We start from the raw sequence: 72,089 nt of genomic DNA, 5'->3' as shown, positions 1-72,089 counted from the left end.
CATTTTGGTTATACACTGGGCCTGTCAGTGTGTTAGCCTTTTGTTCCTCGACAGGGGCGGAGCCAGGATTTTAGTATGGGGGGGGGGGGGGGGGGGCAAGTCAAGTTCCTAAACTTTTTCTAGACCAAAAAATAACAATCATCATTCTGTAATTTATGCTATGCGCTACATAACATTGATGCAGTTGTATGAGTTCAAATTTACCTTTACAATGGCCAATAAGATGACAAATAATAATAATTTCACCAAAAGAGAACTTACCTGTTGTAAAAAAAAATCAACGTTTATGATCATGCACAAGCCAAGTAAGTCTCCAGTTTCACAATGTCCGGAATATCCTGATCATGAGTGTCAATTGGACCAGATTTGTCACTTGCACATCAGCCTCATTAACAATTTCAGTAGAGAACTTGAAGCAACCGGCTTAAAAAATGAATTAATGTTAATAGTGTTTGACAACGCTTTTCTCTTCATAGCTACTTTGCAGTATCACAATTAGCTATATTGGATAAATTTGACATGGGGAAAATTTGCATCACAAATAATTACTTATACAAGATAATTTGCATCACGATCACACTAATTTTTAGGACATGTACATGATAGTAATTCTTCATAGAATCGTAGCATTACAAATCAGACAACCAAAACATGTAAACTAGTAAAATCTGATGTATATGTTCAACAATGACAAGATGAGAATTGAGATTAGTAGATGCCTGCAAAAAAAAGATGCATGGTCTGATGTGCCGATGTGCTAAACCTTGGGTCCTTGGCTAGTTTCCATTGGTTGGAAATCAATCCCGCGTTCGCGCCATCAGTTGTGCCATATGAATAGAATTGGGAGTAGTAGGGCAGGGAAAAGAAGCGGCCGGGTGCGCGAGGGCACGGAACGGCGGCGACTAAGCCATGTAAAGGTTTTTTTATAAGCCTAATCCACGTACAAGCTAGCCACGCGAGAACGCAGAGCCTAGACCATGGGACTAGAGCAAAACCTGGCCGCTAGTGTGGGCTTCACATGGCCTTTTCTCTTTTTCATAAATTAACGCTGCGACATGGGGGGGGGGGGGGTGGGGGGGGGGCAGAAACGTATACATAGCACCGTTCGATCATTAGGGGGGGGGGGGGGGGCATGCCCCTGCTCGCCCCCCCTTGGCTCAGCCACTGTTCCTGGAATATGTGACTGGGAATGTAGGCCTTAGTCTGGCCTTTTGGGGCATATGGAGGCGTGGCTTTAAGGAGTTGTACCTCAAGCGAGTAGAGAAGTGAATAGTGAGATGATGAACTCCTCTGTATCCCCAACTGCTACCTCTGTTCTCCCTTCCGATCTAATAATATAGATCGATTCTAGATCAACTGGTGTTTGGTGTCCTGCCATCATCATAAGATCGTACCAGTTACTCGAGCAATTCTTTTGAGGTTCTCCAACTATTTTACTGGAAATGGCGTTTTCCATCTCAAAACACATTCCTTCACTGTATTTAAGTTTTTCCACATTTGCAGCAAGGGAACCTAAGAAGTATATGTATTCCCTATAAATGGTGGATAAACTTATACACCAACATGCTACAACATACCATTGTGTCAACTTCACAAAAGAATTGTTTGTTCCTTGAACCTATAAATGGACAGCCTAGGGATAATCTATATTTCTTTTGATAAAACCATATGCAAGGAAACTGAACTTCTATGCAAAAACCAATGAAAAAAATAGCGCGCTACAGAAAATAGCGTGGCCCCTGAAAATATGCTATTAGCGTGCTATAGCACGCTATAGCGTGCTATTAGCGAGGCATTGCACATTGATTTATTTAGCGAGACAATTTTCTATATGCTATAGCGTGCTATTAGCGGCGTTATAGCGCGCTATTTTTTCAGTGGCAAAAACTGAATAAAAGAATGATAGATAGTCTATACTAATTTATAATACCCCCAGAATCAAAAACATGTATAATATACTAATATCTTGTATAGACAAAACACTGCCATTAGTTCCATACTTCTAGTGCGTGTTGTAGACATAGAGAAGACAGTCGTTTACATTGCGGTATTTTAATGGCTGCTAAAAGAACAAACACCTTAAACTACAGAGGGCATAGACAGCAATGAACAACTAGTCACAGAGGCAACACTCACCAGCAAGCAAGCAGGGCACGCCCAACGCAACCTGTCTTAACCCCTTCACTCACTTCTTCACCGTGTAGTTGAACTGCTTCCACCCCAGGCATCGTCCCTGAGGTGCTCAAAGCTCAGCTAGAAGAACATATTCTTTGAGGTCGCACCGGATGCACCAGAACACCGGATACAGTAGGCATAGGCTAGCCCGCAGGCGTGCCCTACATGCACCATCCGATCATGAGGTTATCAGGCTGTTAGATCAAAAAGTATTAGTTTGTAAGAGATACACTAATTGATATAAGCTCAATATTCATCGATCTGAGTCTCCAACAAGTATGAAAAAGTAACTCTGAATTGCTAAAAAATAAGAACGAAACTCTTAATTGCTTGAGACAAACTGAAAAGGGTAAACTTGTGACTGTTTGCCAATAAAGTTTCCATCTCCTGTGAATAGATGGAGGGAGGTAGCAAAGATCATAACTTAGTAGAAGTGGTGGAGAGAGAGGGCCGGATCCAGCAGCAAGGTGGGGGAGACCAGATTTGCAGAGAGGCAAGGAGGGGGAGAGATCGACGCACCTAAGGCTGCGGCGGTTTCCACGTGTATCCTTGTCCCCGGCGGCAGCGGCGGCTCCCATGTACTTGGTAGGGACGCTGGTGGAGACCATGGGGTGGCGGCACAGAGGAGGCAGCAACGCGTGGAGAGGAAGCTCGATGAGCCTACGGCCAGACCATGGGGTGGCGGCACAGATGGGCGCCTTATCACTTGGTATGTCATTGATGGCCCCTCACGAACTTCCTTCTCGGTTATTGGGGATTCGAACTCCTACAAATCATTAGCCACCAAGTTGAGCTCCTCCCAATTGAAATCTTTTGTGCTCATGCACCCATTTTTCATGACGTCGAAGAAGTGGGTGTGTATTATACTCTCTTTTGCTTCATGCTCGGTGAGCTAGCCTTGGTCATGCTTGATCCCGTGAATCTGATTTTTTCTTCTTCTAGCATTGATCCGTTGATGGAAGGATTTCGTGTTGGCATCTCCTTCCATGAGTTTTGAAATTCTCGCACATTGCTTCTTGCGAGCTCGCTCCAACACGGCCAAACTTATGACCCTTATCTTGATGCGAGCCCGGAGATCATCCTCTTCGGGGAAGAGTTGTCGCTCCTCTTGCACGATGTCGAGGCATAGGATCACCATGAGTGCGGCATGAAGATGAATTTTTGCCTTAGATAAGAGGCCCCTACTCCATTCTGTGAGACGTATTGTCGTATTTTTAAGCTTATGGAACAAGATATGGTATGGCTCGGTGTGCTCAACATGCTCCGTCCATGCTCTGTTAACCAAGTCACTGAAACCGGGCATTGATACCCTAAAGTTCTTGACTTTGAAGCTCCTAGGCCTCCTAGGACCCTTGTCTTCGGCAAGCAATAATGGACAATGGCGGGAGGGAGAGAATGAAAGGTCATGAAGCATGTAGTTGTCGAAGATGATGTCCCACTCACCACTAAAGAACAAGCTGAGCATACACAAAGTTGTGTTTTCCCCCTCGTTGCTCCAAGTGTACAAGGGATTTTGAAGATGCATCTCTTTTAGCTCACAAGCATGCAGTGTTGCACGAAACCTGTTGATTCTACTTCAGTTAACATTTCTCATGTTTTTATCTCCGGCGCATTAGATTTGGTTAAAGTTCCAGGAGGCAAGCCAAGCCGCTCCGGGTGACGGTTTTTGACCGGTGAGCTCGTCAAGGAATGCGTCTTTGCGGGAGGCATCAGTTGGATAACAGACAGAGGTGATCTTGATTTCCACACTGGAATCACGGATGCGTACCATGGCGGAGAGTCACAACGAGGTGGTGGTGATGTTAAACAAGTCTATACTATGCAAGGAAACTGAACTTCTATGCAAAAACCAATGAAAAAAATAGCGCGCTACAGAAAATAGCGTGGCCCCTGAAAATATGCTATTAGCGTGCTATAGCACGCTATAGCGTGCTATTAGCGAGGCATTGCACATTGATTTATTTAGCGAGACAATTTTCTATATGCTATAGCGTGCTATTAGCGGCGTTATAGCGCGCTATTTTTTCAGTGGCAAAAACTGAATAAAAGAATGATAGATAGTCTATACTAATTTATAATACCCCCAGAATCAAAAACATGTATAATATACTAATATCTTGTATAGACAAAACACTGCCATTAGTTCCATACTTCTAGTGCGTGTTGTAGACATAGAGAAGACAGTCGTTTACATTGCGGTATTTTAATGGCTGCTAAAAGAACAAACACCTTAAACTACAGAGGGCATAGACAGCAATGAACAACTAGTCACAGAGGCAACACTCACCAGCAAGCAAGCAGGGCACGCCCAACGCAACCTGTCTTAACCCCTTCACTCACTTCTTCACCGTGTAGTTGAACTGCTTCCACCCCAGGCATCGTCCCTGAGGTGCTCAAAGCTCAGCTAGAAGAACATATTCTTTGAGGTCGCACCGGATGCACCAGAACACCGGATACAGTAGGCATAGGCTAGCCCGCAGGCGTGCCCTACATGCACCATCCGATCATGAGGTTATCAGGCTGTTAGATCAAAAAGTATTAGTTTGTAAGAGATACACTAATTGATATAAGCTCAATATTCATCGATCTGAGTCTCCAACAAGTATGAAAAAGTAACTCTGAATTGCTAAAAAATAAGAACGAAACTCTTAATTGCTTGAGACAAACTGAAAAGGGTAAACTTGTGACTGTTTGCCAATAAAGTTTCCATCTCCTGTGAATAGATGGAGGGAGGTAGCAAAGATCATAACTTAGTAGAAGTGGTGGAGAGAGAGGGCCGGATCCAGCAGCAAGGTGGGGGAGACCAGATTTGCAGAGAGGCAAGGAGGGGGAGAGATCGACGCACCTAAGGCTGCGGCGGTTTCCACGTGTATCCTTGTCCCCGGCGGCAGCGGCGGCTCCCATGTACTTGGTAGGGACGCTGGTGGAGACCATGGGGTGGCGGCACAGAGGAGGCAGCAACGCGTGGAGAGGAAGCTCGATGAGCCTACGGCCAGACCATGGGGTGGCGGCACAGATGGGCGCCTTATCACTTGGTATGTCATTGATGGCCCCTCACGAACTTCCTTCTCGGTTATTGGGGATTCGAACTCCTACAAATCATTAGCCACCAAGTTGAGCTCCTCCCAATTGAAATCTTTTGTGCTCATGCACCCATTTTTCATGACGTCGAAGAAGTGGGTGTGTATTATACTCTCTTTTGCTTCATGCTCGGTGAGCTAGCCTTGGTCATGCTTGATCCTGTGAATCTGATTTTTTCTTCTTCTAGCATTGATCCGTTGATGGAAGGATTTCGTGTTGGCATCTCCTCCCATGAGTTTTAAAATTCTCGCACATTGCTTCTTGCGAGCTCGCTCCAACACGGCCAAACTTATGACCCTTATCTTGATGCGAGCCCGGAGATCATCCTCTTCGGGGAAGAGTTGTCGCTCCTCTTGCACGATGTCGAGGCATAGGATCACCATGAGTGCGGCATGAAGATGAATTTTTGCCTTAGATAAGAGGCCCCTACTCCATTCTGTGAGACGTATTGTCGTATTTTTAAGCTTATGGAACAAGATATGGTATGGCTCGGTGTGCTCAACATGCTCCGTCCATGCTCTGTTAACCAAGTCACTGAAACCGGGCATTGATACCCTAAAGTTCTTGACTTTGAAGCTCCTAGGCCTCCTAGGACCCTTGTCTTCGGCAAGCAATAATGGACAATGGCGGGAGGGAGAGAATGAAAGGTCATGAAGCATGTAGTTGTCGAAGATGATGTCCCACTCACCACTAAAGAACAAGCTGAGCATACACAAAGTTGTGTTTCCCCCCTCGTTGCTCCAAGTGTACAAGGGATTTTGAAGATGCATCTCTTTTAGCTCACAAGCATGCAGTGTTGCACGAAACCTGTTGATTCTACTTCAGTTAACATTTCTCATGTTTTTATCTCCAGCGCATTAGATTTGGTTAAAGTTCCAGGAGGCAAGCCAAGCCGCTCCGGGTGACGGTTTTTGACCGGTGAGCTCGTCAAGGAATGCGTCTTTGCGGGAGGCATCAGTTGGATAACAGACAGAGGTGATCTTGATTTCCACACTGGAATCACGGATGCGTACCATGGCGGAGAGTCACAACGAGGTGGTGGTGATGTTAAACAAGTCCAACATGCTATCATCCCACAACAATAGGATTTCCCCTCGGTTCCATCCACCTGTCTTTGAGCAAAATTGCACAGCCAATTACCCCCAAAGAAGGCAGCATTGAACTGGTCGACATTGTCGAGCTTTGTCTCTTGGAGACACACGAAATGGCACGAAGAGGTAGCGATGTTAGCGTTGACCGTCGTGCGACGGTCTGGCAATTGAGGCTCCGAACATTCCAACTCAATACATTGTTAGTGCCGGTATTAAAACTGACGGATCTCAGGCAGGGGGTCCCGAGCTGTGGCTCTAGGAGCAATGGTAACAAGAGACAAGGGAGACGATGTTTACCCACGTTCGGACCCTCTCGAAGAGGTAAAACCTACGTCCTGCTTTGATTATATTGATGTGATGGAGTGCAGAATACATGATGATCTACCTCGAGATCATATGATTGAGTTCTAAACCCTAATTCTTGTGATTGCCCCCCTACGGACTAAACCCCTCGGCTTATATACATACCGGGGTAACTAGGTTACACGTAAGGTCGGTTGCCAACTAAGAAAAACCATGCTGAATATTGAGCTCTCCTTGAAGTACACACCAAGTCTTCCGAAGTTTCCGTCCTTCTTACGCCGAGGGCCACAACGTTGGCAATCCTTCCTCCAGTGGTCGGTGGATCATCGTCCCGGCCCATGGACGACAGGCCGTACAAGTTGATACCCCTTAGTACAGGACACCCTCAGATAGGTTGTTCTAACATAATGAAAACATGGCTCACCCTGATACATGGCACTCTGCCAAAGACAACAACTAACGAGACATGGTTCACCCTGATACATGGCACTTTGCCTAAGACAACAGCTAACACAGCGCTTGCAACCAGACCAAGCTTGAAACACACCATCAAGCAAATACACAGAATCAAACTACGATTCCAGCATAGCAACCCGAGCTGCAAACACCCCCTGGTACAAAATGTTGTACTAACATGGGACCCTTGGTAACCCCAGCAACACCACATCTGGTGGCCGCCGGGTGTGATGCAGCAGCACCTCCAGCAGCCGTATCCAGGTCCAGCGGTGCAGCTCCCCAGAGCAATTAGAGCCTCCTCGACCTCAGTCGCCTTTCCGTCATCAAGCTTGAAAAAATATTGCATGGCTACGATCACCTCCAGTGGAAGCTTCTCCTTGAACCGCCACGTGAAGACGTCGAGGCTTGCCTTCGTGACATCTTCTCCATCCTTGACAATTCCAAAAACTGCGGCAGACAACCACCTCTGCTGCCCTTTCCACCGGCGTGGCCTTTGCACACCCAGCACAGCACTAATTCTGGCGCTTGTTCTCTACAGCGCGAGGTAGGAGCACAATATTCGACCAGATCATTAGATGGGAGCCACGCCAAAACTTGCCCGTCGAGAGACTATTCATGTGCCCTAACCTCCAGGAATCGACGACACCTCCGGCACATCAGAGGAGGAACACGTACGCGCGTTACAAACGTGCCATCTGATGACGACTCTGGTTAAGATTCCGGGCTAGGTAGCTAAGCTAGGCCGCAAAATGAGACCACTGGTCAGTTTCGCTACGACTGAAATAGCTTGGGACGCTCGCTCCAGGTCCCAGCTGTCTCCACTGCCCAGGATGGATGGATGGTTGGCCAGGAACGAAGGCAATATAAGCCGCAGCATGCTCACCACTGACACTTGGCGCCAAATTATGTCGGTAGCAATGACGTACGTGGTCAAGCTAAACCACGCATATTCTTCACACATATCCTACGTGTTTATGTACATACTACATCGTACGTACCTGCTAAGTAGATACACGGGTGCATGCATGCCTTGCTAGCTAGCCGCACTAGTAGATGTTGATCAGAACCCTAGATTTATTTCGCTAGCTCGCAACTTTATTTTGATGACATATGTATGTGCCATATAGTTCTTTCCTAGATATAAAATATCATTTCGATCACCCAGGGTCGCACCCAGCTAGCGAAACATCGTGATCTTCCGCTCTGAACGGCTCCTGCCGAATGACATGGCTCAAAACATCGCCGTGGACTTGCTCCTATGGCGTTGGCGCTGCAACTCCTCCATCTACAAGTCTATCCTCAAAGCACGGGTGACCACTGAATCTGATTGCTGTGATGAAGTGATCCATACGTACAATAACTAATGGATACGGCTGTGAACGCAGACATTTGAAATGCCAGATTTGAGGACATGACTGTAGATGGTCTAGTATGGTAGCCCAACTTTAGCTCAAGTGGGAATGAGATCGAGTTCGTCAGCAGAGTGGATTCTTCATGGCCCTATAAAACTACTCACCAGGATAGTAACTCTATTTTTACTGTTTAATGATATCCTCTCGTTACCCTAGAAACATTCTTGTATAAATCTTTCAAGCCTACTCAAATTAAGTTCACTGTCTCAAATATTTATGCTCTGGTAAGTGTGGGAAGACTTGTGTCCTAACTCCTAAGGGCATCTCCAAGGCAGCTCTCAGACCTCCTGTATATGTCCGGATCGCAATATTCGGATCAGTTTTGCCATCCTATCAAGTCTTTAAAATCTCTGTGTATCAGTCTGGATGCCTGAAATCTGGTGTAGTGGAAGCAAATTTGTGGCTGGTTCAGGGGGGTTGGGACATTCCCAACGAAAAGTCCCCACATGGTCCTCCTCTCTTGTCTCTCTTCTCTCTCCCTTCTCAAGCGCACACCACACACACACATGTCCAACCAAAAGCAACCACATGCATGTCTCTGTTTTTTCTCTCTCTTCTCCTAACCAAACAAATGAGGTTTATTAGTGAATAAGTGTTGGATGGCTCCCTCTCGCATCCCTGACCACGACTGGTTCTATACGATGTCCGATTTGAAGGTCAGTGTTAGAGATGTTCATGTCCTAATCCTTTGTCCATAGCTATGTGCGCAAGTCACGGAGTATACATGTGGTGGAATTATTAGCAGCTGGCAGCTGACGTCATACACCACGTTCCCGCCCCGTCGTCACTTGACGCAAGTGCACGGCCAACGGGAGCCTGGTGCCCCCGGCCATAGAGAGCTTCCCGTGTGAGCTGGGCCAGGGAAAGAGGATATCAAGCAACCAATAGTAAGAGAAGCTCCTTATCTTCAATCCGTATATTCCTTTCCAATCTGGAATCCCCCGTTTCTACAAGATGGAGAGATATCCGAGAATGAAAATGGCATATATGCGCAAGGACCAGAAAATGCCAGGTGCATTCGGGTTTGTGGTTCAATGTTTTTTTTTTCGTGGTGTAAGGGTTCACTACAGCAAGCTCAAAAATCAACAGAAAGTGTGTCTCTCTCCATATCAAATATTTTTCACCGGCTTCTGGTACATCGATCCGGTACACGAAAGATCGAAGGCAACTTCTAGTATATATAATAAATTCTGAAAAACAAAATCCTGCACGACATGTACCCACCGTGTCATAAAGTCCAGGCTTCTCCTTCCCAACGGAGTTGTTGGAAGCGGGTCGGCCAGTCGATCGGGTGTATTCACCCTTTTGCCGGGCCTTACCGGAGCTGTGCACCTTCCTATGTTTCGGTCTGCAAGGGCAGAGGCGATGGTGGCACTGCACGGCCACTGCCATGCGATAGCATCGTAGAAGGAAGGCCCCATGTCAGTTTCTCGAATGCAGATTGAAACATACTCCCTCTGTTTTAAAATAGATGACTCAACTTTATACTAATTTTAATACAAAGTTAGTATAAAGTTGGGTCATCTATTTTAGAACGGAGGGAGTAGGAAGGAGCTGTGCATCATAGAAGGAAGGCCCCATGTCAGTTTCTCGCCTAGGCCTGGGACGGGATGCTCATGGCCCAGTCGAGAGCAAAGGTCTTGTTCTAATAGAAATAGTTGTTGAGTTGCTTCTAGTCTGTGCAGTTTGTCCTAACAAACCGAAATTCATCTTCTACTTGCGAGCACAAATGAGCTTGCGATGAACAGTAAACTCCAAGAAAATAGAAAAAAATGGAAAAAAATCAGAACTTTTTTTTGTGGTGAACTTTGATAGATGTTTACAGTCTAATAGAAATAGACATCTATGAATTCATTTCCATAATGAAATTTTATGGCCACTCAAAATATTTGTCAATATTTTCCAAAAAATAATAGTTTAATTTTTGCGTTCTTTCAGATTTTACTAGTCACCTGAGTTCATTTGAACTCGAGCTCAGAAACACCGCACCCTTAACAAAACTCTATGAGAATCAGACGGATTCCTTGGTGACGTCGACGGCAAGGAACTTGTTGCAAGGTGTGCTTGTTCTTTATTCATTGTACATTCGTATGCCTACCAGCTTTGTACTTTGTACTTGTACGCTTTTGTCGACTATCTGAGTAAGCGTATCCTTTCTGAGGACAGGTCCTCCCCTCGGTGGCGCTGCAATCGGCTCAGATATGGCTCCCACCGCAGGCAGTCTCAGGGATGGTTGGCCACTGAACGAACTGCACCGTGAACCACATGCTGTCCAGAGTCCAGACAGGAATATATCTGAGGCAGTGACTCTAGCTAGTTGTGGCCAAACTATGCTTTAGTCGCCTAGTCGGATGCTTCATGCATAACGACCATACATATATATATCACCATGCTTTTCACGCACTGTCGTCATGTCTGTGACGACGGCCATCGCATGACATGTTAAACGTTCAAGATCCACAAGTGCCCAGCTAGCTAGCCACTAGGTAGAAAGTAGAGACATCATTGGATGCCATGGAGTACGACATTTGTAGATTCTCGGAAATATCACTTGGGGACCAGCTAGCTAGCGACCCCCGAGATATAGGTGGTGTTTGGTTCTCTAGTCCTAAGACTTTTTCTAGTCCCAACTAAAAAGTCCCTAGTCCCTAAAAAGTCCCTCCTGTTTGTTTCCAGAGACTAAAAAGTCCCCAGTCCCTTCCTAGAGGTTATTAAATGACCATGTTGCCCCTAGTATATAGAAAAATAAAAATCAAACAACACCATGGGGTGGCGGGCCAATGGGTGCATGGAGGGGCATTGTTGGAAAAGTCCCAAAAGTCCCAAAAAGACTCTCCTTGAGAGTCTTCTTCATTTAGTCTCAAATGCCTAGTTTAGTCCGTAAAAAGTCCCTCCCGTTTGGTAAAAAAGTCTCTAAGAGGGACTTTTTCTAGTCCCTACACAAAAAAGTCCCTGGAAACAAACACCCCCATACTCCATCAGTAAAGAAATTTAAGAGCGATTGCTACAACAAGTTTTGCCCGGTTCCGGCGAGAAAGAGGCGATGATGGCGACACGCCTTCAGCTCGCTTCAGTGCTTGTAATCGTCAGTAGGTGGTCTATGGATCTGAATGTAATTTTATTTTTATTTTTTGCGTTCGTTGTACTGTCATGATTGAAGATGAATAGATTGAAAATTTTCTCGAAAAAAAAGCCTAGTGGAAGGACATACTCCCTCCATTTTTATATACAAGGCCACAAACTCATATTACATGTATCAAGGTAAAATTTAATGCATATTTTGCAAGTCAATTTTTCTTTTCGTTTACTGTGATCATTAATACGCAACATGCATGCAAGAAAACTGAGTGAATGGAGTAACTAGTGTCATTATGATGACATGCATGTAAGTATTAAACGCGTTGCTAGTACGAGAAAATATCATTAATTCTTTCCTCGATTATTGTTGGTGGCCTTATATAGATGCAAAATGTATATTCCATAGTGGGCTTGTATAAGTAAATGGAGGGAGTAATTATCTTGTAAGCCGTTTCTTGGGGCCAAGATCTGTCTGACCTTTGATCTGGAAACGTCGACATAGTAGCAAAACCGGTATAGAGAGAGAACTTTTGTCCTGCCATCGGTTAAATCATTTTGCATAAGCGACTGAAGATACTTTTTAACATCCTGGAGCCAATGCCCAAAATTAAGGGGCATGCTACGAAGAGGAGTAATAGTAACTGCAAAATAAACAATACGCCAAGCAACTCACACCACAGGACAATGTGGAAATAGATGATGAATAGTTCTTGTTCAAAACCAAATGAATACTCATATACCCAACCCAGTTACATTTAGATGAATTTCTTTAGTGTGGATAACCTCCAGAGAGAGAGAGAAAACATAGGAATACTTAAAAAGATAATTAAAGCCTCAGATGTCCGCCATACACTTGAGCATCAGACATAGCTTTGTTCATATCTCTATCTATATCTATATATACATACTACTTAAAAATAATGTAAGATCCCATGTTTTACTTTTCTTTTCACCACCTCTTCATCCATCCTTCCCTGTATGATAATCAATCACCTTAATTACTTAACTTCTGAATCAATTCCACTTTAATTTGCTTACCAAACTTCTCATCAAAATATAAGGAAAATCACGCATAGGATTTCATAAACATTTATTTAAGCAGTCGCATTGCTATGGACATTTAAAGCACAAGCTAACACACTAAAATGTTTATTTATATCTCGTTGCAATGCAGGGGCGTTATCCGAGTAATGTATGGAAAAGGCTTCTAAAGCACGAAGGTCCCATGAAAAGATATCACACTCGGGAGAGAGCATGGTATCCATGACCCTAAGCACAATTTGGCGCCATTTAGTTAATTTTTGCCACATTAGTGTTTGACAGGACTATATACGTAGAAGGCGGTCTGTTTACAAAACTTGATGACCCGTATATCTCCCCCAATAGAATATGATGGAATATAATATGGCGTAACCGCCTTAAACATAATAAGTACATGTTATTGTTTCCATATATACTTTGTGATGTGAATGTTGCCTTTTTTCATTTCATGGGGGTTGTTCATAACAGCCCGAAATACAACAAGCTAATTGGAAGGTGAAGATCACAATCTCCTTGATTTTATGGTACGATGAAATTCTTCACACAATTTTTATTAATTACCATCAATGATATATACAAAACTTGTTTAGAGTTGGCATTATTGCATTACATGCCAAAAGAAATATATTAAATTTTGCAATAGCCCCCAATTTCTAGGTATAACGTCGAGGTGTGGTGGCCACCCATCGCAAAATTGCTCAGATCAGATCCAAGTAGCATCCAAAAGAAGATGCCATTGTCGGTCCAATGGACTTGCATCTATCATTTTCTACTTCCTAGTCATAGACCGCTCTCCTCTACATGTTTATATCCTCATATATGGAACCTCTCCCTCATACGAGATTCTTTTTCTTCTGGTAGAATGGTCCTGAGACAAGAGTGGCATTACCAAGGACCAATACCTTAACGTAGTTGTGTGGTGTAACTTAAGGCTACATTAGTACCATTTTAGAAGCACCTATTGATAAGTAAATAGGCAGTCTTTCAATTAAATTAATCCATGAATAAATCATGAGCATGACATGGACAGCATTGATGACACACTGATACGATCTAACAGAGCAAGTACTACGCACATAGTAGAAACATCGACGCATATCGCTAGTACTGCTACAACAGAAAGAAACACGAGAGGGATAAGCGATGTATACCCTCCAATCGGCCACGCGGCGGCGGTGGCGGTGATAGCAGCCGCGGCATCCTCGGCGGCCTTCTTGTCGGCCTCGGCCTTCTCAGCGGCGGCACGGTCGGCGTCGGTCGACATGGTGATGACAAAGGTGGTGCGGACGTAGATGAACAGAAGCGAGCAGTCGCGTAATCGCTACCCAAAAACCTAATCCCCCCTCTGCCGTACAGGATCCGGAGAGGCGGCGTTTCGGAGGCCTGCTCTTCCGTCAACCGTGTACGCGGTGAACGGGATGGAGTCGCCGGCGGCAGCAGCAGTAGAGGAACGACGTGGGCGTGGAGGCGGAGATGGAGATGCGTTATGTTTTCGCGGCGGCTAGGGTTGGCAGCGCCCCACATATATATGTGCGGCCGCGCGTGGAGAGACGTGGGCTGAATGTTGGAGAACGTAGTAATTTCAAAAATTATCCTACGCACACGCAAGATCATGGTGATGCATAACAACGAGAGGGGAGAGTGTTGTCCACGTACCCTCGTAGACCGGAAGCGGAAGCGTTAGCACAACGCGGTTGATGTAGTCGTACGTCTTCACGATCCGACCGATCAAGTACCGAACGCACGACACCTCCGAGTTCAGCACACGTTCAGCCCGATGACGTCCCTCGAACTCCGATCCAGCCGAGTGTTGAGGGAGAGTTTCGTCAGCACGACGGCGTGGTGACGATGATGATGTTCTACTGACGCAGGGCTTCGCCTAAGCACCGCTACAGTATTATTGAGGTGGACTATGGTGGAGGGGGGCACCGCACACGGCTAAAAGATCAAACGATCAATTGTTGTGTCCTTGGGGTGCCCCTTGCCCCCGTATATAAAGGAGCAAGGGGGGGGGGGGGGGGAGGTGCGGCCGGCCAGGGAGGAGGCGCGCCAGGAGGAGTCCTACTCCCACCGGGAGTAGGACTCCCTCCCTTCCTTGTTGGAATAGGAGAAGGGGGAAAGAGGTGGAGGAGAGGAAGGAAGGGGGGGGGGCGCCCCCCTCTCCTTGTCCTATTCGGACTAAGGGCGAGGGGCGCGCGGCCCTTGCCCTGGCCGCCTCTCCTCATCTCCACTAAGGCCCACTATGGCCCATTAACCCCCGGGGGGTTCCGGTAACCCCTCCGGTACTCCGGTAAAATCCCGATTTCACCCGGAACACTTCCGATATCCAAATATAGGCTTCCAATATATCAATCTTCATGTCTCGACCATTTCGAGACTCCTCGTCATGTCCGTGATCACATCCGGGACTCCGAACAACCTTCGGTACATCAAAACATATAAACTCATAATATAACTGTCATCGAAACGTTAAGCGTGCGGACCCTACGGGTTCGAGAACTATGTAGACATGACCGAGACACATCTCCGGTCAATAACCAATAGCGGAACCTGGATGCTAATATTGGCTCCCACATATTCTACGAAGATCTTTATCGGTCAGACCGCATAACAACATACGTTGTTCCCTTTGTCATCGGTATGTTACTTGCCCGAGATTCGATCGTCGGTATCTCAATACCTGGTTCAATCTCGTTACCGGCAAGTCTCTTTACTCGTTCCGTAATACATCATCCCACAACTAATTCATTAGTTGCAATGCTTGCAAGGCTTTAAGTGATGTTCATTACCGAGTGGGCCCAGAGATACCTCTCCGACAATCGGAGTGACAAATCCTAATCTCGAAATACGCCAACCCAACAAGTACCTTCGGAGACACCTGTAGAGCACCTTTATAATCACCCAATTACGTTGTGACGTTTGGTAGCACACAAAGTGTTCCTCCGGTAAAAGGGAGTTGCATAATCTCATAGTCATAGGAACATGTATAAGTCATGAAGAAAGCAATAGCAACATACTAAACGATCGAGTGCTAAGCTAACGGAATGGCTCAAGTCAATCACATCATTCTCCTAATGATGTGACTCCGTTAATCAAATGACAACCCATGTCAATGGCTAGGAAACATAACCATCTTTGATTAACGAGCTAGTCAAGTAGAGGCATACTAGTGACACTCTGTTTGTCTATGTATTCACACAAGTATTACGTTTTCGGTTAATACAATTCTAGCATGAATAATAAACATTTATCATGATATAAGAAAATAAATAATAACTTTATTATTGCCTCTAGGGCATATTTCCTTCAGTCTCCCACTTGCACAAGAGTCAATAATCTAGATTACACAGTAATGATTCTAACACCCATGGAGCCTTGGTGGTGATCATGTTTTGCTCAACATTCAGATCCGTATGTATCTTGCAAATTTCTATGTCTCCCACCTGGACTAAATCCCGGATGGAATTGAAGCGTCTCTTGATGTGCTTGGTTCTCTTGTGAAATCTGGATTCCTTCGCCAAGGCAATTGCACCAGTATTGTCACAAAAGATTTTCATTGGACCCGATGCACTAGGTATGACACCTAGGTCGGATATGAACTCCTTCATCCAGAATCCTTCATTTGCTGCTTCTGAAGCAGCTATGTATTCCGCTTCACACGTAGATCCTGCCACGACGCTTTGTTTAGAACTGCACCAACTGACAGCTCCACCGTTCAATGTAAACACGTATCCGGTTTGCGATTTAGAATCGTCCGGATCAGTGTCAAAGCTTGCATCAACGTAATCATTTACGATGAGCTCTTTCGCACCTCCATAAACGAGAAACATATCCTTAGTCCTTTTCAGGTATTTCAGGATGTTCTTGACCGCTGTCCAGTGATCCACTCCTGGATTACTTTGGTACCTCCCTGCTAGACTTATAGGAAGGCACACATCAGGTCTAGTACACAGCATTGCATACATGATAGAGCCTATGGCTGAAGCATAGGGAACATCTTTCATTTTCTCTCTATCTTCTGCAGTGGTCGGGCATTGAGTCTTACTCAACTTCACACCTTGTAACACAGGCAAGAACCCTTTCTTTGCTTGATCCATTTTGAACTTCTTCAAAACTTTGTCAAGGTATGTGCTTTGTGAAAGTTCAATTAAGCGTCTTGATCTATCTCTATAGATCTTGATGCCCAATATATACGCAGCTTCACCGAGGTCTTTCATTGAAAAACTCTTATTCAAGTATCCCTTTATGCTATTCAGAAATTCTATATCATTTCCAATCAGCAATATGTCATCCACATATAATATTAGAAATGCTACAGAGCTCCCACTCACTTTCTTGTAAATACAGGCTTCTCCAAAAGTCTGTACAAAATCAAATGCTTTGATCACACTATCAAAGCGTTTATTCCAACTCCGAGATGCTTGCACCAGTCCATAAATGGATCGCTGGAGCTTGCACACTTTGTTAGCTCCCTTTGGATCTACAAAACCTTCCGGTTGCATCATATACAACTCTTCTTCCAGAAATCCATTCAGGAATGCTGTTTTGACATCCATTTGCCAAATTTCATAATCATAAAATGCGGCAATTGCTAACATGATTCCGACAGACTTAAGCATCGCTACGGGTGAGAAGGTCTCATCATAGTCAATCCCTTGAACTTGTCGAAAATCTTTTGCAACAAGTCGAGCTTTATAGACAGTAACATTACCGTCAGCGTCAGTCTTCTTCTTGAAGATCCATTTATTCTCAATTGCTTGCCGATCATCGAGCAAGTCAACCAAAGTCCACACTTTGTTCTCATACATGGATCCCATCTCAGATTTCATGGCCTCAAGCCATTTTCGCGGAATCTGGGCTCACCATCGCTTCTTCATAGTTCGTAGGTTCGTCATGGTCTAGTAACATAACCTCCAGAACAGGATTACCGTACCACTCTGGTACAGATCTTACTCTGGTTGACCTACGAGGTTCAGTAACAACTTGATCTGAAGTTCCATGATCATCATCATTAACTTCCTCACTAATTGGTATAGGCATCGCAGAAACCGGTTTCTGCGATGAACTACTTTCCAATAAGGGAGCAGGTACAGTTACCTCATCAAGTTCTACTTTCCTCCCACTCACTTCTTTCGAGAGAAACTCCTTCTCCAGAAAGATTCTGAATTTAGCAACAAAAGTCTTGCCTTCGGATCTGTGATAGAAGGTGTACCCAACAGTCTCCTTTGGGTATCCTATGAAGACACATTTCTCTGATTTGGGTTCGAGCTTATCAGGTTGAAGCTTTTTCACATAAGCATCGCAGCCCCAAACGTTAAGAAACGACAACTTTGGTTTCTTGCCAAACCACGGTTCATAAGGTGTCGTCTCAATGGATTTTGATGGTGCCCTATTTAACGTGAATGCGGCCGTCTCTAAAGCATAACCCCAAAACGATAGCGGTAAATTAGTAAGAGACATCATAGATCGCACCATATCTAGTAGAGTACGATTACGACGTTCGGACACACCATTACGCTGTGGTGTTCCCGGTGGCGTGAGTTGCGAAACTATTCCGCATTGTTTCAAATGAAGACGAAACTCATAACTCAAATATTCTCCTCCACGATCAGATCGTAGAAACTTTATTTTCTTGTTATGATGATTTTCAACTTCACTCTGAAATTCTTTGAACTTTTCAAATGTTTCAGACTTAAGTTTCATTAAGTAGATATACCCATATCTGCTTAAATCATCTGTGAAGGTGAGAAAATAACGATATCCGCCACGAGCCTCAACATTCATCGGACCACATACATCTGTATGTATGATTTCCAACAAATCTGTTGCTCTCTCCATAGTTCCGGAGAACGGCGTTTTAGTCATCTTGCCCATGAGGCACGGTTCGCAAGTACCAAGTGATTCATAATCAAGTGGTTCCAAAAGTCCTTCAGTATGGAGTTTCTTCATGCGCTTTACACCGATATGACCTAAACGGTAGTGCCACAAATAAGTTACACTATCATTATCAACTCTGCATCTTTTGGCTTCAATATTATGAATATGTGTATCACTACTATCGAGATTCAACAAAAATAGACCACTCTTCAAGGGTGCATGACCATAAAAGATATTACTCATATAAATAGAACAATCATTATTCTCCGATTTAAATGAATAACCGTCTCGCATCAAACAAGATCCAGATATAATGTTCATGCTTAACGCTGGCACCAAATAACAATTATTTAGGTCTATAACTAATCCTGAAGGTAGATGTAGAGGTAGCGTGCCGACCGTGATCACATCGACTTTGGAACCATTTCCCACGCGCATCGTCACCTCGTCCTTAGCCAATCTTCGCTTAATCCGTAGCCCCTGTTTCGAGTTGCAAATATTAGCAATAGAACCAGTATCAAATACCCAGGTGCTACTGCGAGCATTAGTAAGGTACACATCAATAACATGTATATCACATATACCTTTGTTCACCTTGCCATCCTTCTTATCCGCCAAATACTTGGGGCGGTTCCGCTTCAAGTGACCAGTCTCCTTGCAGTTGAAGCACTCAGTCTCAGGCTTAGGTCCAGACTTGGGTTTCTTCTCCTGAACAGCAACTTGCTTGCTTTTCTTCTTGAAGTTCCCCTTCTTCTTCCCTTTGCCATTTTTCTTGAAACTGGTGGTCTTATTGACCATCAACACTTGATGCTCCCTTTTGATTTCTACCTCCGCAGCCTTTAGCATTGCGAAGAGCTCGGGAATCGTCTTATCCATCCCTTGCATGTTATAGTTCATCACGAAGCTCTTGTAGCTTGGTGGCAGTGATTGGAGAATTCTGTCAATGACGCTATCATCCGGAAGATTAACTCCCAGTTGAATTAAGTGATTGCAGTACCCAGACATCTTGAGTATATGCTCACTGACAGAACTATTCTCCTCCATCTTGCAGCTGTAGAACTTATTGGAGACTTCATATCTCTCAATCCGGGCATTTGCTTGAAATATTAACTTCAACTCCTGGAACATCTCATATGCTCCATGACGTTCAAAATGTCGTTGAAGTCCCGGTTCTAAGCCGTAAAGCATGGCACACTGAACTATCGAGTAGTCATCAACACGTGACTGCCAGGCATTCACAATGTCTGCAGTTGCTGGCGCAGGTGGTACACCTAGCGGTGCTTCCAGGACGTAATTCTTCTGTGCAGCAATGAGGATAATCCTCAAGTTACGGACCCAGTCCGTGTAATTGCTACCATCATATTTCAACTTTGCTTTCTCAAGGAACACATTAAAATTCAACGGAACAACAGCACGAGCCATCTATCTACAATCAACATAGACAAGCAAGATACTATCAGGTACTAAGTTCATGATAAATTTAAGTTCAATCAATCATATTACTTAAGAACTCCCACTTAGATAGACATCCCTCTAATCCTCTAAGTGATCACGTGATCCATATCAACTAAACCATGTCCGATCATCACGTGAGATGGAGTAGTTTCAACGGTGAACATCACTATGTTGATCATATCTACTATATGATTCGCGCTCGACCTTTCGGTCTCCGTGTTCCGAGGCCATATCTGTTATATGCTAGGCTCGTCAAGCTTAACCTGAGTATTCCGCGTGTGCAAATGTTTTGCACCCGTTGTATTTGAACGTAGAGCCTATCACACCCGATCATCACGTGGTGTCTCAGCACGAAGAACTTTCGCAACGGTGCATACTCAGGGAGAACACTTATACTTTGATAATTTAGTGAGGGATAGTCTTATAGTTCTACCGTCAATCAAAGAAAGATAAGATGCATAAAAGATAAACATCACATGCAATCAATATAAGTGATATGATATGGCCATCATCATCTTGTGCTCGTGATCTTCCACCTCCGAAGCACCGTCATGATCACCATCGTCACCGGCGCGACACCTTGATCTTTATCGTAGCATCGTTGTCGTCTCGCCAATCTTATGCTTCTACGACTATCGCTACCGCTTAGTGATAAAGTAAAGCATTACAGGGCGATTGCATTGCATACACTAAAGCGACAACCATATGGCTCCTGCTAGTTGCCGATAACTCGGTTACAAAACATGATCATCTCATACAATAGAATTTAGCATCATGTCTTGACCATATCACATCACAACATGCCCTGCAAAAACAAGTTAGACGTCCTCTACTTTGTTGTTGCAAATTTTACGTGGCTGCTACGGGCTTAGCAAGAACCGTTCTTACCTACGCATCAAAACCACAACGATAGTTTGTCAAGTTGGTGCTGTTTTAACCTTCGCAAGGACCGGGCGTAACCACACTCGGTTCAACTAAAGTTGGAGAAACTAACACCCGCCAGCCACCTGTGTGCAAAGCATGTCGGTAGAACCAGTCTCGCGTAAGCGTACGCGTAATGTCGGTCCGGGCCGCTTCATCCAACAATACCGCCGAACCAAAGTATGAAATGCTGGTAAGCAGTATGACTTATATCGCCCACAATTCACTTGTGTTCTACTCGTGCATATAACATCAACGCATAAAACCAGGCTCGGATGCCACTGTTGGAGAACGTAGTAATTTCAAAAATTATCCTACGCACACGCAAGATCATGGTGATGCATAGCAACGAGAGGGGAGAGTGTTGTCCACGTACCCTCGTAGACCGAAAGTGGAAGCGTTAGCACAACGCGGTTGATGTAGTCGTACGTCTTCACGATCCGACCGATCAAGTACCGAACGAACGGCACCTCCGAGTTCAGCACACGTCCAGCCCGATGACGTTCCTCGAACTCTGACCCAGCCGAGTGTTGAGGGAGAGTTTCGTCAGCACGACGGCGTGGTGACGATGATGACGTTCTACCGACGCAGGGCTTCGCCTAAGCACCGCTACAGTATTATCGAGGTGGACTATGGTGGAGGGGGGCACCGCACACGGCTAAAAGATCAAACGATCAATTGTTGTGTCCTTGGGGTGCCCCCTGCCCCCGTATATAAAGGAGCAAGGCGGGGGGAGGTGCGGCCGGCCAGGGAGGAGGCGCGCCAGGAGGAGTCCTACTCCCACCGGGAGTAGGACTCCCTCCCTTCCTTGTTGGAATAGGAGAAGGGGGAAAGAGGTGGAGGAGAGGAAGGAAAGGGGGGCGCCGCCCCCCTCTCCTTGTCCTATTCGGACTAAGGGCGAGGGGCGCGCGGCCCTTGCCCTGGCCGCCTCTCCTCATCTCCACTAAGGCCCACTATGGCCCATTAACCCCCAGGGGGTTCCGGTAACCCCTCCGGTACTCCGGTAAAATCCCGATTTCACCCGGAACACTTCCGATATCCAAATATAGGCTTCCAATATATCAATCTTCATGTCTCGACCATTTCGAGACTCCTCGTCATATCCGTGATCACATCCGGGACTCCGAACAACCTTCGGTACATCAAAACATATAAACTCATAATATAACTGTCATCGAAACGTTAAGCGTGCGGACCCTACGGGTTCGAGAACTATGTAGACATGACCGAGACACGTCTCCGGTCAATAACCAATAGCGGAACCTGGATGCTCATATTGGCTCCCACATATTCTACGAAGATCTTTATCGGTCAGACCGCATAACAACATACGTTGTTCCCTTTGTCATCGGTATGTTACTTGTCCGAGATTCGATCGTCGGTATCTCAATACCTGGTTCAATCTCGTTACCGGCAAGTCTCTTTACTCGTTCCGTAATACATCATCCCACAACTAATTCATTAGTTGCAATGCTTTAAGTGATGTGCATTACCGAGTGGGCCCAGAGATACCTCTCCGACAATCGGAGTGACAAATCCTAATCTCGAAATACGCCAACCCAACAAGTACCTTCGGAGACACCTGTAGAGCACCTTTATAATCACCCAGTTACGTTGTGATGTTTGGTAGCACACAAAGTGTTCCTCCGGTAAACGGGAGTTGCACAATCTCATAGTCATAGGAACATGTATAAGTCATGAAGAAAGCAATAGCAACATACTAAACGAGCGAGTGCTAAGCTAACGGAATGGGTCAAGTCAATCACATCATTCTCCTAATGATGTGACCCCGTTAATCAAATGACAACCCATGTCAATGGCTAGGAAACATAACCATCTTTGATTAACGAGCTAGTCAAGTAGAGGCATACTAGTGAAACTCTGTTTGTCTATGTATTCACACAAGTATTATGTTTCCGGTTAATACAATTCTAGCATGAATAATAAACATTTATCATGATATAAGGAAATAAATAATAACTTTATTATTGCCTCTAGGGCATATTTGCTTCACTGAACCCACGTCCAAGTCGGTAGTGTAACACCCCCAGTGTCATGCTACAGTAATCCCCTGTTAATGGTGCCATGTCATCCTGTTACTGTTGCTAATCTTCACTTGATCCAAATCACAATTCAAATTCAAATCCAATCTAAAGTCAAAAATTGAAATTGCTCAAACATGAAAACTAAAATGTTCATCATGTGCCAAATTTTCCACAACTAATATTGGTGGTGAAGCAACATGTTTGCAAAGTGTTTAAGTGGCCTAAACTACTTATATGAGTGACCTAAGCAATAATTTAAATGCCTTATTAAATTATAAAATTTGTAAACTACTTCAAAAGTCTCACAACCTTTTTGTGGCAGTGCACAATAATTCTTTGAAATTCCCTTGGCCAGTGGCATAATTTTGCAATATCATAAGTGTCTAAAAAGAAGATGGAAAAGCTGCTGGAAAAAAGAAAAAAAAGAAAAAGGAAAAGCAAGGAGAAAAAGAAAAAGAAGAAGGAGAAGCCCCCTGCCTCCCTGGGCCTTAGCCCATTGCACAGACCGGTCCACCTTACCTCCCCCCCCACTGGGCCAACCGGCCCAACTGGCAACTAGGCCACCAGCCGGCCCAGCCCACCCCCCGGGTCGTCCTCCTCACTAATCCTCCGACCGGGGCACGTCCCCGCCGGACCGGGCGCGCCGTCCCGTACTGCTAAGTCACCGGCAAGGGATAAGGATCCCCCCCGACGCCTCAGTCCTCTCCCACTTCCCCACTTGCTCTCTCCCCCTCCCTGGTCCTCTCCGCCTGCGCTCACTCCCCACCAGATCCCCTCTTCCTCACTCCCGCTCTGCCGATCTGGAGAAAGGGGCCGACGCTTTCGTCGCCGTCGCCGCGCCACCATCGCGGCCACTGCCGTCCTCGGGCGCCTCCGACGTGTCCACCTGCCTCACCGGCCTCTGCTACGCCCTCCCCGACCACGGGCTCGGGTCGAAAGCCACCAGGGAACCCACTGCCTCCCCGTCTTCAACCTCCATCCGCCACGGTCGCCGCCATCTCCCTCCTCTCCGGCGACCCCTGCTGCTACTAAGCCTATCACCGGCCACCGTGTGCCGCTCGGTGAGCCCCTCATCCTTCTCCCTCTCCTTGTTGACTTTGGCGCGCCCCCTAGCTGCTTTCCCCACGCGCGCCCGAACGCAGCACCGTGGAGCTCGTCGACGGCGAGTCTCCGGTGACCAAATGGTCATGGGCGTATGCCCGTTAGCTTCACCGCATCGCGCAGCACCCGCCTAGCTGGTTAGTTTGGCCGCTTGCGCGCTCTAACGCCGTACCCGCTCGAGCCCGAACTCCGGCGCCGCTTCTGCTCATCATAGACGTCGTTCCGGTCGTTCCCGGCCCCAGCCATCGCCTCCATCTTGCGTGCGACGTCGAGCCGCGTCGAACGCATCTAGCTACGACCCCGGAAACCCCCTATGCGCGAAACCCGACCCCTCTCCCGACGTGCGCCGTCGCGGGAGGCTCGCCGGAGCAACTCTGGTAGCCAGCGCCGACGTGGCCGGCCGGGGCCACTCCCCTGGTCACTGCCTCGTAGGCCCTGGGGGCCCCGTTGACTGGGTTGACCCAGTCAACGTGCTGACTGGGCAGCCCAGTGGCGCTGACGTGCGGGCCCTACCGCATAATTAATTTACCTAAAACGTTTGTTTTAATTAAAATCAATAGTTAAACTAAATAGTCACTGACATGTGGGGCCCAGCTGCTAATTAACCATGTTTAATTAAAATAACCCACTGTTAGACCTCTGTCTATGACATGTAGGACCCAATGGTCAGTTTGACTAGTCAGCGGGTCTGTTGACCTGCTGATGTCATGCTGACACTCTGCTGACGTCATAATTCCTTTTCTGTTAATTAAATAATTCCAAAAATGTTTAAACCTTTAGAAATTCATAGTAATTAAACCGTAACTCCAATGAAAATGTTTTCTACATGAAAGTTGCTTAGAAAAATCCAACGAATCCAAATACGTGGTCCGTTCATCTGTCACATGCCCCTAGCATGCTGAACATGGGACCGTCCCCTCTCTTTCGTTTGTCCGAAAAAAGCCAAACGCCGGGAAAACCTCTCTGGATGTTTTCCCTCTCCGTCTGCAACGTGTAGTACTGCGTTAGAACACCCCTAGCTATGCATATCGTCTTGTCATGCTTAGTGTTGCATCTATTTGCTTGTATTTACTGTTTCTTCCCCCTCTTCTCTCCGGTAGACCCCGAGGCCGATGCTGCCCCGGTGATCGACTACGTCGACGACGAGCCCTCCTTGCCAGAGCAACCAGGCAAGCCCCCCTTTGATCATCCCGATATCGCCATTCCATTCTCTCATGCTTGCATTAGATTTTGCTACTGTTATTGTTTGCTCCTATTCTGATGCATAGCCTGCTTTTGTAACCTGCTCATTGTTACCTACCTGCTTATCCTAAACTGCTTAGTATAGGTTGGTTAGTGATCCATCAGTGACCCCCACCTTGTCCTTGTTGCCCCTGCTTCATCATTGAAGACCCGATCAACGGGATCGAAGACCAGGCCCCGGCACCGCACATCACTTTCCCCTTAGTTGCTCGACACTACTGGGTTACTATCGAGTGCCGAGGGTGAGACCTCTACAACACTTCTGATGTTAACCCTGTAGTGTAGCTATTCAGTCGTGGTCATCGAGGGTGATTCTGCCTTAACCACTTCCGATACGACTCTGTCGTGCAACCCCTCAAGTGTGAACCTCGGGGGTGGTTCCTGTTACGTTCACCTTGATGATTACATCGAGTGGAATTCACCGGGGGTGATTCCTCGGGTTTTCCCCTTGATGTTTGGACACACGGATACTTGGACTTTACCACTGTTACTTGGAAAGACGGGTCAGCCCTGAGGGGTACCCGCGCGAGCTTAATTGCGAGTGATGTGGAGTCGGGTTGACCTGGAGGGTGCCCGCGAGATAATTACGAGGCGTGGCTGGGCATTCTTAGCCCTTGCCGCAAGTCCTCGAGACGGGGCGATGGGGACACATCTTTCGTGAGTCTCTGCTTGTTACAGCGCGTTCCTAATCCACTACGATTTGGATATTTGATCCGAGGGGCCTCTGGCCTGATAGCACTAACCATCACGTGGGCATAGTATGGGCGTTCTGCGTCGTATGCATCAGCCGAAGCTTAATAGACGTCATGCGACTGAGCGGCGCGCGCCGGGTTGGACTGGTAAGCTCCCGCCTTTTTTTAAGGAGGTAGCTAGGTCTGCTCATCGGCCGCCCACGCAACGTGCAGGAGTTCCCGGGGAGATGGCCCATGACCCCTGGGGGCATAGGTTTAGTCTGGCGTGCTGACCTCTCTATCAAGCCTAGGTCGGGTTGCGGCGTATTGTTTGGCCGAGGCCGGGCATGACCCAGGAAACTGTGTCCGGCCGGAGTTAATCGAGCGTGGTGGGTAAGTTGGTGCACCCCTGCAGGGAAGAAAACATCTATCGATAGCCTGTCCTACGGTAACAGACACTTGGAGTTGTATCCCGATCGATACAACTAGAACTGGATACTTGTGATGAGAAATGGATTGTGATGATAACTGGATAGTATGGCTCTGGGATTGCTTTCTCGCAGGGAGTCGAGAAAGGATCTCTGGCCGAGGTTGATAACACTACTACTACTTTACTTTATGCTACTCTACCCCCTCCTGTTGCTGCAAGATGGTGGTTTCCAGAAGATGCTAGTCTTCGATAGGACTAGGCTCTCCCCTCTATTCTGGCATTTCTGCAGCCCAGTCCACATATACAGCCTTCCTTTGATAATGTTGCATATGTAGTGTAGATCCTTGCTTGCGAGTACTTTGGATGAGTACTCACGGTTGCTTTGCTCCCTCTTTTCCCCCTTTCTTCTTCTTTCCGGTTGATGCAACCAGATGTTGGAGCCTAGGAGCCAGATGCCACCGTCGATGCTTACTACTACGTGGAGGCCGCCGACGACCAGGAGTAGTTAGGAGGTTCCCAGGCAGGAGGCCTTGCCTTTTCGATCGTTGTTGCTTTTGTGCTAGCCTTCTTAAGGCAAACTTGTCTAACTTATGTCTGTACTCAGATATTGTTGCTTCCACTGACTCTTGTGTTTTCGAGCTTATCTATTCAAGCCCTCGAGGCCCATGGCTTGTAATATAAAGCTTGTATTATTTTAATTTGTGTCTAGAGTTGTGTTGTGATATCTCCCCGTGAGTCCTTGATCTTGATCGTACACATTTGCGTGTATGATTAGTGTACGATTGAATCAAGGGCGTCACAGGTAGCCCACGATCCGACGTCTCAGATCGTGGCCCTACCTGTCAAAGACTCTCCGTTCCTGACTGGCAAAAAGAAGCGCATAGGAGTGAGCTCGGCTCGGCTCAATCCCGCAACCCGCGGCGCGTCGTGACGAGGCGTGGCGAGGCGAGCGGAAGAGGAGGAGTGCGCGAGGGCTTCTTTTCTTCTCAAGCTCGAATAGCATGAGGGAGAGAATCCCTTATAAACCACTCCAACTCTCCTTCCACTAGCAGTATGGGACTAAACTTCCCACCACCTTGTCATGCCACCTACATGGGCCCTTAGAGATTAAATCTGAAATTGTCATATGGGCTCTAGGCCCATCTCATATTTCAACAATCCCCCACCAGATCTCAGGGGCCCACTTGTCCTTTGTTCCAAACGCTGTTTTGATATACCAGCATCTCAGTGGAGACCGATTAAGGTTGAGCTCCACCTAGACCAAGTAGTTACACTCCTTCACAACTGAAGAATGGACTATGCCTTGAATTGTCAGTTTGGCGTCAAGAAGTTTCACCACAAGTGTCACTGATATGAGGCTGCCGAAGGCCAACCCCTCGGGTGGAGCATATTAGTCACACTCCTGGCCTGTTCATGAGCTTGCTAGAGATAACCCCAATCTCATAGGCTGTGACCAGCAGTCGGGCTCATATAGGTGTGTTCCTCCAAAGATCGCTCTGTAGGATAGCATCTTGCTTATACATATAAGCCTTGGAACACATTAAGATAGTAGTCATCCTTCCATACAGTTTCCGAGAGTATTGCATCTCCAACGGAGTGGGTTAGTAAAGTTACTCTCCTCAGTTCACCACAGGCTTGTTTTCCCAGGTCCTACTTCACGGGATCTCCGATCACATAGGTTGGGTTACTACCATGGCAACTCATGTGGGTCTCATACCCATCTCCCTTGATGCGCTATCTATCACAACACGTGATAGCCCTTTAGTAAAGGGATCTGCCAGATTCTTAGCCGTTTGAATATAATCCAACGCTATCACTCCGGAGTTCCTCAATTTTCTGACAACTTTCAATCTCATTCTTATGTGTTTGTTGGACTTCATGTTGTCCTTTGAACTCTTCACCTTGACAATAACTGTTTGATTGTCGCAGTTCATAAGGATGGCCGGAACCGGCTTCTCAACCACTGGCAAGTCCATCAACAGATCTCGAAGCCATTCCGCTTCGCCACCCAATGTGTCTAATGCTATTAATTCTGCTTCCATTGTCGATCTTGTTAATATCGTTTGCTTGCAAGACTTCCAGGAAACAGCACCACCTCCAAGAGTAAACATATACCCAGTTGTGGCCTTCATCTCATCAGCATCAGAGGTCCAATTCGCATCACTATACCCTTCAAGTACCGGCGGGTATCCGGTATAGTGAAGTCCATAGTTCATAGTACCTTTCAGATAGCGCATAACTCTCTCAAGAGCACGCCAATGTACATCGCCCGGTTTGGAAACAAATCGGCTCAGTTTGCTAATGGCAAATGCGATGTCAGGCCTCGTTGCGCTCGCTAGATACTTGAGTGAACCAACAATCTGAGAGTATCTCAATTGATCAATAGCTGTGCCTTTAGACTTTCAAATCAGCACACTAGAATCATATGGTGTTTGAAATGGTTTGCAGTCCGAATATCCAAAGCGACTCAACACCTACTCAATATAATGAGATTGCAGAAGTGTAATCCCATCCTCATCATCTCTCAATAGCTTGATGTTCAAGATAACATCAGCCACTCCAAGGTCCTTCATCTCAAAGTTCTGAGATAGGAAAGACTTAACCTCCTCAATCAACTTGAGATTAGTTCCAAATATCAGTATGCCATCAACATACAAACACAGTATAACTCCTTCGCCCCCACCATAGCGATAGTATACACATTTGTCGGCCTCATTAGCAACAAAGCCAACAGATGTCAATGTTTCATTAAACTTGTCATGCCATTGCTTAGGCGCTTGTCTCAGGCCATACAAAGATTTCACCAACTTACACACCTTTCCTTCCTGGCCATCTATCACAAAGCCATCAGGCTGTTGCATATAGATTTCCTCCTTTAGCTCTCCATTCAGGAAAGCCGTCTTAACATCCATCTGATGAATGAGAAGACCATGTGAGGCCGCCAACGAGAGTAATACTCGAATAGTGGTCAGTCTGGCCACAAGTGAATAAGTGTCGAAGAAATCTTCTTCTTCTTTCTGTCCGTAGCCCTTGGCCACAAGCCTAGCCTTGTACTTTTCTATCGTACCGTCGGGCCTAAGCTTCTTCTTGAACACCCACTTGCATCCCAATGGTTTGCAACCATAAGGACGTTCAGTAAGCCCCCAAGTCCCGACCGCATCCTTCCAGTAGTCAGCTTTTGGAGATGCATACGCTTCTGAAATAGAAGTGGAATTATCATCCACGAGGTATATGAAGAAATCATCACCAAAGGTCTTTACAGTCCTTTGTCTCTTGCCCCTACCAAGGGTTTCCTCATTATCCTCCTCAGGATTTTCATCATGTGTTTGATTATAATATTCCATCGGAATGGCAAGTTCAGGAGTCTCCTCAGATTCCTGTCTAGAAGTGCTTTGTACATCTCTCATGGGGAAAATGTCCTCAAAGAATGTAGCATCTTTAGACTCCATAATTGTACCAACCTTCATGTCAGGTACCTCAGATTTCACTACTAGAAATCTATAGCCAACACTATTCATAGCGTAGCCCAAATTAACACAGTCCACAGTCTTTGGTCCAAGCTTACGCTTTTTGGGGATCGGCACATTAACTTTCGCCAAGCAGCCCCAAGTACGTAAGTACGAGAGTGTTGTCCTTCTCTTGGTCCACTTCTCTAAGGAGTGATCTCGTTATCCTTTGTCGGAACTTTATTCAGGACATGACATGATGTCATTATAGCCTCCCCCACCATGCCTTGGATAAACCCGACGTATCTAACATGGCGTTAACCAAATCAGTTAGAGTACGGTTTTTCCGCTCGGCAACCCCGTTTGACTGGGGTGAGTAGGGAGGCGTCCTCTCGTGAATAATACCGTGTTCCGCACAAAAGGCATCAAACTCTTTCGAGAAGTACTCTCCACCACGATCTGACCGGACTCGTTTAATTTTCTTTTCAAGTTGATTCTCAACTTCTGCCTTATAGATTTTGAAGTAGTGTAGAGCCTCATCTTTAGTATTTAACAGATACACATAGCAATATCTAGTGGAATCATCTATCAAAGTCATGAAATATTTCTTTCCACCTTTAGTCAACACACCATTCATCTCACAAAGATCAGAATGTATGAGTTCCAGTGGCGCCAAGTGCCTCTCCTCTACTGCCTTGTGAGGCTTGCGAGGTTGCTTAGATTGCACACACGAATGGCACTTAGAACATTTGGCTAAAGTGAAACTCGGGATTAAATTCGATTTTGCTAGCCGCGTCATAACACCGAAACTAATGTGACAAAGACGTGAATGCCAGACTTCAGATTCATTAACACTCAAATGAATATTGTTCATGACTTTATTACATAGATCTGCAAGAGAAAGGCGGAACATGCCTCCGCATTCATAACCCTTTCCAACAAATAGTCCATATTTCGTAACAACTAATTTATTAGACTCGAATACCAACTTAAACCCTTCTCTACATAGAAGGGAGCCACTAACGAGGTTCTTCTTGATGGCGGGGACATGCTGCACGTTCTTCAGCTGCATGATCCTTCCCGAAGTAAACTTCAGATCGACCGTGCCAACACCAAGAACAGAAGCACTCGCGCCATTCCCCATCAGTACGGACCCGTGACCCGTGACCTGGTAAGAAGAAAACAATGAAATGTTAGCACACACATGAACACCTGCACCTGTGTCGACCCACCAATCGGTGGACGGCCAAACTGAAAATACAGCAAATAAATTACCGTACCCAGATGCACCACTCTCATTGTTGCTCACAATCATATTGACAGACTTGGAGTCCTGCCCTGGCTTCTTGTACTTGTTTGGGCACTTGTTGGCCCAATGTTCAACCGAACCACAAGTAAAGCAGCCCTCATCCTTCTTGTTCTTCTTGAAGGTCTTCTTACCCTTCTTCTTAAAGTCAGCATTCTGTTGGACACCGTTCTTTGGAGTTCTTCTGATGCACCATATTGGCCACAGAAGTTCCTTCGACCCCTTTTCCGTGCGAGTCCTTTGCCCTTAAATTTTGCTCAACACTCAGATGGCCAATGACATCCTCCACAGAGAATTCACGCCTCTGATATTTTAGAGTGGTAGCAAAGTTCCTCCAGGAATTGGGGAGCTTAGCGATTATGCAGCCAGCGACAAACTTGCCCGGTAACTCGCACTTAAGAAGCTCAAGCTCCTTAACAATGCATATTATCTCATGAGCCTGCTCCAGTACAGGACGGTTTTCAACCATCTTGTAATCGTGGAACTGCTCTATAATATACATCTCGCTCCCTGCATCGGCCGCCCCGAACTTAGATTCGAGCGCCTCCCACAAGTCCTTGGCAGACCGCACATGCAAATATGCGTCAACCAGCTTATCTCCAATCACGCTCAGAACTGCCCCGAGGAACACGACAGTGGCCTCCATGAACGCCTTCTCCTGTTCAGGAGCGATCGTTCCTGTGGGAGTCACACCGGCGACCCAGAACACGTTCATGGCCGTGAGGCATAAGGTGGTTTTAGTCTGCCAACGCTTAAAGTACGTCCCCGTAAACGGGGACGGTTTCAGTGCAGCAGCAAAACCAGAATTCGAAAAACTCCTACACACATTAGGTTTTTTGATTGATAAGTAAATAGGCAGTTTTTCGATTAAATTAATCCATGAATAAATCATGAGCATGACATGGACAACATTGATGACACACTGATTACGATCTATCAGAGCATGTACTACGCACATAGTAGAAATATCTACGCATATCGCTAGTACTGCTACAATAGAAAGAAACACGAGAGGGATAAGCGATGTATACCCTCCAATCGGCCACGCGGCGGCGGTGGCGGTGAAAGCAGCCGCGGCATCCTCAGCGGCCTTCTTGTCGGCCTCGGCCTTCTCAGCGGCGGCACGGTCGACATGGTGATGACGAAGGTGGTGCGGACGTAGATGAACAGAAGCGAGCAGTCGTGTAGTCGCTACCCAAAAACCTAATCGCCCCTCTGCTGTACAGGATCCGGAGAGGCGGGGTTTCGGAGGCCTGCTCTCCCATCAACCGTGTACGCGGTGAACGGGATGGAGTCGCCGGCGGCAGCAGCAGTAGAGGAACGACGTGGGCGTGGAGGCGGAGATGGAGATGCGTTATGTTTTCGCGGCGGCTAGGGTTGGCAGCGCCCCACATATATATGTGCGGCCGCGCGTGGAGAGACGTGGGCTGAACCCACGTCCAAGTCGGTAGCCCATGATCCGACGTCTCAGATCGTGGCCCTACCTGTCAAAGACTCTCCGTTCCTGACCGGTAAAAAGAAGCGCATAGGAGTGAGCTCAGCTCGGCTCGGCTCAATCCGCGGCGTGGCGCGTCGTGACGAGGCGAGCGGAGGAGGAGGAGTGCGCGAGGGCTTCTTTTCTTCTCAAGCTCCAATAGCATGAGGGAGAGAATCCTTTATAAACCACTCCAACTCTCCTTCCACTAGCGGTATGGGACTAAACTTCCCACCACCTTGTCATGCCACCTACGTGGGCTCTTAGAGATTAAATCTGAAATTGTCATATGGGCTCTAGGCCCATCTCATATTTCAACACCTATGGCTCAGTCAATTGAGAATTAACTTATCCTGACTTGATTTTACAAATTTGTTCATAAAAGTCTGAAAAATATATTCATTGTGTTATAAACCTTTACCAATCTTGTGCGAAATAAATTATAGCGTTTATTTTGACAGCTCGAAAAAGTGCACAAATCTCAATGCCTTGCAAGAGGGACAAGAGTCCCGCTGGCACCGATACCGTGCGAGCTTGTTGTGAAGGAGCCCTCCGGCGGTGGCCAGGGGAGGAGGGTGGGGTGGGGTGGGGTGGTTGGCCGATGACTAGGGTTTGCTCTTGGGCCGCCCGCTAGGGAGCGGCACCAGTAAGGGGTTGGTACAACAACACGGTAACTCTGCCCAAGGCTTCATCTTATGATTGTGTTGTTTGGAATCTATATGTTTTAGAAACGGAGATGAGCATCTTTTCTTTGGCTGCCTATTTGCTCACTGTTGCACGTCATATCTCTGCCCAGATGTCAGCCTTCACGGCTTAGAATTTCTTCATACTGTCACCTTAAAGCAGGTGCTCGGTGTTCTTTTTAATATGGAGATTATTCCTTCTGTCCCTGGGAGCATTTGGATCCACCGGAATGATTTCATCTTCAAATGGATCCTTGCTAGCCCTATGTACGCGGGAGAACTTTGAAAAAATAATTCATATATGGTTTAATTGCCTTTTCTTTTCGGGTGATGGTCTAATTGCTTGGTTATGTAGGTCTTGCTCCAACATTTTCTACTTCACTAAAGTTTTCCACTCGATAATTAATTCACATAAGTACCCCACTGGTGACAATTTGGACGAAGAATTCGAGGAAGCTCCACGTACACGCGCATTGCCAGTACGAGTCGTGTACACACATGTTACATGTTTGGGGGTTGTTTTTTGTTGTTGTTGACCGCTCTCTATCAGTAGCTAGGTAGTACGCATGTATATGGTTCTCTGGCAACGAGCTCGACGGACTGCGAGCTAGGCAACAGCCGATCAAAAGCTCGCCCATCAGTAGACTTTTCCATTGCCCTCTCGACCGACCAACCATCTCTCTCTCTCTCTCTCTCTCTCTCTCTCTCTCTCTCTCTCTCTCTCTCTCCGCGCGGCAGATCGCGACGTTCACGTGGCAGAAAAGGGCTGCAGGGACAAACCGTACGTACTGCCGTGTGCACGATGTCCCGATATTTGTCCGGTCCATCACGACCATACATACACACATCACACGTACACGCGCTCAGAGCAAGACGAAACCGAGTGAACATATATGATGGACGACCTGTTGCTCGTAGAATTGTAGAAATACCAGAAGAATGCTCATCGTAATTTCTTGACGCTTGCTGCTGCTGACAGCAAAGATGCATGGTGTGCCCGCCAAAGCGAAAAATATATACTTTGGCTCTAGACGAAAAACTGAATTTGATTAGTGTGCATGCATCACGTGACGCGCGTGAGCGAAGTGAATTATTAAATGTGCACGTAGTTATGGAACTAGGACTAACTGATCAAGCATGACGTACGCTACAATCGTTCACGTTTAGTGAATTTTCCACATGGCTCGCCTGGGGCGCATGCATAGTCCAACTTCAAACACCACTCACTCGGTGGAGGATGGATCGACGCAGCTGCAACCACTCCTACCCCCCTCCCTATAAATCTAGAGGGCATGCCTGCATTGCTCATATCCAAAGACATAGCACCAGCAGCAGCTCCCAGGCCACACTTAGCCAGTGAGCCTACTTAGTCGATCTGTAACACGCCCACTTAGCCAGTCCGTCCCCATTAATTGAGCAACCGATGGCTGCTGCGCATGTCTTCTCCGTTCAGCCACTGCACCATTCGGCTTCACCGGTGGCCAGAAATGGTGGCCGGAGCGGAGGCAACCGTGCCTTCTTCCGCCCATCAACGGTGATATGTCCCGGGCGGGAGCCTGCGTCACATGAGCTGTCCGATGATTTTGACTTCCAGGTATATATGGTTATCACCCATATATGCAATTAGCATGCGTCTTTATGTCCTTTTTCTAATTATTATTACACAAGGGATCGAGTTCAAACCTGTGAGAGCTATAATGTTGAGCCTAGCACAAGCCTGTCGTCACAAACGTCACCTTCCACCAAAAGGAAAGAAAGGACATGGTCCTAGGAGGAACTACGAACCAGATCATCCCATTAATTTTTTAAAGATGTTTATAAAATATATAAACATACATTATTACGAAAGTATTTTTAATGGTAAATCTAAATACTGTAGGTGCTATCACCCAAAACCTTATAATAGTCAAAGTTCTGTAAACTTTGTATTCTTTTGAAGAAGTTTGATGTCTCTGTGCAACACACCAGGAAAGCGTAAAGAATGTTCAAGCATTGCTGCATCACCATCCGAGTCGACGAGGCTTATTGACCACTGTTGATCACCTCAAGCGCCTCTGCATCGACCACTATTTCCAAGACAAGATCGACACCATCATAGACTCGTGTGCAGATCTCATCCATAGTGATGATCTGCTTGATGCAACCCTTTCCTTGAGGCTGATGCGAGAAGCTGGATATTATGTTTCGGCAGGTCAGTAAAATACAAGTTTAGCGTCTCAAGACAGATAAACAAACAAGTCTGGGAATCTTGAGTGCAATTTGGTCTATGAAATGAATTTTACGCGATAACTTTGATATGAAATTATCTTAGAGTAGCCAGGTCTAAACTAAGGTTTAATGTTTCCTTGTGGACTGTATAAGCACCTCCCTCGAGATGTATTGTACTCATTATTTATGACATGTGCCTAAGACCCCTTCTCAATGAATTGGCAGATGATGTTCTTCAGAAGTTCAGAAACGATAATGGTGAGTTCAACCTTGGGCTCAGCAAAGACATTAGAGGGTTGCTCAGCTTGCAAGACATATCACACCTCAACATGGGAGAATCATCACTCTACAAGGCAAACGAATTCTCAAGCAAGCATCTTAGATTCGCAATTAAGTATTTGGAGCCAAACCTTGCAATATATGTGAGGCGGTCACTAGACCATCCCTATCATGTGAGCCTGATGCAATACAAGGCAAGGCACCATCTGAGCTACCTCCAGAGCATGCCCACTAGGAACATGGCAATTGAGAATTTGGCATTTGCAGAGTTTACGATTAAGAAGTTGCAGCATCAGAGGGAAATGCAAGAGGTTAAGAGGTATAAATATAATAAACTACTAGCCATCAATGATTACTTTTGTAAAAACGGGCAAATATGTGCATTTTCATGATAAGAGAGAAAAGTTAGAACTCTTGGCCAAATTTGATAAATTAACATTTTTTATTACTCACGTATTCCTCAATTAAAAGAGTGGTGGTTTTAACATAGGAAAATTCCTTTTCACACAGATGGTGGATGGATCTAGGATTGGCTCAAGAAATACCGGCTGCAAGGGACCAAGTTCTTAAGTGGTACATGTGGCCCATGACTGTCCTCGAGGGTTTCTCCTTCTCTAGATATCGGATTGAGATCACAAAGATCATATCCATGGTCTACATTGTGGATGACATCTTTGATCTTGTCGCCACACAAGAGGAGCTTTCCCTCTTTACTGAGGCGATCAAAACGTGAGCATTGTAGTTTCCATAATATATAAGGTTAATACGATTAGGGAAGCAATATAGTTGCCTTTTTGGTAAGGAAATGACATATTAAATATGTCCAATCAGATATTCAAACTTCTTTAACTTTGACATATAATATATTCAGATGTTTTAATATTGTTTTGAAATCAACATTGAGTTTTTATGCGAAATATTTTTAAATATTAATAATTTTCCAATTATTTATTGTATATTCAAACAAAAAGCAAAAATATTTCATATTAGAGATTGTATATGTGCAAAATGGCATCTACTTTGTTAATAGAATAAAAACTCAAGGATTACTTAAGCTTAAGACCTTATACATGATATAAAATTATATTTTTTATCGACATTTCACACCAAAATTGTACATTATTGACAGGTGGGATCTTGCTGCTATTGATTCACTGCCAAGCTACATGATATCATGTTACAAGGCTCTTTACACTATCACAAGTGATATCGCCGATATGGTCAGAAAAGAGCATGGAGTGAGCCCTATCAATCATCTCAAGAAAGCGGTATGTCTACTGGAATGGTTCTTCATTTCTCTTTAATTTCATTTTTCCTAATCAGCTAAATATAACAACAATTTTGTGAGTAATCTCTTCTGCATAAGGTTCCGTGATGTTCCTATCTTCCATCCATCATATCCATTCCCACACCACGTCCTCCATTCCCTGTTTTATTGATTTCAACCGGATTTCCTTGCATCATGTCAACTATCCCTCGTTTTATTGGCTTATCATACAAAATCGCATTATTTTCATTGTTAAGCCAATAAGTAATAAGTATTGATTCAGTTATCAGCTGAAGTTTCTTTTTGGTATGTAATCACACTAACACTAAAATGGCATGTAAATCACAATGATTACATACAAAATATATGTGTACCTGTTGCAACACATGTGCAATTACGTAGATTTATTTACAAAAATAATATCAAGTAAAAAAACAGTGGAAGAAATAATCTTAGTTGCCTGCCTTTTTTCTTCTTACAGTGGGCAACTTTGTTTGATGGATTCATGACCGAGGGGAAATGGTTATCTACTAATCAGGTTCCTACATCCGAGGACTATCTAAGAAACGGGGTTGTCACTTCAGGAGCTCCACTTGTATTCATGCATCTTTTCTTCATGTTGGGACATGAATTACCAGAGGGCAACAATGACGACATCCATCGTGTCATCTCCTGCCCTGCAAAGATCATGAGGCTCTGGGATGACATGGGCAGTGCAAAGGTCTGAACACACCGAGAACTTCATCACATAAGAATTTAGGATATGCACTAACAACAATTTTAGATAAATTCATTCAGTTCATATCATGGTGGGTCAACATACACGTCAGTATTGACCAAATAAGGCATGATCTAACATTTTTGTTCTCTGTCTCATGCAGGATGAATCGCAAAATGGGCTGGATGGATCATACAAGGAGTTGTACCAAAGAGAAAATCCTCATGGTGACGCAGAGAAGCACATGCTGGAGATGATCGGGAGTGAATGGGAGGGTCTGAATAGGGAATGCTTCTCTGGGACAACGTCAACACTATCGCATAGCTTCATCACAGCATCACTAAACTTTGCGAGGATGGTCCGCGTGATGTATGGCTACGACGATGAGCAGAAGCTTCCAGTCCTTTAGGATTATACAAGGATGTTGCTCTTCTAAATCATGCATTCTATCAGATTATATTGTATATAAATCTTATAAATGTAGTGCATTAGTTTTTGGTAGAGTTATCACGTAGGATGTTGAATAACATCCTGTACAATCAGCATATGTGTTTCATGTTTTTTTTTTAGAAAAGGAGGAAGACCCCTGGCCTCTGCATCTGGACGATGCATGCAGCCACTTTATTAATTGTTCACGCAAGACCTTACAAAGTAATACAACAGTAAGAGTAAAGCCACCGTCTAGGCAACATCTGTCGCTACTCCTATGCAATTGATGAAGGGATGCTAATAGTCTGGGACTAATACCAAACAGACCTCGCAACCAAACCTAACATCTAAGACCCGAGGTCCCATCCAGGACGCCTGCCGGGTATGGGGCACCCACCGGTCTGGCACACTCCTCAACCAGGACGCCTGCCGGGTATGAGGCCGCCGCAGCCAGCTGCCACCAATCCATCTTCAGAGTTGTACTGCTGCATCTACCTTGCCCGGTCTAGCTGTCGTCGACGCTAGACCGCGTCACCCTCCTGCGAGTCCATCTCCGCGCATCGGACGCCGAGTCACCACAGCGCCATGCCGCTGAGATCCGTCGCCATCAATGAGTGAGATAACACACCGCTCCACCAAAGAATCCGTCCTCTGGTCCCTCGATCACATGTGTACCTCCAAGAATGACGCCCCCAAGGGGGGAACGACACCAGAGCGCTGCCGTCACCCGATCATCCGATCTAGGGTTTCCCCCGGAGGTAGCAGAGAGTGGCCTTGAAGTTCTCCACGGCGATGCCTTCAAGAAGGGAACGATGCAGATAGCGCCGCCACCGCCGGCCTTGGCAGTAGCCGAAAGCAAGTTTTCACCCAGATCTGTTCGAAGGAATCCAACTCTCGTGCATGGCCGCCGCCACCACCAGGTTGAGAACATGCCGCCGCCGGCACCTCCACCATGCCCAGAGGCCGCGAGACTCGCCGCCACCACGCCTGACAGGTAGCCACGGCCAGGCCCGAGCACCACCCGTATCCAATCTGGGGTCAAGAGCCCTAGGCCGCAGCCGTTGTCTAGGCGGCACCACCAGACGGGGACATGCCCTCCAACCTGCTGCAAAGCAAGCCGCCGCCGGAGCTTCGAAACGCCGCGCCACCAAGCCCATCGGGAGTGACTAATTAAGCCGCCGCGAGGAAGAAGGGCAGCCGCGCCAGGGGAGAAGTCCCGCCGCCGCCGACACGGGGGCTCTCGGCGGCGGCGAGGGGGGGGGGGGGGGGGGAGGGTGGAGGAAGGCCGATGGCGGGGGCGGCTAGGGTTCCCCCGTGTCGCCTCGGAGAGGGACGCGGGGGACGGGGACGGAAAAAAAACCAATGTTGCAACTCCATGATAAACATACATGGAAAAAAGTCTGGAACCGTCTACAACTCCATGCGGTGTTGCAATGTATGATGAGAAGCATATGAATTTATAGGAATTGGACACTGCAAAATACTTTGTGTATGAAATTGTGAATGTATGAATAGATTGTTGGGTTGTGCAACTTTCTGACGATATGCAGATAGTTCTGGTGCTAGAGATGGCTTGCATTTAGTTCTAGCAATGCTCTCTGTACACAACAAGGCAGATGTATAAACACGAAAAAAAAACTACAAAAGAAACCAATCTCATAAGGGCAAAGAAAACACCCGTTTGCGCCAGACACACATTGCAAACGGGGTTTGGGTTTTTCCCATTTTATGACGAGGACCATTCATAGACAAGTGAAATAAAATTAAGAGCTGATACCCACATCACTGGCAGAAGTATGTTGGTAGTTGCTAGAACCTTCTCCGGTGGGTTTTTTGTCTCGTCAAAGACAAAATATATTTTCGACAGAATTACCCACACACTTAGCAAAGAAGTCTAAACCAGATGGTACACTTAAAATTTACTGGAGTGCAAATATATTATAGAGCGGATTTCTTCATTTCTGTCTAGCATTTCACATCAGCTAGCAATTACGGGCTGCATCATTCAAGAGGGCGCACAGATATTGGCTATATATTAAAACAGCATTTATTTTTTCTTGTAGCCGTGGCAGCAGGCACAGTCGCGCCGTAAGAAAAAGGAAAAGGCGTTCCGGCATATCAGAAGAGGAACACGTACGCGCGTTACAAACGTGCCATCTGATGGCGACTCCGGTTGTGATTCCGGGCTAAGTAGCTAGCTAGGCCGCAAAATGAGACCACCGGCCACTCGCGCTACGACTAATATACATTTGGACGATGGCTCCGTGTCCCAGTCTAGCTCCACTGCTCAGGATGGATGGATGGTTGGCCAAGAACGAAGGCCAATATCAGCCGCAGCAAGGTTCGCCACACAGACTAGGCGCCAAATATGTCGGTAGCAACAACGTACGTGCTCAAGCTAAGCCATGCATATTTTTCACACATATCTAGAGCGACCGCGCCAAGGTATATATACACACATATCGCACATTTTTTTATTAACGTGATTTCTTATTCAGAGTGTAGAATTAATATAGATAATAGACGGGTAGATGCTCCATAACTAAGCATCATAGTCCATATTAAACTAGATTCCACTTACTTGGAGCTAAAGTCTATATTAAAGTTAATAATACACCAATCCAAGTCGAAGTCGAGGTTGATCACTGACAGATTGTCAGAGCATGACGCCCCTGCTTCGCGGATGCCCTGCCATGGCACAACGCCTGGCCAGAGTCGTCGGTGTCGAGCTAGTCGAAGAGAGCGTCACACACTCCGCCGCCTCGATCAAGAACCGTCGGTTCGCCTCTGCCTTGCGTTCTCGGTGATGGACCCCTCGAAAGTGAGCTGGAACGTCATCACCTCCGGGTCAGTGGCAAGCCGACCGGGAAACCTCCTCCGTGATTTGCACCACCATCTTTCGGTGCTCCTCCTCCTCGAGCAACGCTTGCTCATAGTCCCGTTTCTCCTCTGCTGCAATATGGTCGCCAGAGCGTCCTAGTTTTTAGCTTCCTCTGTCGTCGTCTCATCTCCTCCTCCACCTCGGCTTCCTCTGCTATGGGGCTGCCAGCTGCGCCTCCTCGCACTCGTTGTCAGAATCGTCATCCGAGGATGAAAATTTGATAGGGATGATATCCGCCGTGGTGACACCCCAACGCACTGCCCACAACAGGCAGGCAGCAGCCAAGGTTTTCAATTTCGTAAACAAAAAAATTTTGGGCCTCACAAAAATATGTGAAATTTCAGGAAAAAAATTGGATTTTGAGATTTGAAATTTCATTGGATTATAACCTAATTTAAATTTATTTTAAAATTAGTTTGAATCTGGATCAAAATTTTGGGATTAAAAATAGTTCAGACCCCACCGAAATATGCGAAATCTTGAAAATTTCAATGAAATTTCGTTAAATTTTTTACGCCTGGCAGCAGCGATGGTGATTTGTGGCATTGGCGCTGGTGATTTGGGGAGAAATCTGGGCACCGGGGAAGGGTTAGTGTTTGTGTGAGGCACCGGCCTGATTTTATAACCAGGGGGAGGGGTCAATTGGATGGCTTGCCGCTGGTTGAGCCATTTTTCCAGTGAGTGAAGCCGAGAGGAGATTTGAGGAGAATGGATGTACCTTATTAAAAAAGGATAAATTTGAAGGTAAGCTTCTTAAATTTAAGCAGAAAATGCATTTTCTGGGTTACCCGAGCAGATCCATACACGTCGTCATCGTCTTCACGTCCCCTGATTCTAGTATTTTTCATGGCAACACATTGGCATGTATACACATGGCTGAATTACAAGCAGCAGGCAGCCGACGTCATACAACACGTCCGCCGCGTCGTCACTTGAGACGCAAATACACGGTTGACGACGGCCAGCCATCGGGGAAACGCTCTTCCCATGTGGTCGGGGCCAGTAAAAGAAGATAGGAAAGCAACCAATAGCAGGAGAAGTTCCTTATCCTCACTCCGGTTGTTCATTTCAAACCTGCAATCCCTAGTTCCTACAAGATGGAGAGATATATAGCCCAGGATGAAGATGCCATATGTATTGCCAAGGACGAGGAAATATCAGGTGTATCCGGGTTTGTGGTGCAACGTGCACTAAAGGCAAGCTAAAATATCAGTAAAAAATGTGAAAAATATCAAAACTGGAGAAACAGCCAAGGATGGAGATGCCATATATTACCAAGGGCAAAAAAATATCATGTGCATCTGGGTTTTGTGGTACAACCAGTTGTATCCCGCTCGAAAATCACTTAAAAAACTTTAAAAAAATCTGACATAAAGGCAATACGATCAATATAGAGTGGGTAAATTCCAAATTTGTCACACAGCTCAAGAATGAAAAATGACCATTGTCAGCATGCATAGTTGTAAATTCATCGCTGATCTGAACAATGATGGTTTGTTTGGTACTATAGCAAGCTGGTTTTTTATTCTGTTGCTATTTCAGATTTTTTTTAGAAAGGATATACATATGCAGACGCTCACACGATGCACACGCTCATCCTTATAAAAGCGCACATACAACCCTATCCTATAACCACATCCGAGAGACTGAGCCGGCATTTCTTAAGATTGATAAAGTCGTCATAGGCACCATGTAGTCGACATCCACACCATACCACTAAAAGAATAGCGACAAAGCGAGTGAAATAAATCCAAGAAATACGAGAGCATTTATGTCAGGTCTAAAACGCTGCTTCCACCACAAAGAACTTAACCATCTAATCTAGTTCTAAATTTTATGACATGCGGGCGTGGTGTATACATGTTGTACCGTGTTTTCTTATCCAGAATATTGTATAGCTACTAGAAGTTGCCTTTTAAGATTTTGTGTACTAGATACCACAAGCCCGCCACAAACCATATCCAAGTGTATCCCTTCCACTTTGGCCGCTACTTCAATATCTCGGGCCATAGGGAAGGGGATACCGTTGTCTTGTTTGGTGCGTTCGTCAGTCCATTCCATAGCTAAACTTAGTTATTTTGATGGTGGCGATGAGATAGCGGCGACGCCTCTCTGTCAAAATAAATAAGTCCACCCTTCTCCATGTCCATTTCAAATGGAGTTGCTGGAGGTGGGGTCAGGTGAACTCATCATGGTTTGTCCACCCTCATGTCCTTCGGTCTAGAATAGCGGGGCGATGGTGGCACATGCCCTCGAAAAATGGTGGCCTCACATGATTTTGGAATCGGCTAAACTAAGATCGGGTCTTCCCTCTATGATGCAACCACATGTAAGCGGCGTGACAAGATCGGTATAAATTCCTACCTCATATAGTAGTTGACCACCGATTTTGTGCTCTCACCTCTCACGGTGAGCTCCAACCAAGGCTACACAAGCTTTTTTTTTTTGCAAAGTATACCGGATTATACCGTGCCTGGCTTCATAAAGAATGATGTGAAGACACTAAGGCTAAGCCTAAGCCCTACACAAAATAAAAGAGCATTTTATTTTTATATAATTTAGTTATTCTTAGGACATAAAAATAATCTATTCTAACTAAAATACTACTTCCTCCGTAAAGAAATATAAAAGCGTTTAGATCACTGAAGTAATGATCTAAACGCTCTTACATTTCTTTACAGAGGAAGTACTTTTTAGCCATTTCAGTATTTTTTGTTTTCGGGCTAGACTTCAGGTGGAAAAGTAGAGCTTCAGCCTGCCGGAAGCCAGGCTTCATGCCTATGCTGCCCATGCTTATGGATCTTATGGATCGAGGTGTCGAGTTACTTATGGTCTCTGCAGTTCATAATTACAATGTTGACAATCAAACAGATGCCTCCGTGACCTTTGACGGCAAGGACCTTATTCCATTTTTTGCAAAACGTTGTACAGATGCAGACCTTCACATATACGTACGTAGATTGAGCCCTATGGACCGAGAAATGCACACCCATTTGCTGTCATGGGGCACGTCGCTCACAACTAAAAGAACAAAGCAGTTAAATTCTAGAATAAATCCAAGAAAGTGCGAGCAGCTATGTCAAGTCTTGGACTTGAATCTGAGTGGGCAAGTTCTGCCACAGAGAACCTAATCGACTTGTGTTTGCTCTTTATTTAGTGTATCCATATGTCTAGCACCTTTCTACTTTGTACTTATAAGCTTTCGTCGACTATCTACGTGAGTGTATCCTTTTTCAAGTAAGTTTTTTACTCACTGGCGCAGAAATCAGCTCGGATATGACTCTGCCTGCAGCCAGTTTCCAGGATGGTTGGCCACTGAACGAACTGCACAGTGAACCACATGCTGTCCAGACAAGAATATATCTTAGGTAGCGACTCTAGTTGAGGCCAAACGATACTTTCCACACATAGGTAGCTAGTCGCCTAGTCAGATCCTTCAGGCACGATCACCATACATGTATACATCACTATACTTTTCACACACCGTTTGTCATCTTTGTACATGAAGACGACCGTCGGATGACATGCTAAATGTAGGAGATTCACATGTGCCCAGCTAGCTAGCCACTAGCTAGAACGTAGAAACATCATCGGATGTCACGGAGTACTACATTTGTAGTTTCCGGGAAATATCGCTTGGGGACCAGCTAACTAGAAAACATCCACCTGGGCAATATTTCAGGCACTCTTTCAAAAACTCATTTCCTATGATTGTGTTCTTCGTAATCTATACATGTTTCAGAAACGGAGACTGACATATTTTCTTTGACTACCCATCTGCTCAGAGTTTATTAAGTTATGTCTATCACCTTAATAAAGGAGGCGCCAGTTGTTCCTTTTCCTATGGAGATTATTGCTTTTGTCACCTCGAATATTTAGCTGCCCCCGAATGACTTCATCTTTAAGGGGTTTGTCCTGGACAAAAAAACTTTCGTTCCCTCCAGCCCCTCCCGCGTCACCTCCAAATGGCGACGAGGAGGGAACCCTAGCGCGCCACCGTTATTCTCCTCTCCTCCTCCCTCCATTTCCCTTGCCATCGCTAGAGGGCTCCGTAGGGAAAAGCTCAGCAGGAGCCGGCGGTGGAGGGGCTCCTCCTTCCCCTCGCATGCGGGGTGGCTTTTACGGATCAGCACGTGGAGCATGCGCTGGTTGCTGTGGCACAGTGGCGCACAGGCGCGGAGGTGATGCAAAGGTGCGGCATCTGGGTGTTGGGCGGCGCAGCCGGTGCCGGGGCATGTTGGTGGTGGCGTTGGCGATAGTGCGGGCATCGTCCTGATATGCGGTGTGGCATCCACTGGCGATGAGGGCTGCGGCGCATGTTGCTAGCCCGTGGCTACTTCTATGCCTTCGGCATTGGTGGCCGGCGGCGGCAGTGGTCTTGGGCCCACACTTGTTCAGATCTGGGGTGAGACGGGTCGGTACAGTGTGGCGGTCATGTGGTGGCTACACTGTCGTGGCCACTGTCTTGTTGGAAGCAAATGGTAGTGTTTGCGATCTTCCTTCTCCTGGGTCTGAGCTGGCGATGGCAGTGGTCTTGGGCCCGCACTTGCTTAGATATGGGGTGAGACGGGTCGGTACAGTGCGGCAGTTCTGTGGTGGCTACAATGTCGTGGTTGTTGTCTTGTTGGAGGCACATGGCAGTGTTTGCGGTCTTCCTTCTCCTGGGTTTGAGCCGGCGGCGTGCGGGTACGCATGTAGCGGTAGTGCCTTTGACCTAGGGTCCGTGCTTGGGTAGCCAGATATGGGCCCGGGGCAGGTTGAAATTGCCGCTCCTGGCAGGTGAGAATGGGCTCGGTCCAGGTGGTTCCCGTGGGCGATGAGTTCCCTCTCCCTGCGGGTACGACGGGCGATTGTGGTGAATGGGACACCGATACGCTGTCGGGCAGATCAACGTCAAAGGCCACCGGCATGGCATCGTGCAATCTTGCAAGGCAACGGTTGTCGGTAGTCACGGGGTTGTGTCCCACTACCCCACCGGTCCATCGGGATTGGCTAGGGACACGGGCATGGATGCCTCCTATCATTGGAGGAATCGACCCAAACTCCTTGGCTAATGCCAGCCTAGGAGTGAAAGGAGACCCCTTCTAATCTTCCTATCGTGGTTGGTGCACAGTGATGCAGGGAGTTGGTTGTGTCTTAGACATGGATGCCGGGGTGGTGGCCCTGGATGGCGGTCCGCATGGTTGGCTCTCTAGTGGGCACTATAGTGGCGGTGGTGGCTTTCCCTCTTGGTCATGTGGGTGGCGAGAGGTGCAGCGGCTGGTGGCTCGAGCTCGTTATCTGTTATTGGTAGTGGGGACGCCCATATCCATACCTTGGGATCTGAACTCATCGTGCTTGTCCTAGAGTAGGATAGGAACGATGAGGAGTATGGTTGTACGAACGGATAAATAGGGGTTCAAAACGGACACGCCCGACACTAACCATGCATGTTCGCAGACGTTTGGGGGGGGGGGGGGGGGGGAGGGGGTGCCGGGGGCAGATTTGCTAAATCCATTCCCACGAATCAAAGGCTCCGAAGAAATTTTTCCTATAAATTTTCTATCATTTACAATTTCTATAAGTTTCCTGTAAAGCAAATTCATTGCACCAACTCCCTCTAACCAAAAATCGTTAGCATTGCCTACGTCTAAGGAATAGAATAATACTCCTTAGAGAGTAATATGTGGGCTTGGTGATTGAAAACTGAATGCTCAAAAGGTTGAACAAAAGATTATTTTTCTGGATGTGGATAGTGATTAGAGGTAGCAGCTGGGCCACTCCTTAGAGGCTTACTACATTGCAAGCAAAATAAATAAAATTAGAGACAAGCATATGAAACCCACCTTAGAGGCAGGTTTAGAGTTACAACCTGCATCCTCGAATCCTTCTCAAAGCGTCCGCGGACGCCCCCGGTCAATGAAAAAAGCGACCCAATCGGATCCATCATACAATCACGTCCGGGCTGTTCGCGAATCCTCACGTTGAGGATAAATGTAGGGAGGATATGAGGGCTCGCGGACGCGCCCGGTCGGTCCGCCATGTAGGACGCGGCTCACCCCGTACCACTTTCTTTCTTTCTTTTTTCATTCTTTTATTTATCTTTCTTCATCTCCAACAATCAGGCGCAAGTGACCGGATATATGAGAGAGAAAATGAGAAGTGTGGTTGCATAAATAAACAAATAGGGGCTTAAAACGGAAACGTCCGGTATAGACATACCGGGAGCGTCCGAAGACGTTTAGAGGGCTAGATTTGCTAAATGTAGATACTATTACACACCCATGATGCTCTTTTGTCAATTATTCTCTTTATTAAAAGTAATAATTCACCTCATGTTTCCCAAATAAAACGAATTAACCAGGTGCTCCACCAATAATAGTTTGGCACCACACGACAAATTTGAGTGTGCTGATCTATTTTTAAATTTTTGTGAGGAAGGTCTAGGTACACTCGCATTGCCAGTACCAAGCGTGTGCACACATGCTACATATGTTTGGGGAATTCTTTTTATTTGACCGCTCTGTTAGTAGCTAGCTAGTAGCATTCACGGTTCAGACGAAACCGACCCGCCTAGATGTTTCTTAGACCAACTTCACCGCACGATCCTAAATGAATATTCGTTTTGTCCGGATTTTGTCTGTTTGGGATGGCAATGGGTGGCAAAACGGACATACATGTCCGGGTTTAGTTGGATACGCCCAACACGCAGACCAACCCCAAAACGTCCGCCTCGGCCGCGCACCTCACCCGTCCACGCCACGCCCGCGCTCTCGCTCCGCCGGTGCAGCCGCCGCTGCCGGGCTCGCCCGCGCCTCCGCTGCAGGCTCCGTGCGCCCGCCTCGCCGCCCACCGTCGCGCCCTCGCCCGCGCCGCGGCCAACTCCTCGCCGCTCGCCGCCCCGTCCACGCCCACGCCGCCTCGCCGCCGCCTAGGCATCTGCCACGCACGAGCTCGCCCGCCGCCCGCACGCCCCGCCCCGCCCGGCCAGCTCGCTCGCCGCGCGCCCGCCACGCCCCGCCCCGCCCGCTCGCCCCCGCGCCGCGCGCCGCGCACCCCGCCCCGCCCCGTGAGCCGCGCCCCACCCCGCGCACACCGCCCCGCGCCGCGCCGCGCCCCTCGCGCCCCGCACCGCCCCGCCCCACACCGCACCGCACCGCGCGCCGCGCCCCGCACCCCGCCCCGCCCGGCCAGCTCACCGCGCCTCGCGCCCCGCGCGCCGCGCCCCCCACCCCGCCCCGTGCGCCCGTCTGCTCGCCTCGCCCGGTCCGCGCTCGCCTGCCCGTGGCCTCGCCTGCTCGCCGTGCCGCGCTCCCACGCGCCACGCCTGCTCGCGTGCTCGCCACGCCGCCGGTTGCGCCGAGGAGCTACTGCGTGCCGCGGCGGTGCATGCAGTAGGCGGAGGTGGCGTGCACCGGCATGGGTGGTGTCTGGAGCAGGAGAGAGAGAGGAGAAAAGGTGGAGAGAGAGGATGGTGGGTGGGCATGGTGGGCCATGGGAGATAAAAAAGAGAGAGGATGACAGGCGGGCCAGGGGGTCACATGCAGAGGACACGCCCCGGACGAGGACGACATAGGATTGTCCGCTTGTGTCCGTTTTCGACCCAAAGACAGACCAAGTTTGCGCCCAGGATGGGGCGAGGCGGACCAAAAACGGATTTTTTTTTAGAATGGGGTCGCGCGTTGGGACGTCTCGTTTGTCCGTTTTACCCCAAACAAACGGGGCCGGGCGATTTGGGGTCGTGCGGTAGAGTTGGCCTTAGGGCATCTCCAATGCCGACCCCAAAATTACAGTATCCATTATGGACTGGTCTGAAACATTCCATGAACAGTGATATCGAAGCTGGCAATCCAACCGTGTCCACATACATTTCAAATCAGATTTCAACAAACCAGATAAATTACATGCAAATCGAATGATTTTCATATAAGGTGGACAAGCAAATTACATTTCTGACATATTTCTACTAAACTATAGCGGACTAGACTATTTTTACCTAGTCTAAATGATTGCGGGCCGCCACGGCGCCCGTTTCCCGCGACATGTCTTCCCCAGGTTTGGCAGCAAGCTCACCGGCCGGCTGTGAACCCCGAAAGTGGAGCTTCAGCGGGAGGGAAAGAATAGTAGTTGCCTCCTTGAAGCTCCGGCAAGCTCTTCGGCTGTGAGGCCCGACAACGTCTGCCTAGGACCCAAGCGGTGGCGGCCTCCCATGTTCTACTCTACAGCGCTATCAACGGCGGCGGTCGTGGACGTGTCGGCCTCGTCGTTGTGGAGGCACGACGTGAACGACGGCGGTGGCGCGGCCGACGCCGAGCTGGCGGCGTTGTTGGTGTCGTCCTCAAATTCCTTCGCCGCCGTGTCGATGTCCGTAAACAGAGCGTCTTTCTCTGCCCGCAGGACGCGCAACCGCGATCGCTCATGGATGATCTTGCAGCGGTGCGTCAGACAGGAACAACACTTTCTGCCCTTCCACGTCCGCTACCATGGCCATGACGGCGTTATCGTTTGCCAGGTCACCGGCGATTTGCTCCTCCGCAAGCCAGTGCTCGTCGAGAGCCGGAGATTGTACCTCTGGTTGGCCTGCGCCAGCCGGAACGCCACCTCCCGCTCTTGCGCCATCATGTCGGTGAAGTGCGCCTGGGCCTCGCTCATGGTGATGCCGAGCCTGACAATGTAAAAATAGCGGCCGTGGCCAGGCCAAGCAACGGGGTGTATAATGTCGGCCAGGAGCCGAACAGATGGGTGACGTTCACATGCGGGCGCGGAAGTGTATCTCTCAACAACCATGCTTTGTTTAATGGAGGGAGGCGGACGGATGGGTGGTGTTTGAATGCGGAGAGAAGGCGAGTACACCGGGACGCGGCGTGGGCGGCGCTCTCGGCTAGCACACCCCTTCAATGTCGGCTCCAGTCAGAGGTCGCGTCCGTTGCCGACAGTGATAAATGTGGCGCTGACACTCTGGAACGGCGCTGACTGGCATGAATGCGAGGCAACTGCTTCACGCCGAAATGGGCGCGGGCGAGGAAGAGAATTGCGGATAATACCGTGGTGTCTGATTCGTGCGTGGCAGTGGTCTGGACGCTCAGAAAGCCCCTCGTCTTTCGGTTTGCAGAAAAAGGGGGCCCCAATCGGTCAACGGGTGGATAAAGTACCGCGTTGAATAGCAAAATATGTCCGGACCATCTGATCCACAGGAATACCGGGCAATTTAAAGGTGGAGATGCACCATCATACATAGTACTAAATACATCAGTGGTGGTTGAACTTGCCACGAATATACACGTTAGTGCATGAATTTGCAAAATACATTGAACTGGTTCCATAACTTGGCATGGGCGTGTATATACGGTTCAAATCTCGTTTGTATACGTTCGCGACACTGACAAGGCACGCCAACATGGCATGGGATCCTCTGTTAGTGATAGCAAAAACAAAGGCGTGTGGACTGGGTTTTTGTGAAAAAACCCCGAAATTATTATTTTTTTCTTAAAAAAGGCCCTCTAAGGGAAAACTGACAATTATTATAAAATAAAAACAATAAAATAAAAACAATAACCTACCAGTCACATGCATGCGTGGCTAGCCAGTCGACCAATTCACATTTGCTGCTAATTAATGATTCATAAGCTTTATTTATACATTTGGCCGAACAACATAAAAAAAAGGAATTTAATCCAGCAAACATAGTACCAAGTCTGTGATTTGAACAACCGACCAAAGATTGTACACCAGCCACGGATGCCACTCCAACCAATGAGGTCTCATGTACTATGAAAAGTACAAGTACTGTTTATGATTGTATAACAAACATATCCAAAAGAATGCAAAAATCTTCATGTCATTTAAAAAAATCAAGTACTGTTTTAAAACATATTCATACAATTGACAATATTTATGAATGATAAAAATGTTTATATGATTCAATTTTTTTTGTGAGGAAAAATTATTTGATTTAACTATTATTCTTGTGAGGGTCCGCTATCTAAGGGCACGCTAGGCTTGTATTTTTTTCAGGAAACACTAAACTTTTATAGACTATACAAACTTTGTAAATCAACACAGTTTTTCATAAAGCACGAACACATTTATATACTACATGGATATTTTATTCAAAATGTGTAAATATTATATTATATGAGAATTTATTTAAATATATGAACCTTTCCAAAATTACTTTAATATTTTATTAAAAAATGAACTTTTTTGTTATAAAATATATTCTTAAGTCATAATTTAAATATGTTTATTTTTACTAAATTGTTGCATAGATTTTATGAAATTATATGAACTATTTTAAGGTCATTTATATTCAATATATGTATATTTTTATGTGACACATGATTATAATTTACGTATTTTTACTAAATTTTGAAATAAAAAACAAACATGTTGAAAACATGGCCGCTGTTTTGGCCTTGGTTGCAGGTTGGAATCAACAGCACTATATTTCTTGAATATTATTTTTTAATTTATGTTGTTCAGCTTTATTTTTATAAAGAATATGAATCCTTAAATGACACTAAATTTCAACTGGTCAACTGGTTACCCACACGCCCATGTGCGCGTTTGCTAGTTTGAACCCTAGACCAATTTTCATTATTAATACTTTTTTGTAAAAAATATCAGTCTCTCTCTGAGGGCCTTTTTTAAGAAAAAAAAATTTGGGGGCTTCTCCACATAAAACCAGGCTACACGCCTTGTTCCCGCGATCCAGTCACTAACAGCGGGTCCCATGCCATGTTGGCACGCCTCGTCAGCATCGCATACGTATACAAACGAAATTTGAACCGTATTTGCACGTCCATACCAAGTTATGGAACCAGTTCGATGTATTTTGCAAGTTCAGACACTAAAGTGCACATTCATGGCAAGTTCAAATACCAGTGGTGTATTTACCTTTTTTTTTGGCGGGACATACATAGTACGTTCTGCGTGCATCGCTAGGTAGCTAGGCAACAACCGGTCAAAAACTCGCCCATAGGTAGACTTTTCCATGCCCCTCTCGACCAACCAAAACCCCCTTCCACCGGCCAGATCGAGACGTTCACGTACCCGTGACTCAGCATCATTTTTTTTTTCATGCATGATAATACATGTCTCATTTATAAGATGAAATCAAGTTACAAGGCACGTACACACCGACCTTACAGACCTGAAAAGATAGGATAAACCTATGCAAAAAACCAGCGCCTATCTCCCTCCTTTGACACCACCGAAGCGACAACCAAAGGGACGGAAGACAGATCACCTCTATACCCGAGCTCGACGCGGCTCCATCGCTGATCAGCAGCTTTACAGACCTCCAAAGTCGTTTGCCAGAAGCAAAACCATTGCCGTTGAACGAATCAGACCGGGGCAACATGTCCCCGGACACGCCATCAAGCTCCAGAACTGACATCCCCGCACGACTACAACGTCGGAGGAAGAAACCAGAACTGTCAGCCTCCAACCACAAACCCAGCACAGGATACACCATCTTCCAGCTGTGACATGCGCAAACGGCAGTCTGCACGTACTCCTGGACGACCTCCCGGGCTCCACTCCGACGTTGGAGAAAACGTCGTCGCAACGACGAAGCCCCAGAACACAAGTCCACCACGGGGAAGATGCCGCCGCCACACCATCCCCGCTTGGACACACTTTCGTCCAGATCCCTCACCGACCACAGTGTAGAACACCGCATCGGGGAAGAAACTGAAATACTTTTATTCATCGCCAAATCTGAAGAACGACGAGAAGACCAAGCTGCCGGTCTACAGGACCGAACAACATACGTTGCCATCAACTCCGAGACGCCGTGAAGGTCGCCGCCGGTGTGGGAGTGGAGTTGAGGTAGATTTATTTGCCCGGACGTCGCTCCCACCACCCCAACGGCGCCCTAAGGAGACACTAGACAAACCCTAACTACAGGCCGGCGTCGAAGCGCCGTGGTCCCCACCTCCTCGCGTGGCCGGAGTGGCCAAACGGAAGAGGCAAGGACCGGCGGCGGCCGGTGGAGTTGGCCTCAGATGCGATCGCCTCCACAATCGCTTTTCTCGTGGAGCGAAGCGGTTTTTTCCTGTGACTCAGCATCATTTGTGGTACTGCTACAGGAGCAGAATGCTGGAATGTACGTATATACATATACATTTTTTTTGTGAAAATATGCATATACATGTGTGGCTCTAGGACAGCATGGACAAACTCAAAAACCGTGTGTTGTGTGCAGGATATCGCGATATTTGTCGTCTCCATCACTACCATACACACACACACATCGTTCGTACACGCGCTCAGAGCAAGAGGAAACCGAGTAAACATGACGAACATGTTGCTCCTAAAAATATCAGAAGAATATATATCTCTTTTTCTTAACAAGTCCTTATAAACACATCCATACAAAAAAAATCAAATTATTGGGGATGCCGTAGTCTTCTTCATCTTGCATCCGTTGACGGCCTTTTTATTAGTACGTATATATGCATATCTTAGCACGATGAATTAATTGATATACTACACTAAACAGTTCCAAATTTTCCAAACGAACAATTCGAATGCTGGAAGCTAAAAAGCAGGCCGGATCTTGCATCCAATCGTGTACCGGTCAAGCGAAGAATATAGTGAACATATAGTGGATATTCGGCATGTGTGTTACTTGAAGATTCACTTGTAGTTAGTAAACTCTGCTTTATTCTTCTTAGTTGCATGTTTTGGCCTCTGGCCATGACAGATTCTGTGAACTTGTTGGCTTCATTTTCAGTGCAAAAACTTGTCTTGTCTACATTAAGTAAATGTGCATTACTTAAGGTACTACGACAAATTGACTTAGCATGGAGTCTCTAGCTAGCTAGGTCACTAGCTAGCAGACGTATGCTACAATCGTGCACGTTTAGTGAATTTTGCACATGACTCACCTGGGGCAGACAGTCAACTCCTCGGTGGAGGATGGATCCACGCAGCTGCAACCTCTGCTCTGCACTCCTCTCCTCTCCCTATAAATCTGGAGGGCATGTATGCATTGCTCACATCCCCCATCCATCCAAAGACGCAGCAGCAGCAGCTACTTGTTCATCTCATATCATCCAGGCTAGTTAGTTACCAAGTTAAGTAGCCTACTTAGCCGATCTGTAACACGCCACACTTCGCTAGCCAGCCACCATTAATTCTGAAACCGATGGCTGCTGCGCATGCCTTCTTCTCCTTCTCCTCGGCCGAGCCGGTGCTCCATTCGGCTTCACCGGTAGCTGGAAATGGTGGCCGGAGCTGCCGCAACCATGGCTTCTTCCGCCCTTCGACGGTGATATGTCCCGGGCGGGAGCCTGCGTCCCATGGGCTGTCCGATGATTTTGACTTCCAGGTATATATATCGTTATGGCCGGTGAATGCACTTAGCACACATGTTTCGAAAATCATCTCTGCACCTGAGCTCATCTGCACCCGCGCTTACGAAAAAAATCAAAACAAACACTAGAAAAATTCAAAAAATTCCAATTTTTTTTGTGCGGTAGACAATTTGATGCGTGAGGCCCGCTCCAAATTTCAAGTCATTTGGACATTTGATCAGCTCTCAACAAAAAAGACAAATTGAGAGTCTGTAAAAATGTTTACTGTTTATGTACTATTTTGGCCCGATTTGCTTTTTTTCTCATAACTGCTCAAATGTCCAAATGACTTGAAATTTGAAGCGGGCCTCACGCATCAAATTTTCTACCATACAAAAAAAATTGGAATTTTTTGAATTTGTTTTGAATTTTTTTCTAACCGGATGCAGATGAGCCTGTGCACCAAAACGCCCTACTCCACATGTTTGTCTTTTTAGTTACACCAGGGGTCGATTTCAAACCCATCAAAGCTAATGTTGAGCCTAGTTTTTTGAATCTCACCAGGCTGTCGTCATAAACGGCACCTTCCACGGAAAGAAAAATAAAAGAGATTTAGTCGTAGGAGAAACTAGTTAGTAAATCAGTCTTGTTAAGTCTCAGTCGTCTAAGACTTCATTAAGTCTTAGTCGATACTATATTCGTAAGATCTTGCATTGAGATCTGTGCAAAAAAATCGTTTTATTTTTTTCTCTCTTTCATGTTATCTTACTTGATCAGACCTGATTATATCTCTGTCGACTTAGACCGTGCCACACCCTTAGTAAATAGAAGTGAGGCTTGAACCTTGGCTAGCCCGCCACCTCATTTTCTATACCCTCAGTTTAGAAGTCATTTTAGGATGTTGTGACTACTCAGAACGGAGGAGATATAGAAAATGTGTATTTCATTCATAAATTAATGATATCTCTTTTTTGTGGTTGATAATGATATGTGTTTTGAATGAGGACAATTCTCAATCCTTACCTCTTCCAGTTATTTTTTAAAAGATGTTGACAAAATATAAACATACATTATCATGGAAGTACTTTAATAGAGAATCTAATTATTTTAAGTCTTGTAAACTATGTATTATTTTTTTAAAGAATTTTTCTCTTTGTGTGCAACAACAGGAAAGCCTAACGAATGTTCAAGCATTGCTGCATCACCATCCGACGAGTGGACGAGGCTTATTGACCACTGTTGATCACCTCAAGCGCCTCTGCATCGACCACTATTTCCAAGACGAGATAGACACCATCATGGACTCATGTGCGGATCTCATCCATGGTGACGATCTGCTTGATGCAACCCTTTCATTGAGGTTGATGAGAGAAGCTGGATATAGTGTTTCGGCAGGTTAGTAAAATACAAGCTTAGTATGTCTAAGACAGATAAATACACAAGTTTGGGAAGCTTGAGTGCAGTAATAGTCCATGAAATGAATTTTGCGCGATAACTTTGTTGGAAAAAAAATTAGAGTAGCCAAGTCTAATAGAATTTTTTAACGTTTTCTTGTGGAGTGTACAAGCACCTCCCTTGAGACGTATTCTTCTCATTATGTATGACCCTGGCTAAGAGCCCTTCTACATGACTTGGCAGACGATGTTCTTCGAAAGTTCGCACACGATAATGGTGATTTCAACCTTGGGCTGAGCAAAGACATTAGAGGGCTGCTGAGCTTGCAAGACATGTCACACCTCAACATGGGAGAATCATCACTCTACAAGGCAAATGAATTCTCAAGCAGGCATCTTAGATTTGCAATTAAGTATTTGGAGCCAAACCTTGCAAGATATGTGAGGCAGTCATTAGACCATCCCTATCATGTGAGTCTGATGCAATACAAGGCAAGGCACCATCTAAGCTACATGCAGAACTTGCCCACTAGGAACATGGCAATTGAGAATCTGGCACGTGCAGAGTTTCGGATTAAGAAGTTGCAGCATCAGAGGGAGATGCAAGAGGTTAAGAGGTATAAACATATAATCTACTACCTTTCCATGATTAATTTTGTAAAAAGTAGCAACTATGTCCACCATCTTGATAATAGAAAAACGCTAGAACTCTTGGCCAGATTTTATAAATTAGTATTTTTGATTGATAATGTATTCCCGCAATTGAAAGGGTGGTGATTTTTACTATATGAAAATTTCCCTTTCACACAGATGGTGGATGGATCTAGGATTGGCTCAAGATGTACCGGCTGCAAGGGACCAAGTTCTTAAATGGTACATGTGGCCCATGACTGTTCTAGAGGGTTTCTCCTTCTCTAGATATCGGATCGAGATCACAAAGATCATATCCATAGTCTACATTGTGGATGACATCTTTGATCTTGTCGCCACACAAGAGGAGCTCTCTCTCTTTAATGAAGCGATCAAAATGTGAGCAATGATGTTCCCATGAAAATAAGATTGATAATTGTTACTGAAGAAATGTAGTTGCATTTCTTTGTAATTAAATTGCATATTAAATTTGTCCAATCGCATATTCAAATTTCTTTAAGTTTGAGCTACAATATATGAAGATGTTTTAAGATTGGTTTGAAATGAACATTGTGCCTTTAAGATAAACATTTACATATATTAATATTTTTATAATTATTTATTGTATATTCATACAAACCAGTGCACATTGCCATCGTAGCCCATTTATAAGGTCTTAACTAGAATGGTATCTATCTCTTAATGGGATAATAAGACTCATGTGTTAGTTAAGACCTTGTGCATGATGTAAAAAATGTTGTTATAGAAGTTTCACACACATATTGCATATTTTGACAGGTGGGATCTTGAAGCTGCTGACTCGCTTCCCAACTACATGATATCATGTTATAAGGCTCTTTACACCACTACTAATGATATTGCCTATATGGTCAGAAAAGAGCATGGAGCGAACCCTATCAATCATCTCAAGAAAGCTGTATGTCTACTAGAGTAGTTCTTCATTTCTCTTTAGTTTAATTTTCCCAAGAAACTAAATATAGTAAAAGTACCAGCTAAAATATTTATGTGTACTGTAATTTCTTTTAGTATTTTATCCTGTGTATGATTACTTTTTGTTCCTTTCTTTTGCCCGTGCTCTCCCTCCCCACACCACCTCCTCCTTTTCCGATTTTTCTGATTTTCTTGACCGACTTTCATCGAGTAATCTCAACTGACCCATGTTTTATTGGCTTACCAAAAACTCATATTATTTCAGCAAGCCAGTAAGTAATAAGAATTGATACAATTATCTAAAGTGCATTTTTGGTACCTAATCACATTAACACTAAAATGGCGAGTAAACCATGGTGATTAAATTCAAAATATGTGCGCCCCTATTGCAATGCACGTGAAATTACCTAGTTGTATGCACAAAAATAATAGATGGTAAAATAACACTTAAATAATTAATCTTTTCTCCCTGTATTTTTCTTCTTACAGTGGGCAACTTTGTTTGATGGATTCATGATCGAGGGAAAATGGTTATCTACTAATAATGTCCCTACATCCGAGGACTACCTAAGAAACGGAATCATCACCTCAGGAGCACCACTTGTTTTCCTACATCTTTTATTCATGTTGGGGCATGATTTAATAGAGGGTAACAAAGACAACATTCATCGGGTCATCTCCTGCCCTGCAAAGATCATGAGGCTCTGGGATGACATGGGTAGTGCAAAGGTTAGAACACAAAAAGAATGTTATCAAATACCACATTAGGATTAACATAACAATTTATTTTACATCAAATCATTCAATTCATATCCTAGTGGGTGCGCATCCATGTTGACATTGACCAAAATAGGCATGATCTGATATTTCTGTTTTTGTCTAATGCAGGATGAATCACAAGAAGGGCTAGACGGATCATACAAAGAGTTATACCAGAGAGAAAATCCTCATGGTGATGCCGATGAGCACATGCTGGAGATGATTGCGAGCGAATGGGAGTGTCTGAACAAGGAATGCTTCTCTGGGATGAAGTCAACATTATCGCATAGCTTCATCACGGCATCACTAAACTTTGCGAGGATGGTCCGCGTCATGTATGGCTACGATGACGAGCAAAAACTCCCCATACTTGAGGATTACACCAGGATGTTGCTCTTCTAAATGATGCATTCTAGCACATTGTATATAAGTCTTAATGTAGTGCATCATTTATTTTGTAGGTTGCCATCTAGGATGTTGACTAGCATTCTACATCATTACCATATGTGTTTCAAGTATAAAGACGATAAATATACCCGAAGGCCATAAAGTGTTGCGGTGTGTGATAAGATGCATATGAATTTATGAGAATTGGGCCCTATTAAATATTTTATAATGAAATTTATAAATGTATGAGAATAGTATTGGGTGGCGCAGCTTTATGACGATGTGCATATTGTTCTCGTGCAATAGGTGGCTTAAATTCAGTTCCAGCAATGCTCTATGTACATATCAAGGCAAATGGGTCAAAAAGTCTACAAGGGCACCAATCTCATAAAGGCAAAGCAAAACACTCATTTGTGGAAGACCTTCTTTGCAAACGGGGTTGTCTATTTCCAATTTTACGACGGGGGTCATGCATAGACAAGTGAAATAAAACCTAGAGCTGGCGCCCACATAACCGACATACACAGATTTATAATTGGTAAAACTTTCTATGGTGGGTTTTTTGGCTCACCAAAGATAAAATATGATTGAGATAGAAGCAAATTGGCCTTTTCTGCCCGCTGTTACAAAGTACAAACAATCTGTAGGTCTTCCACAGGGTAAACCCTATTTTGCACCTTATGCGCCAGTTAAAGACATTTTTTTCCAACACGCACAACCCTCTCTGTGAGGTGGGCCAGCCCATTTATCATTTTTCTTTCTTTCTGTTTTTTCAAAGGTGCACACAGCGGGATCTAACTCGTGATCTGTACGTCCAGAGAGAAACGACCTAACCACTAGCACATGGCAACACTTGTGCCTAAGACCTTCTTTGTTTCTATTATGTCCTTCCCCAGTTTGCCCATACCTCGGTTTTGGGAAGTTTCAACCCACTTTTTCTTCGTTGCGGTTTTTTCCTGGAGTGTTTTTTTTGTTATTTTATTTCTTTTTATGTTTTCTTTCTTTAATATTTTTTCCTTTTTCCTTTTTATTTAATTTTACGAAATTGTTCAAATTCTATGCTTTTTTTTTCAAAAACAATGGACTTTTTTTCAAAACCAATGAACTTTTTTCAAATTATAGTTGATCTTTTTTCAAATTAGATGAACCAATTACAAATGAGATGAATTTTTTTTCAAATTAGTTGAACTTCTTTTAAATTCAATGTACATTTTATACAAAGCCAATGAACAATTTTGAAATAAGATGAAACTTTTTAAATTTTGGAGAACTTTTTGTCAAAATCATTAAATTTTTCCGTATTAGCTAAATGATGAACATTTTTTCCAAAGTAGATGAACATTTTCTAATTTGATGAACCTTTTCATATTCGATGATTTTTTTTCAAATGGATGAACTTCTAAAAACAATTGATGAACATTTTGGTATTCTATGACTTCTTTCGAATTTTTGTGATATTTTTTGAATTTGATGAACTTTTTTCCGGGAGCCTCGTTTATTAGGGATGATAGACTACTCATATCAATAAGGAATTCCTTCTTTTCCGGGAGCCGATTCGGACAGAACTCTAAAGTTAAGCGTGCTCAGCTTGGAGTAGTTTCAGGATGGGTGACCGACCGGGAAGTTGCTCTCGTGTGCGCACGAGTGAGGACAAAGTGCGCAGAAAAGACTAGAATTGATCTGTGGGGCCAGTAAGCACCTCTTGAGCATGCGTTGGTTTTCCTTTGAAGAGGAAAGGGTGATGCAGCAAAGTAACGTAAGTATTTCCCTCAGTTTTTAAGAACCAAGGTATCAATGCAGTAGGAGACTACACGCAAATCACCTACTACCTACACAAACAATCAAGAACCTTGCAACCAACGCGATAAAGGGGTTGACAATCCCTTCACGCCCACTTGCAAAAGTGAGATCTGATAAAGATAATAAGATAAATATTTTTGGTATTTTTGTTATATAGATTAGAAAATAAAGATTGCAAAATAAATAGTAAACTAGAATTATAGATCAGAAACTTATATGATGTAAAGTAGACCCGGGGGCCAAAGGTTTCACTAGTGGCTTCTCTCATGATAGCATATATTACGGTGGGTGAACAAATTACTGCCGAGCAATTGATAGAAAAGCGCATAGTTATGATGATATCTAAGGCAATGATCATGAATATAGGCATCACGTCCGTGTCAAGTAGACCGAAATGATTCTGCATCTACTACTATTACTCCACACATCGACCGCTATCCAGCATGCATCTAGAGTATTAAGTTCATAAGAATGGAGTAACGCATTAGGCAAGATGACATGATGTAGAGGGATAAACTCAAGCAATATGATATAAACCCCATCTTTTTATCCTCGATGGCGACCATGCAATACGTGTCGGTTCCCTTTCTTTCATTGAAATCGAGCACCGCAAGATTGAACCCAAAGCTAAGCACTTCTCCCATTGCAAGAATGATCAATCTAGTAGGCCAAACTAAACTGATAATTCGAAGAGACTTGCAAAGATATCAAATCATGCATATAAGAATTCAGAGAAGAGCCAAATAATATTCATAGATAATCAAGTTCATAAACCCACAATTCATTGGATCTCTGCAAACACACCGCAAAAGAGTATTACATCGAATAGATCTCCAAGAACATCGAGGATAACTTTGTATTGAGAACCAAAGAGAGAGAAGAAGCCATCTAGCTAATAACTATGGACCCGAAGGTCTGTGGTAAACTACTCACATATCATCGGAGAGGCTATGGTGTTGATGTAGAAGCCCTCCGTGATAGAATCCCCCTCCGGCAGTTCGCCAGAAAAGGCCCCAAGATGGGATCTCACGGGTACAGAAGGTTGCGGCGGTGGAAAATTGGTTTCGTGGCTCCCCCGGATGTTTTCAGCGTATAAGAGTATATATAGGCGAAAGAAGTAGGTCGGTGGAGCTACGAGGGGCCCACGAGGGTGGGTGGGGGGGCGTGCCTACCCCCTTGGGCGCGCCCTCCTGCCTCGTGGCCGCCTCGTTGCGTCTCTGACTTCCACTCCAAGTCTCCTGGATTGCGTTTGTTCCAAGAAAGATCCTCGCGAAGGTTTCATTCCGTTTGGATTCCGTTTGATATTCCTTTTCTACGAAACACCGAAATAGGCAAAAAACAGCAATTGGCAATGGGCCTCCGGTTAATAGGTTAGTCCCAAAAATAATATAAAAGAGCATATTAAAGCCCATTAAACATTCAAAACAGATAATATAATAGCATGGAACAATAAAAAATTATAGATACGTTGGAGACGTATCAACATTCCCAATCTTAAATCCTGCTCGTCCTCGAGTAGGTGAATGATAAAAAAAGAATTTTCGATGTGAAATGCTACCTAACATAATTTTCAATGTAATTCTCTTTATTGTGGCATGAATGTTCAGATCTGAAAGATTCAAGACAAAAGTTTAATATTGACATAAAAATAATAATACTTCAAGCATACTAAGCAAGCAATTATGTCTTCTCAAAATAACATAGCCAAAGAAAGCTCAACCCTACAAAATCATATAGTTTGGCCATGCTTCATTTTCGTCACACAAAATTCTGTCATCATGCACAACCCCGATGACAAGCCAAGCAATTCTTTGATACTTTAGTATTCTCAAACTTTTTCAACTTTCACGCAATACATGAGCGCGAGCCATGGAGATAGCACTATGGGTGGAATAGAATATGATGATGGAGCTTGTGTGGGGAAGACAAAAAGGGAGAAAGTCTCACATCGACGCGGATAATCAATGGGTATGGAGATGCCCATCAATTGAAGTCAATGCGAGGAGTAGGGATTGCCATGCAACGGATGCACTAGAGCTATAAATGTATGAAAGCTCAACAAAAGAAATTAAGTGGGTGTGCATCCAACTTGCTTGCTCACGAAGACCTAGGGCATTTGAGGAAGCCCATTGTTGGAATATACAAGACAAGTTCTATAATGAAAAATTCCCACTAGTATATGAAAGTGACAAAATAAGAGACTCTCTATCATGAAGATCATGGTGCTACTTTGAAGCACAAGTGTGGAAAAAGGATAGTAGCATTGCCCCTTCTGTCTTTTTCTCTCTTTTTTATTTGGCCTTTCTCCTTTTTTTGGGCCTTCTCTTTTTTTTGGCATTTCTATTTTTTTTCCTCACACGGGACAATGCTCTAATAATGATGATCATCACACTTCTATTTATTTACATCTCAAGGATTACAACTCGATACTAGAACAAAATATGACTCTATATGAGTGCCTCCGGCGGTGTACCGGGATGGGCAATGAATCAAGAGTGACATGTATGAAAAATTATGCACGGTGGCCTTGCCACAAATACGATCTCAACTACATGATCATGCAAGTCAATATGACAATGATGAAGCGTGTCACAATAAACGTAACGGTGGAAAGTTGCATGGCAATATATCTCGGAATGGCTATGGAAATGCCATAATAGGTAGGTATGGTGGCTGTTTCGAGGAAGATATAAGGAGGCTTATGTGTGATAGAGCATATCATATCACGGGGTTTGGATCCACCGGCGAAGTTTGCACCAACTCTCGAGGTGAGAAAGGGCAATGCACGGTACCGAAGAGGCTAGCAATGATGGAAGGGTGAGAGTGCGTATAATCCATGGACTCAACATTAGTCATAAAGAACTCACATACTTATTGCAAAAATCTACAGGTCATCAAAACCAAGCACAATGCGCATGCTCCTTGGGGGATAGATTGGTAGGAAAAGACCATCGCTCGTCCCCGACCGCCACTCATAAGGAGGACAATCAAAGAAACACCTCATGCTTCAAATTTGTTACACAACGGCTACGTGCATGCTACAGGACTTACAAACCTCAACACAAGTATTTCTCAAATTCACAATAACTTAACTAGCACGACTCTAATATCACCATCTTCATATCTCAAAACAATCATCAAGTATCAAACTTCTCATAATATTCAATGCACTCTATATGGAAGTTTTTATTATACCCATCTTGGATGCCTATCATATTAGGACTAATTTTATAGCCAAAGCAAATTACCATGCTATTCTAAAAGACTCTCAAAATAATATAAGTGAAGAATGAGAGATCAAATGATTTCTATAAAATAAAACCACCACCGTGCTCTAAAAGATATAAGTGAAGCACTAGAGCAAAATTATCTAGCTCAAAAGATATAAGTGAAGCACATAGAGTATTCTAATAAATTCCGATTCATGTGTGTCTCTCCCAAAAGGTGTGTACAGCAAGGATGATTGTGGTAAACTAAAAATCAAAGACTCAAATCATACAAGACGCTCCAAGCAAAACACATATCATGTGGTGAATAAAAATATAGCCTCAAGTAAAGTTACCGATAGACGAAGACGAAAGAGGGGATGCCTTCCGGGGCAACCCCAAGCTTAGGCTTTTGGTTGTCCTTGAATTTTACCTTGGGGTACCTTGGGCATCCCCAAGCTTAGGCTCTTCCCACTCCTTATTCCAAATTCCATCAAATCTTTACCCAAAAACTTGAAAAATTCAAAACACAAAACTTAAACAGAAAATCTAATGAGCTCCGTTAGTATAAGAAAACAAATCACCACTTTAAGGTACTGATACGTCTCCAACGTATCTATAATTTTTTATTGTTCCATGCTATTATATTATCTGTTTTGGATGTTTAATGGGCTTTATTATGCACTTTTTATTATTTTTGGGGCTAACCTACTAACCAAAGGCCCAGTGCAAATTGCTGTTTTTTCCCTATTTCAGTGTTTCGCAGAAAAGGAATATCAAACGGAGTCCAAACAGAATGAAACCTTCGGGAGAGTTATTTTTGGAACAAACGTGATCCAGGGGACTTGGAGTGGACGTCAAGAAAGAAGCGAGGAGGCCACGAGGCAGGGAGGCGCGCCTGCACCCCTGGGCACGCCCCCCACCCTCGTGGGCCCCTTGTGGCTCCCCTGACTGACTTCCTTGGCCTATATATACTCATATACCCCGAAAACATCCAGGAGCACCACGAAACCCTATTTCACCACCGCAACCTTCTGTACCCGTGAGATCCCATCTTGGGGCCTTTTCCGGCGCTCCGCCGGAGGGGGAATCGATCATGGAGGGCAATTACATCAACACCATAGCCTCTCCGATGATGTGTGAGTAGTTTACCTCAGACCTTTTGGTCCATAGTTATTAGCTAGATGGCTTCTTCTCTCTCTTTGGATCTCAATACAGAGTTCTCCACGATCTTCTTGGAGATCTATTCGATGTAACTCTTTTTGCGGTATGTTTGTCAAGATCCGATGAATTGTGGGTTTATGATCAAGGTTATTTATGAACAATATTTGAATCTTCTCTGAATTCTTTTATGTATGATTTGTTATCTTTGCAAGTCTCTTCGAATTATCAGTTTGGTTTGGCCTACTAGATTGATCTTTCTTGCAATGGGAGAAGTGCTTAGCTTTGGGTTCAATCATGCGGTGCTCGACCCCAGTGATAGAAGGGGAAACGACACGTATTGTATTGTTTCCATCGAGGATAAAAAGATGGGGTTTATATCATATTGCTTGAGTTTATCCCTCTACATCATGTCATCTTGCCTAATGCGTTAATCTGTTCTTATGAACTTAATACTCTAGATGCATGCTGGATAGCGGTTGATGTGTGGAGTAATAGTAGTAGATGCAGAATCGTTTCGGCCTACTTGTCACGGACGTGATGCCTATGTACATGATCATGCCTAGATATTCTCATAACTATGCACTTTTCTATTAATTGCTCGACAGTAATTTTTTTACCCACCGTAATACTTATGCTATCTTGAGAGAAGCCACTAGTGAAACCTATGGCCCCCGGGTCTATTCTCCATCATATAAGTTTCCAATCTATTTTATTTTGCGCTCTTTACTTTCAATCTATATTATAAAAATACCAAAAAAATTATCTTATCATCTCTATCAGATCTCAGTTTTGCAAGTGGCCGTGAAGGGATTGACAATCCCTTTATCGCGTTGGTTGCAAGGTTTTTATTTGTTTGTGTAGGTATGAGGCGACTTGCGTGTGGTCTCCTACTGGATTGATACCTTGGTTCTCAAAAACTGAGGGAAATAGTTACGCTACTTTGCTGCATCACCCTTTCCTCTTCAAGGGAAAAACCAACGCAGTGCTCAAGAGGTAGCAAGAAGGATTTCTGGCGCCGTTGCCGGGGAGTCTACGCATAAGTCAAGACATACCAAGTACCCATCACAAACTCTTATCCCTCGCATTACATTATTTGTCATTTGCCTCTCGTTTTCTTCTCCTCCACTTCACCCTTGCCGTTTTATTCGCCCTCTCTTTTCGTTCGCCTCTTTCTTGCTTGTTCCTTGTGGTATTTCCTGCCATTATGTCTGAAACTAGGGAGGTTATCGTTGATAAGGATAATAGTAATGACATGGGAAACTTTGATGCTTTTGATGATCCTCCTGAGGAACCCACTATCTTACATACTAAAAGTATTCGAATCGGTAGTGGTAATATTATTGGAAAAAGAGTTATTCAAGATTTCTTTACTTGTGTCGGCGCTTTGCCTACTATGGGTGGACCTATTCTCCATAGAACTAGTAGTCTTGCGGATGCTATATCTTTGCTCGTAGTTGAACTTGAAAGACAGTTTATTCATATGCATCCTTGCATACAAAGGATTTTTCTAGAATTTTCCAATATTGAGCACTCTTCTGTTAAGCGAGCAGCTACTATCTTTTTGGCACACGAGTTTAAATTTATAATGAAAGAAGCCAATGAAATTTTTGTGCATTATAGGGTGGACGCTGGTCGTCCTCCCATAGAAGCTATCCTTTTTAATCAAGAAGACTTAATGCGTTTATGATCTTTAGATCATGTCGCTTACAATGAAAACCTTAGAAATAAGGTTCCTACCGATGTTCTAGTTGATAGAATTTCTGAACTCAGTGATAATTTTGCTATTCAGAATAATGGGTTAGGTTTTTCTCTTGAACAAAGGCTCATGACTTTTTGCCAAAAGAACGCTTATAATGATGAATTGGTTGTGCAATATAAGGCGCCAAAGGAGGAACCCATACCTCCCGAGCTTGATCTTGGGGACTTTTGTCTAATTAAATTTAGCCATTTTGATTATTTTTTCTTGACACAAAGAAAGCTTGCTGCTGAACGTAGGGAATATGAGAGGAGTTTTCATGATTTGCCTTACCATTATTATAGCAATACCTAGATCTATGTTTGCCTTTATGCCTAGCTAGGGGCGTTAAACGATAGCGCTTGTTGGGAGGCAACCCAATTTTATTTTTGTTCCTTGCTTTTTGTTCTTGTTTAGTAAAAAAAATTTGATCTAGCCTATGGTTAGATGTGGTTTTATGTTTTAGTTAGTATTTGTGCCAAGTAAAACCTATAGGATCTTCTTGGATCACTACTGGAATTTGCTTATTTGCCGTCTGCCTATTCTTTGCCGTCTGCTGGCGGACGGCAAAGAAGGTCTTTGCCGTCAGCTTGCAAAAAACGGATGGCAAAGAACTGGCTGATGGCAAAGAATGTCTTTGCCATCAGCCAATTCTTTGCCGTCCGCTAGAATCTTTGCCGTCGGCTGGCGGACGGCAAAGAGAGAGGTGGGCCCCACTAATGAGCTGTTTAGAAAAAAACCTAACAGCCCCTCTCTTTGCCGTCCGCTAGCAGACGGCAAAGAAAGTGGCCAAGCTAAGGCCCGTTAGCTAGGATCTTTGCCCTCTGCTGGCGGACGGCAAAGAACCGTGCCCTAACTAAAATCCATATCGACGCCCGCCTGCGCCCCACATCTGTCCCTCTCTCTCTCTGCCCGCGCCCGAGCCGCCGCCGCCCCGCACCATCCCGCTCCCGTGCCGCCGCCGCCCCGCGCCACCCCCGCGCCACCCCCGTGCCCCAGCAGCCCCGGTGACCCCCTTCCCCGCCCCGCGCCATCCCCGTCGTCGCGCCACGCCGCCCGTGCCCGAGCCGCCGCCGCCCCACGCCACCCACGTCGCCGCAGCACCCCCTCCTCCACCCCAGCGGCCCTGGCGCCCCTCTGCTCCACCACCGCAGCCGCCCCGCCACTCCGGCGCTCCCTCCTCCACCCGGCGGCCTCGGCGCCCCTCTGCTCCACCACCGTGGCCTCCCCGCCACTCCGGCGCCCCCTCCTCCACCCGGTCGCCCCGGCGCCCCTCTCCTCCACCACCGCGGCCGCCCCACCCCTCCGGTGCCCCCTCCTCCACCCGGTGAGACCTCTTGTTTTTTCTGTTTTTGTTTCTGTATTTTAAGTTTAGTTTAGGTTTATTTTAGGTTTGGTTTAGTTTAGGTTTACTTTAGTTTAGGTTTAGAGCATAGATAGCATCTTCTCTACTATAATTGTGTATAATCTCAATTCTCACTAGTAGTCTTATTAGTTAGTACATTATGCTTTTTATGTGTCATTTAAATAATGTAGTGCCAGATTTCTCAACTCATTGGCATATAATGAATTACTATTGTTATATTATTAATAGATGATGGAACAAAAACTATTTCCCTTCAAAGTGAAAAATCTTTCAGTGAAGTAAATATTAGTGCACGAGTTATTTTATATACAAGAAAAAAAAATTGGCATGTCGTGGTAGAATTAGTATTTGTCATAAATGAATTCAAATGCATTTCCAATAGAAAATGTAATACACATATCTAGTGAACTGTAAACGAAAGTTATCCACAGACTCCTTGAAGGGGTTGTATAAAATATTATGAAACTAATAGTGAGAAGAGCAAAAGCTTTCCTCAAATTCCTTTGCATATATTCAAATTCATCAATCAGCAACACTCGAATTAGTTTAATTTGAGAAAACAACAAGGCATGCATATTGCTTATGGAATCTGTCGTAAGAGGCAAACTATACCCGTCTTTTCCTTTTCTTTTTTGCGGAAAGGCAAACTATACATTCTGATTTGCATACAAAGTAAATTGATTTTACGACACTACACCATTAGTTTCCGATTTGAGGTTTGTTTGTTTGCTTGGTGTGTGGCACCTAGAGCCACCTAAAATATGGTGCAACTATGATTTGTTGCCACAAGTATTCCAATGTGATCACACCAGAAGGAACTTTAGGTTTAGTTTTGGTTAAGAAGAAAGATGAAAAAAAGAAGAAGATAAAGAGGAGAAAGAAGAAGTGTATTTTCCCCCTATTTTTAGATTACTATGCTCTTTTTTTCAACATTTTCAGTTTTCTTTCATGTCTAAAGAAATCCCTAGTTTTGAAGGGTGCCAATTGCCATTGCCAACTAACCTACCAAAATAACTAAGTGTTGTTGATGTTGTTGAGCACAAGTGCATTGCTTTTTTTTCTCAGTTTTCTTTCATGTCTAGAAACTTGGCTCTATGTTTATAGATATGCTTCTAGCTAGATACTAATTGGTCTCTTCTGCTGCTTATTAGAGATGGGGGGAGGCCGTCACCGCTGTCTCCGCTCTGCCACACCGAAGTACGAGTTGGATGCTTTCGAGTTCTTCAGTATCATACTTGGGACTTCCTCCAAGAGGCAGGTATATAGAAGGAGAGATCTCCCCTTCACCCATCTCATTATGATAACTCTGTTGTTTGCTACATCACTCCTTGTCCCAAACTGCAGAGGCTGCCTGACACTTATATGAACATGCTGGGTGAAGATCCGCCAAATAATGTGAAGCTGCGACAGGCCGGCAGCGGGTTTCGCAGGCTGTGGGACGTGGAGTTGGTGATCAAGGAGGGCCACATGTACCTGTGTCATGGCTGGGAGAAGTTCTACCGTGCCTACGACCTGCGGCTGGGGTACTTCCTTCTCTTCAGGCACGACGACGACGCCAACATGCTCATCGTGAAGGTGTTCAACGCGACTATGTGTCGCATGCGCTACGCTAACGACGATGATGCCGGTACGTTCTGCCTCTTCTTATTCCTCTACATTTGGCTTTGTCTTGCATTGATTGTTAACGGTCATTAATTGTTGCATTTGGACAGGCAATGGGAGCAGCAGCAGCGACACTGGCTACAGCCAAAGCAGCAGCGATTCTGGCTGTAGCAAAAGCAACATCGATTCTGGCTGTAGCAAAAGCAGTAGCGATTCGGGCTGCAGCAAAGACAGCAAGGAGGATGATCCGGACTGGAGTGGGGAAGAAGAGGAGCAGAGTGGGCATCAGGCTGAGAATGACCTAGCGATGGTGGTGGCCGACCAAGGGCAGGAGATGGTGGTGGCGCACCATGGGCAAGAGATGGTGGTGGCTGAGGAAGACTACATCCCACTGCCTCCACCGCCTCGCCGCTCTTGGCGCATCAGGCTGAGGAAGGAGAAGGAGAAGAACAATGAGAACTGAACTATGTCAGGTATGTCAGATCTCCAAAATGATCTATATATAGTTAGCTCTAATATGCTTAGTTACCTATGTTAGCTCTAATATGCTTAGTTACATATGTTAGCTCTAATATGCTAAGTTATCTCTACTATGCTTAGTTTCCTATAGGTTAGGTCCAAAATTACTTAGGTTAGCACAAAATGACCAAGTTTACATAATAAGCTTATAGTCTTCTTCTTCTTCTTCTTCTTCCAAAATGACATAAGTTAGCTATAAGTTAGCTCTAATATGCTTAGTTCACTCAAAGATGGCATAATTAGCTAGGTTGGCTCTAATATGCTAAGTTATCTCTAATATGCTTAGTTTCCTATAGGTTAACTCCAAAATTACTTATGTTAGCACAGAATGACCAAGTTTACATGATAAGCTTAATTATAGTCTTCTTCTTCTTCTTATTATTATTATTCTTCTAGTCTTCTTCTACTCTTCTTCTAGTATTCTTCTAGTCTTCTTCTTCTTCTTCTTCTTCTTCTTCATTTTCTTCTAGGTTAGCTCCATTTTACTTAAGTATGCTTATTTCTTATAGTCTTCTTCTTCTTCATTTTCTTCTTCTTTTTCTAACATCTTGTTTATCATTTTGCAGATTTGATTTAATTCACGGAAGCTTGCATGGATGGAGTGCTTCTTTTCCATTTGTGCTTTTATAGATGGAGTGCTTGTTTGGATGAACTATGTTTCTTTTGTATCGATGAACTATGCATGTATGGTAGGATGACACTATCGTAATATGTATGGTTGGATGCATGTATGTGGAACTTGCTATGTATGGTTGATGGAACTATGCATGTATGATGAAATTATATGTGTTGGACATCTCATATGTTTGCTGTGAACTTGCCATGTGAAAAATATATATGTATCATCTATTTGCTGTGAAAATGGTTGGGTATAAGAAAGAACAGAAAAAGAGGCAATGCAGGCTCTTTGCCGTCTGCCACCGACGGCAACGGGCTCTTTGCCGTCCGCCACGGACGGCAAAGAAGCCACGTGGCAACCACCTGTGCTTCCTGGCAGCTGACCCATTTGGTCAGTTTGCCTACAGTGGCAGACGGCAAAGGCTTGATGCTCTTTGCCGTCAGCGGTGGACAGCAAAGGCTGCCGTTAGACGCCTAACGGACTAACAGCGAATTTATTGCCGTCGGCTTTCTTTGCCGTCTGCCGCTGATGGCAAAGGCCCCTTTGCCGTCCGCTTCAGAAAGCAGACGGCAAAGAAGCTCTTTACCGTAGCCTACTTTGCCGGAGCCTTTTGCCGTCCGCGATCCTTGCCTTTGCCGTCTGCCGTGGCAGACGGCAAAGTAGCAGATTCCTGTAGTGGATAGTAATTATTTGATCTTGCTGAAAAAGTCAGAAACTTTCTTCTCACGAAAACAATTGTAAAAAATCACCAGAACGTGATAAAATACTGATTCCAATTGCAGTTGATCAATAATCAAATGATCTAGGTCGTCCCATTTTGGTAGAAGTTTCTGAGTTACAGAAGTTTGAGTTTGATACAGATTACTACAGACTGTTCTGTTTTTGACAGATTATGTTTTTCGTGTGTTGTTTGCTTATTTTGATCAATCTATGGCTAGTATCGGAGGTTATGAACCATAAAGAAGTTGTAATACAGTAGGTTTAACACCAATATAAATAAAGAATGAGTTCATTACAGTACCTTAAAGTGGTGGTTTGTTTTATTTCGCTAACGGAGCTCATGAGATTTTCTGTTGAGTTTTTTGTTGTGAAGTTTTCAAGTTTTTGGGTAAAGATTCGATGGATTATGGAACAAGGAGTGGCAAGAGCCTAAGCTTGGGGTTGCCGATGGCACCCCAAGGTAAAATTCAAGGACAACCAAAAACCTAAGCTTGGGGATGCCCCAGAAGTCATCCCCTCTTTCGTCTTTGTCCATCGGTAACTTTACTTGATGCTATATTTTTATTCACCACATGATATGTGTTTTTCTTGGAGCGTCTTGTAAGATTTGAGTCATTGCTTTTTAGTTTACCACAATCATCCTTGCTGTACACACCTTTTGGGAGAGACACACATGAATCGGAATTTATTAGAATACTCTATGTGCTTCACTTATATCTTTTGAGTTAGATAATTTTGCTCTAGTGCTTCACTTATATCTTTTAGAGCACGGTGGTTGTTTTATTTTGTAGAAATTATTGACCTCTCATGCTTCGCTTATACTATTCTGAGAGTCCTTTAGAACAACATGGTAATTTCCTTTGGCTATAAAATTAGTCCTAATATAG

General features: G+C 45.1%; 2 protein-coding genes across 2 annotated transcripts; both read left to right on the top strand.

Moving 5' to 3' along the window:
- Positions 1-34,595: 34,595 nt before the first annotated feature.
- Positions 34,596-38,449, top strand: LOC109765297 (S-(+)-linalool synthase, chloroplastic). Its single transcript, XM_020324088.4, has 7 exons — positions 34,596-34,882; positions 35,257-35,479; positions 35,722-36,094; positions 36,286-36,504; positions 36,905-37,043; positions 37,524-37,763; positions 37,924-38,449. The coding sequence occupies exons 1-7, from the start codon at positions 34,712-34,714 to the stop codon at positions 38,167-38,169; spliced, it is 1,611 nt and encodes a 536-aa protein (XP_020179677.3). The 5' UTR covers positions 34,596-34,711; the 3' UTR covers positions 38,170-38,449.
- Positions 38,450-54,052: 15,603 nt separating this feature from the next.
- LOC109765296 (S-(+)-linalool synthase, chloroplastic-like) lies at positions 54,053-58,634 on the top strand. The gene is made up of 7 exons (XM_020324087.4): positions 54,053-54,385; positions 55,520-55,745; positions 55,989-56,361; positions 56,555-56,773; positions 57,173-57,311; positions 57,815-58,054; positions 58,214-58,634. The coding sequence occupies exons 1-7, from the start codon at positions 54,203-54,205 to the stop codon at positions 58,484-58,486; spliced, it is 1,653 nt and encodes a 550-aa protein (XP_020179676.1). The 5' UTR covers positions 54,053-54,202; the 3' UTR covers positions 58,487-58,634.
- The last annotated feature ends 13,455 nt before the right edge of the window (positions 58,635-72,089 follow it).

The sequence above is a fragment of the Aegilops tauschii genome, chromosome 6, assembly GCF_002575655.3.
Source record: "Aegilops tauschii subsp. strangulata cultivar AL8/78 chromosome 6, Aet v6.0, whole genome shotgun sequence".
Taxonomy (NCBI): domain Eukaryota; kingdom Viridiplantae; phylum Streptophyta; class Magnoliopsida; order Poales; family Poaceae; genus Aegilops; species Aegilops tauschii.
Note: the sequence above shows the minus strand (reverse complement) of the source record. Positions and strands in the feature narration are given on the sequence as shown.

What these genes read in the sequence shown, in the direction of transcription:
- LOC109765297 (XM_020324088.4), top strand. Translation starts at nt 34,712, where the DNA reads ATGGCTGCTGCGCATGTCTTCTCCGTTCAGCCACTGCACCATTCGGCT. An exon ending in GAAATGCAAGAGGTTAAGAG is followed by an intron (nt 36,095 to 36,285) that starts GTATAAATATAA and finishes CTTTTCACACAG; the next exon opens with ATGGTGGATGGATCTAGGAT. An exon ending in ATGACATGGGCAGTGCAAAG is followed by an intron (nt 37,764 to 37,923) that starts GTCTGAACACAC and finishes TGTCTCATGCAG; the next exon opens with GATGAATCGCAAAATGGGCT.
- LOC109765296 (XM_020324087.4), top strand. Translation starts at nt 54,203, where the DNA reads ATGGCTGCTGCGCATGCCTTCTTCTCCTTCTCCTCGGCCGAGCCGGTG. An exon ending in TGGATATAGTGTTTCGGCAG is followed by an intron (nt 55,746 to 55,988) that starts GTTAGTAAAATA and finishes ATGACTTGGCAG; the next exon opens with ACGATGTTCTTCGAAAGTTC. An exon ending in TTTAATGAAGCGATCAAAAT is followed by an intron (nt 56,774 to 57,172) that starts GTGAGCAATGAT and finishes ATATTTTGACAG; the next exon opens with GTGGGATCTTGAAGCTGCTG.